At 40.2% G+C, this 72089-nt stretch overlaps 2 protein-coding genes, 2 long non-coding RNA genes and 1 other non-coding gene across 5 annotated transcripts; 1 reads left to right on the forward strand and 4 right to left on the reverse strand.

The window, feature by feature from the left end:
* Window positions 1-14473: 14473 nt before the first annotated feature.
* Window positions 14474-16321, reverse strand: LOC141621538 (uncharacterized). The gene is made up of 2 exons (XR_012532427.1): window positions 16202-16321; window positions 14474-14732 (listed from the first exon to the last, which is right to left on the reverse strand). It is a non-coding gene; the product is annotated as an uncharacterized LOC141621538 (long non-coding RNA).
* Window positions 15584-15966, reverse strand: LOC141621536 (uncharacterized). The gene is made up of 3 exons (XR_012532426.1): window positions 15902-15966; window positions 15736-15811; window positions 15584-15636 (listed from the first exon to the last, which is right to left on the reverse strand). It is a non-coding gene; the product is annotated as an uncharacterized LOC141621536 (long non-coding RNA).
* An 11219-nt stretch (window positions 16322-27540) lies between the features above and the next one.
* Window positions 27541-30282, reverse strand: LOC141618061 (uncharacterized). The gene is made up of 3 exons (XM_074435183.1): window positions 28849-30282; window positions 28093-28677; window positions 27541-27753 (listed from the first exon to the last, which is right to left on the reverse strand). Exons 1-3 carry the CDS (start codon window positions 30280-30282, stop codon window positions 27541-27543), a joined length of 2232 nt encoding a protein of 743 aa, XP_074291284.1.
* Window positions 30283-30288: 6 nt separating this feature from the next.
* On the reverse strand, window positions 30289-31443 carry LOC141618062 (uncharacterized). Its single transcript, XM_074435184.1, has one exon. The coding sequence runs from the start codon at window positions 31441-31443 to the stop codon at window positions 30289-30291; it is 1155 nt and encodes a 384-aa protein (XP_074291285.1).
* A 7185-nt stretch (window positions 31444-38628) lies between these two features.
* Window positions 38629-38735, forward strand: LOC141625028 (small nucleolar RNA R71). Its single transcript, XR_012534827.1, has one exon. It is a non-coding gene; the product is annotated as a small nucleolar RNA R71 (small nucleolar RNA).
* The last annotated feature ends 33354 nt before the right edge of the window (window positions 38736-72089 follow it).

Genomic DNA, 72089 nt, shown 5'->3' on the forward strand with positions numbered 1-72089 from the left:
AAGCGTTCCTAACAGTCTGCCTATGTGATCGACTAGTCATCTCACATGACTCTATGGCACTTGAACTTGCCATCAATCACATCACACTCTAGTCACTTCGAGACGTCACCTCATACAAGTGACTATGGGCGAATACTATGTTAATCCGGGTTCACTTTAACGGGGTTCAATGTTGTCTCTACAACCCATTTGGATGTAACAAAGTATAAAAGGAGTTTTTCAGCTTAAAAACTCGAACGACAAATGTGATTATCACATATGAATAGTCAATACCTGATTACTATTTCATATTCTATAATCTAATTTGATCTTTTATGTAGTTATTAATCTCAATCCAATTGAAATGACATGACTCATCATGTTAAGCCTATGAAAAGGCTTTGATTAGTAGGTTTTATCAACTTCTTGTACCTAACTCAACCTTACTACATACTTGTTTTCCTTTGTAATGTATACATTTGCATTACAAAACTTTTTGAGTACGTGTCGAGATCCAATCAAGACATAGGCCCTCTAGCCTTAGAATAGCTCCCACTGTTTTCACATTGTGTGGGACTCATCCTTCTTGCACATCTCATGATTACATGTGTAATCAATTTCCGTTGTAAATATTTCTCATTGTTCTTTATTGCCTAGAACGATTATAGAAAATCTATTTCTTAAATAACATAGCCACAATGGTTACTTAACCATCTTGATATGTTTTGATTATGGTTTTGTCAGAAACCATGCGCAATCGCAATTGTCAATTGTCATTTGTGTAACACCCTTACACAAAATTGCATCAAAAACACTTTGCATTACATCCTTAACGCTTCTGCAAGCACTTAAGGGTAATCTTTATGGCTCACTTGGTAAATATTACTTAAATTCGATTTGAAACAATTCATCATACTCAAAGTATATGAAGTGTTATACATCATTTCCTATTTAATTGATTCGGCAGCGGAAGCAAATGGAATCAATCAAATATATTCAATTCGATTGAACTGGTCATGAATCTTATCAACATAAGACTTCTTATTTGACATTAATATCACGTAAATTTATCTCCATAAATCCGAATATTAAAGATGTATTATAATACTCCAAAAGTCATAAATCATTCCCAACGATCAATACGTCATCCACATATAAGACTTATTAAAATTACCGTAACTCCCACAAAACTTCATGTATAAACACAACTTCTCAACCTATTGAGAAAAGTTTTATCACATGATCAAAACATTGATTCCAACTCATTGACGTCCTACTTAAGATCCTCTCTTAAGTTTCACATTATCTTAGGATGGCAAGAATCTACAAAACTCAAGACATGTATTGAATACATTCCTTCTAATTGAAGAAGTGGGTTTTAGATTCACTTGCTATATGTATATCATCATAATGGAACACAATCCCTAAGAAGATCCAAATAGACTTAAGCATTTCAACCAGTGCAAAATCCTTTGCAACCAATCAAGCTTTGATATCTAATAATTCACTTGGAATTAATTTCGGATTTTCATGGCTCTTAGCCTTGTATTGAGTTGTGACTTAAACACTCTCATGTAAGTCAAATGTTCATTACTTTCCAGAAGTAATCAACTTGAATCAAACAATTTCTTTGTAAGTTGCAAGCTCTTTACTTTCTAAAAGTAACACTAATTCATCGTCTTCAACAAGTGATGACTTTAACCTCCTAGGTTTTGAAGAAACAACTTCTTACACAAAACGTATCATGTAGCCAAGAAAGACCAGTTTCTTGCGATATAACATTTCTTGTGGCTCTTTGAATAATTTTCCCACTCTGTCTTCTAGAAATAAACTTGTATTCTAGAAAGACAGCTTTACGAGCCACAAACCCGTTGTACTCGTGATTATAGTAAGGAAAGATGAGCATTTGTTTCTTTTGAAGAACTTGCAAATATGGTACCCTACCATTTCATATCTCATATGATTCGTTTTAGATTTAGTGGAAAAATAATTTAGACAAAATGATAAAATCCCCAAAAGGATCAAGTAACTCAAAGTAACTTGATTAAAGTCCAAACCATATCGAATGGAGTTTGAATTCTTTATCCAACCACACATTATCCCATAATGCGTGCTAAGAAAGATTAATTTGTGATACTATATCACTTTTCCTTTGGCTTATATCAAAGTCTACACTTTGATAATCCCATCACGGCTAAAGCGTGATTCCTTTAACTCTTTGAACTTCTTCAAATATTTCTCTATTTACCTTATTAAGTGAACATATTAGCGTCAACTTAAATCGTTGGTAAAAGATAATGATCAACCTATTTTGGATCAATGATTTACAACCTCGATCTCCTTTTCAACCAAAAGGCACGAGACATCTTGCTTTGAATACAAGATACGCGTATACCATAAGATTAACAATGTAATGGTTTTAAGAGTACTCGAAAACTCTTTACGTTCATCATTCCAGAATTTAAGGTTCAATCTTGGGTTACCAATTTGAGTCTTGTATCATCTTCATGATATATCATTCTAGTTTGGTTCAGAATATAATCACCTTTGATAATGGGCTAGCCATACATCAACTCATGGTGTATAGGGTCACAAAAGTGAACCTCTTATGTATCTTAACAAGTTTATATTCTTATTTAGAGTTTATGCACTTAATAGTCACAATTAAGTACAACTCTAAACCCAAAAACTAGATTGAGTCACAATTAGTCACAATTACAATGACTCTATCTCTCAACATCATTGTTGCTAGTCGTCATATTCTAATCATCCTATGTATCAAATACAATGATGAAAACCTCCACTGGTTTCTAATATTGACGAAGTAGTACTAGCAAAACTTATGTTAATCGAATAAACATTTAAAGAAGAAGGTCTCATTAGATGTCCCACAACTAACTTGCTGATCCTTCAATAATTTGGGGTAGTTTCCTTTCTAGTGTCCAACATTTAAGACAATGAAAACTTTATCGGTCGGGATTGATAGGTTTAGTGTCGTTATTCTCAATAACTTTACTTTTAACATTACCTTGCATCAATTCCATTATAATCTTTTCTTCTTGAACCTCGTCCTTTTCTTAACGGTTTAAGAGAATGCTCCCACTCATTTCAAAGAATCTTTACTTAGAGAAGCAAAGTTGAATCTTATGAAGACTACTCTTCAATTCAATCGTTTTAGTCTTAAAACTTTCATTGAAGTGGTTGCGTTATTTTGGTCAATTACGAATTCTGACAAATCTAATTACCAAAATAATTTATCGCTTCAAGGTACTTAATTCAATTAAGTATATGAAAAACAATCCATTGTAAGTAGATGTGTTAGTCAAGAATCAAAAACCTGTTTGATAATGAATAACTTTTATTTATACTCTTCACAAGAGATCTTTCCAATGGATAATTCGAGGTTTTTAGAAGAAAATTCAAATTTTGTCTTTAGTTACGATGTTTTAATGGAGTTTTGAATCGAAATGATATCGTATATGAATTGTGGTAAAGAAATAGAACAATATGATAACGGAATAGTGGAAAACTTAACATTTATCGTTTTATTAATACTTGTAAATAACAAGTAAAACATTTACATAGTGACCTCTACCCAACTATGATAAATGATTCCAAGATCCAAATTCATATTAACTTGGGGCACGGTGTGCCGAAATACCCTTTATTAATATAACTCGGTAGATTAACTCTTTAATCGATTCTACTTTTATAACTCTTGGTCGATAAAATTATATTAATATTTATCTTTAGCCCGAAACACATCCGGAAATCGTCGTGAATACTTTCGTTGAGTTCAACCCAAATTTCGAATAAATGTGTCCATGATCCAAACTCATACCAACTTAGGGCACGGTGTGCCGAAATACCCTTCATTAACATAAATTCGGTGGATAGACATTTATCACCCACTTCCCCTACGTAACAAGGTTTGTACCCCGGTGTGGCCGAGTGCACTCCCTCATGAAATAGGTTTTCATGGTTTCTACTTTTTGGTAAGGCTAAGTCTCAATTGTTTATTTAGCGAGAGGTCATGTCAATTTATTATCTATCACGTTTTAAGTGAACTAAAGCGGTGAACTACGATAATTGTAATTGACACGGTTGATAAACTCGATAAAAATGATAATGCATGTTTTAGTTATGGCGATTTAGCGATGCATGCGACATATAAATAAAATGCAAAGCATTAAATTTAAATCCTAGTATGGCCTTCCTAAAATAGAAAATCTAATTAACTATTACATATTCGGAAACCAAATCCAATGGTCCCTTGAACTTCGGTTTTGTCACGCATCTCGAGGTAACACAGTCTTTATGTATCGCCTTCTTGAGTGACATCGTCTTCAAGGAACTCCGAAATAAATAAATTACATAACAAATTACATAATTTCCTATTATACATTTGTAATTAAAATAAAATAAATCTATTAAATTACAAAACGGTGATACGAGATCACAATAAATTACAACCGAATCGATATTCCCATACATTTCGGGTAATACCAATTAAAAACTAAGGCCATACTAAGTAAAATTACATAATTCGAAAATTACATAAAATAAAATTATGACAATCATAAATAAAATGCAGCATTATAATATGTATGAACATGCCCAATTTTATGCTAAATCGCCTTTAAGGAGCCAATATCGTATATTAAACGGTTTTTACGGATTTGTGTGATTCAACCTTTTAAAATCACAATAAATTACATAAAATCATATTTAGGAACAAGTTAATTACCCTAACCAACTTAGGACTCAAAATTAGTCTTCACTAACATATTGACAATAATTAACTTATATTTCTTAAAGTTGTTCATTAAAGGACTCAAAATTACAATAAAATGCCATAAACTCCAAATAAATCACAAAAATTTCAAATAAATTTGAAATTTGAAATTTAAACTCATGAACATTATGGAAAAATATCATGTCACTCATAATATTCAAAAACTTAGGTTAAAAATTTCGAAATTTATCGGGAAAAACAATGTTGCGGTTTATCGGATTTGTCAATTATAATCATAAAAACATGAGAAAAATTATATTTATCAACTTTTCAATTTTAGATATGAAATATATGATAAAATGCAATATGTGACGCTTTTCCTTAGTCATGAAGTATGTTTTAGCAATTTTTACTAATTAAAGTCACTATTTATGTGATTTTTCATCAAAAATTCATAAATCATGCATAAAGACTTCATTATAGCCAATTATTTTACACACATCTTGTAAAATTGCATGTGACAACATACTAAATTGTTATGACCAGATTCGAAATTTATCTCATATTAACCCATTTTTCATTTAAATTCGATTTTTATCATGAAAAATCCATATTTCGAGCATAAAAACTCCAAAAATTATGAAAATTTACAGGTCATATAAAAATAATATATGTGAAAACATATCCAAAAACCACTGAAAAAATTCGAAGTTTAGCTAATTTTAGTCCGAAAATGACATTTTTATCATAAAATCACATTTTTAATGCCATTATAAAATAAAATGAACAATAAAAATCCATAAATTAACCAAAATATCCTAAATACATTTTAGGATCAGAAACTTTAACATGAAAAATTTATTTCGTGATATATCATAATAAACACAAATTTATAAGTTTTATATGTTAATCGTATAACTCGGAAAAACTATAACTGATTTGCATGCAAACAACCTAAGGCTCTTGATACCGCTTGTTAGAAATCTATATCTCATTATTACAACATATTTATATATGTTTTAATTAATTTAGTCATAAAATTAATTACAAATTTTATGCATGCAAACATAAATTAAAAGAGAAGAAATCATCAACCCTTACTTAGATAATTTCGGTTTTATGGGCACCAACAAGATCTTCTTCTTGTTAGTTCTTGAGCTTTCCAACAATGGATGAATAAGATTCAAGTTTAGAATCTCTCCCAAAAGCACCTCTTTCCCAGGAGTCTTGCCTCTTTCCTTGGCAAGAAAAGCCCTTTCTATCTTATTAAAGGAGTATCTGACGATACCCTGCAATCAAAGTCAAATAGCCAAGGAAAACTCATAATAACCAATATTATTTTGATCTAGTAATAATATTAGTCTTACTTAAAATATGACACAAAAAATAATTTTTGTTCTCTTGAAAAATCGGTTCAAGAGGAAAGATTTGTGAGGTTTATTTCTCTCTAAGATTCTTCACAAGATGGAGAGTTAATTTTCTTACACTAGAAAATTATGTAGTGTTATGAATAATTAATTTTGGAAACCATTTTTGTTTCTCTTAGTTGGAAAACCGGTGGGAGGGGCTATATGGGAGCCAATGCATGGATCCAACTTTCTTCCCAAGAAGTGTAGGCTTGCATGGCTACATATAGGTAGGTCATCATTGTGTTTTCTCTTATTAAAATAATCAACACAATTTTTTCACTAAAACCCTCTAATATTTCGGTACATACAATATAAAATGGAGGGTCCATTTTATTTTGTCATTTGTCAATTGTGACAAATGTGACATGTTACTTGACATGTGAAATTGTAATGTATTTTTAACATATTAAATATCAACATACTCATAAAATATGTCATTTACAAAATTGACTAGTAATTCGTAATTACTTGTACCAAAACGGTTTATCAAATTATAAATTACAACGTCTTGTATTTATAATAAATTATTCATTCAATTTCAATTGTTTCGTAAACAATAATTTAATCTAAGTAACAAGACAATTTGATTACTTAGACCGTATCTAATTTAATCGAATTACAATAAGACACGTTAACTTTACTCACAAAATCATCCGTCAATTTTAAGCAATTTAATTAACTCGTACCGGCATACGATTAATTAAATAATCAATTAAGAGTATTTCCCTATAGGTATGACCTAAGGGGATCAACTGATCACCACCGTCGCACGACAGTAATGTCAAACTCTAGTCAGCCAAGCATTACCGATATGTGTGGACCAGTTGACTGTAAAATATTACATCCCACAAGTATTCTTAAAATAAGATTTAAACATGTGATCATTATGATCAATAGTTGTGATCGCATTATTGTCGTATGACACTTATTCCAACAGATCCCTCCCGTGCTACTCTTCTACTTTCGACAAGTTTACTCTTCTCTCAACCACACATATCAAGACACCTCATCCCTCTCTCCTCAATAAAACATAGAATCCTCTCCCAAATGCTCAAAACACACCAAAAACACCCAATTGCATCTCCAAAATAAAAAGACCCAAAACCTAGGGTTTGAAGGGATCCCAATTGAAAAGATTAATCTTTATCTCATTCAAGCAAAATCTCAAGATCTACTTTCAAGATGAGACCAAGAGGATCCCTACCAAAAGAAAGAAGAAGAATAATATGGGTTATCGGAAGCTCTTCTACCTTTCTACTCAACACATTGAGAAGAGAGAATGAACAAATCATTGATCTTTCAAGACTTAATGAGTTCTCAAACATTGAATTTGTCAATGATGCGCAAAGAATCATCTTTCACCGCCTCCTAGGTAACAATATTCTTCCAACTAAGTTCATTTGCCATGAGACATTGAGGAAACTAGGGATATACCATCAAATCGAGGCACTCTTCGAATTATTTGGTCTTTCGACTTTGTTCAACATGCATGAGCTTACATATCAACCATTAGTCCTCGAATTCTTGAGTTTTCTGAAAATATCAACCCTAAACAAGACGATTTGTGTGGAATTCCGACTCGAGAACACAACAAGAATGATGACCCTTGTGGAATTTGCGGGTGTCTTGGGTCTTGATGTTTCGCCTACCCGTACATCAAAACCTCAGAACTACAGCATAGCACCACTATGGTGAGCCTTGACGGGTCGCGATTTCTCATTAATCAAGGAATGCTCGGCCTCTTATATCCAAAACCCCATTATTCGGCTCACCTACCGGTTTATTGCAAGCACTCTCATAGCTCACCGCGATCCCGCGATTGGAACGAACTTGATCTAGTCTTTATGGAGTCTTATTTGAAGATACAAGGGAGGAGCGGTTATCATTTTAACGACCCCTTAGTACTTCTTGAGAGGTGGGCCAAATTCCGGAATGGAGATGATGATGGTATGATCCACATTGTCAATGGAAGATTAATAACAAGACTTGCTAAATTCTTCAACCCATCTTTCAACAACAACAATGCTTATGTACCTCTTTCGGGTACCACCAAGATTGATGAGATGCTAATCTTCCGACACCACCATTGCATTACCTTTGAAGGCTATGAGCGAAGGATCAAGTGGCTCGCCAAGGAAAGGACCCCCATTTTTCTTCCGATGGAAGGTTTAACAAGAGTATCACCTAGAAGGGCCCCCTTTCACAAGTACCATCCGACCTTGTGCCAACTCATTCAAGCCAAGAAAATCGAACCCCACCTCCTACCCAACCTCAACAAAATGAGCCTCAAGCGAATGATCAAGGAAAAATTGCTATCCCGTCTTACCCCTTTCCATATCAAGCTTACAATCACCCAACTCCCTTCATCCTTCCTAGAGATAACTTTGTAACAGATCTACTCCAAGATTTACACCGCAAGAAATATGAAGCTAGAGTAGACAATTATTATGCTCTTTATCCACAATTTCACCGGTTTGCTCATCAAGGGCACATTAGTGAAGAGGGAATGATTTCCTCTTGGGCTCAAATGTAAATCTTTTTTCTAAACTCGGAGCATGCCAATAGTGGAGCACATGGACATGGAGAAGGAGAAGGAGCGGGGTCAAGTGGCGGTGATACGGTGGAGGTCAATAGCGATGGAGACGAATATATGGATTTCTATGAGAGCGATGAATCACGAGCGCAATGGGATAGTGATCTTGAAGGGGATGATAGTCACTAATGAAGATGTTTATAGGCTTGGTGGAGCGGGCATGAGGCACCCACCTCGGCTTCGGTAAATCTCCTCATTTCCCCCTCATTTTTCTTGTCTAAATTATCATGCTTTTCTAACATGGTTAATGATTAATTGTTTCAAACTCTAGAGGTGTCCTTGTAAAAATTAAGGACTATTTTTCCACCTTAGCAACATCAAGGTGATGATAAATTCATTGTTCCGCTTTGAAAATCCAAAATGACAATTATGATTCATGTATTGCACCCTTTCCTTGTGCATGAACTCCCCCTATTTTTACACTGGAAATAGTGTCTTACTTGGTTTGGGGAAGTTCAAACACAAGAGATGCGAGTTAATGCAAATTAGCTCTCCGAACAATAGAAAGCTTGCATAATATAGAATAGATTAGAATGCATCACTTATGTATATATGTCATATAGTTTGCATATTAGTGTTGAAATCATGCATTTTCATTTAGCTTGCATTGAATAATTTCCTATCGTATTGGCCATTGAGGACAATGCCCATACTAGTGTGGAGACGGGAAATTCTAACTTGACTTTTAAAATCAAAAATGATAAAAATTGAAAAATTACAAAAAACCATATAAATTTAAAAATTTAAAAATCCAAAAACATGTCCTTTCCTTTGTAGTATAGAATTGTATATTGTATATACTTGTGTTTGTTTGTCCTCTTATCACATTGGATCGACTACGCCACATCTGAGGCATGAGGAATATGAAGACCGCATGGTATGATCTTTCCAATTTCCTTTTTCCTCTCTATGTTAATGACTATGTGGCTTTATTTTGATTGATGCGGTACAAACCAATGTGATCTTAGGAGTTTCATGTAGTTTATATGGCATACTAGTTGATAGAAGCATATGCATTAGGTTGTATAAATGTTAGTTGCATCATGGCATGTAATTGCGTTTTAGGAAAATTTTTTTGAAAACATCTATTTGGGAAACTTGACAAGTGTATATAAGGCCCTTGTAGATACTTTTTATTCTTGAGACTTTGCTCATTAGAATACTTCTAAAACACCCAAGGATGTGTTATGCTAGTATCCTTTGACCCATGGACTAAGGCCTAGTCAAGAGTACCTTGTGATGTGATGACTCCTTGGCTACCGTTTATTCTAAGGTGACCCTTAAAACCATGCAACCATCTTCCACTTCTATCATCATTTTTGTCAACAAAAAGGGAATGGGCACAAAAATTATCAACTTTAGTTCAAGTACCAAAATGAAAAACAAGCAGTTTGCACAAATTTGCATCAAACAAAAGAGGAGTACAAAAATAAGAACTCCTATGCTTCAAATAAAAGCACCCTTGTTACAAATTGGGGTGACATTGAAAATGTTCAAAAAAATGCAAAAGTTAAAAATTGTCAAGCATCAAATTGCCAAACATCAAAGAAATGGCAAAGAAAATTATTCTAAAAAATGTCAAATGCCACAAGGATTTGGGGGGAATAACAAAACCAAAAGCAAACTCCCACTATGAAACTCAAAATCTATTGATCCCTTTTTCCATTGAACCCACTTTTGTGCATGGTAGAGAGGGGACGACCCTTTTTCTTGTATAGGCAAGAGGGGGAATTCCGCGATCCTACAGTGTTTCTAACATCATAGGGAGTCTACTCTTAACGAAAGCATTTAGCAATTGAGGACGAAGGTACACAACTTGGAGGTGATTTATTGGTACCCTTCTAGGCTTAGTAACTTGAAGAAACCATATCTATAATGGAGTGTGTACCCTTAGACTGCTTCCCCCTTAAATAATTTCCGCCCCTTTGATGAGGAAAGTGGCTATTCTTTTGTAGATGCATCCATTACCTTCTTTTGTGTGCTTAATACTTGGATGTATCGCCATTTTGGCAAGCCCCACCTTGCCTTGCAAGAAGGCATCTTACGTCATGGATGTATTGTTGTGAGTTGAAGGGGTGGAGTTAGACCCGCTAATTGTCTCATATCGGCTATATTAGTAGGTTAGTTTAAATAAAGGTCATAGTTTTAGTCACCTCTTTACTCGGGACGAGCAAATGTTCGGTTTGGGGATGTTTGATGTGACTCATATTTGAGCACATTTAGTCCCCGAATTAACCTCGTTCCCATGCTTTCTAGCACCTATTTGGGTCATTTCTTATCTTTAGTTTCCCATTTTGCATATTCTTTGAGATTTTGTGTCCTTGGTAGGAGAGGATCGCTAACCTTGCATTTATGGAGCGAAATGGAGCTAAATGGATTGCATCTAATGACCAAGTATCGAAGAGGAGACCGATACTAGAGGCCTAAGCAAATAAATAGCGTGAAATGGGCAATAATGAAAAGATCCTTGCATCCCCAACACAATCCCCGCGGATTGTTAAGGAGCCAACAAGAGAAGAATCTTGTGCCACAATTCGAGCGGCCCGAGCTCAGGACGAGCAGAGCAGAGCAACGATCCGAGCGTCCCTGAGCATGATCCGAGCGTACCAAAGCACAATCCGGGCATCCCGACTGCCAGCCCAAGCGGATCCCCTTACAGGACATCCCATGCTTCAGGTGAGGACGAGCGGATCCTGGTGGGAGTTGCAAGCATGATCCGCGCATGTCCCTCGGGAGTTGCATTTCCTCAAGCTTCTCTTAGGGTCTTAATAGTCATTTAAGCCCTTAGTAACCCTAATCCTTGTACTTAATTCTAGTATAAATACCCCATTGTACGACCTAGATTATCATCCATTCTTAATCAAGTTTTAATGTATTCCTAATCAATTCTTAATATCATCTTAATCCTCTCTTAATTTAGTCTTAATCTAGTTGTAATACACATTTCAATATTAATCATATCTTAATCTTTCCTTAATTCTCTCAATTGTTCTTAGTTTTATTTGGGTAATTAGAAGATTATTTGGTTTTATTTGGAGGATTTACAACCTTCCATCAATCATCAAGTACTTCTATTATTCTTCGCTTTATTATTTGGATCATCTCCATAGGTATAATTCCTTTTTACCCTTGCTGAATTATTGTTAATCACATCATTTATTCATCATGTTTTGCTTTGTTAGTATGATTGACAACCTTATTAGCATGCTAAACTTGATCATGAGTAGGTAGTTATTTAGCTAGGGTTAATGGGGAATTAGTGGAAACAAACATGGGAATTGATCTATGCTTAATCTAATATGTTTTCATAATTAATTTGCTTGCTTGTTGTGATTTCAACCTATGCACATGTTATGTTTGATGAAATGAGAGGCTATGAATCCTTGCATTTTGACAGGGTAGTCGTATACCTATCAAAAATAACCAACTGGCTCTAACTAATATAGCTAGGGAAGTCGGGTCGATCTCCACAGAGAGATGGGCAAATGTCAACTTTGTCTAAGTTCGTCACGGTAACCAAATTGGGGGGTTGTGTTTGTTTGTTTTAAACTAAAAAGCCTAAGAAAGAGAGGAAAAGCAAGAGAATAAAGATTAAGAAAAAATAGAGAAAGCAGCTAAGACAGACGGTTCACCATGATCATTCAGTTAAGTAATCTAAGTCTCAGGTCAGTGCAAGTATGGTCTGAGGAGCAGTGAATATCTCCTTCCGGTCTCAATTCGCCCTAAGGCACAAATAGCTTAACTTCCGCCCTCACCACGGTGTCCTAATGTTCGCTACGAGTCTCGCCCTTTCCAACCTTCTGGTCTAGGTCAGGGTTTACTACGATAAAATGACTAATTGCGTCGACTCAATCAGACAGAAACAATTAACAGCAGCGATTAACAACAGAGACCACACAAGCACAAAACCTAAAATGGCAATTACTATCCCTTCATAATCATGGATCCCCTAGTTTTAGCAAGAGAGAATTAGCTTTGCATCACCATCGAATTAACAACAATAACATATAGACAATAAGAATTAAACATGATAATGATAAAATAAAATGAAAACAATTAGCAATAGCGAAATAAAGGAATAGAGGAAGTCGAAGCCTTGAAATGAATTAAGAATAAGATCAAGAATTAAAAGGGAATAATAATAACGAATACAAATTCCGAATCCGAGTAGGAAGGAGTAGAAAAAGAGTAAAAATGAAGAAACAGTAGAAGTAGATCAAAGTCTAAGTGAATGAAAGATCAATTAAGAGTTACGCAGTCTACTCTCCTTAGTAGCATACGAAAATCTCTCCCTTAAACCTAATCCATAGCTTAATTACAAAAGCCAATACGAAATTAGGCGGAGAAACTCTTATACGGGCCAAACCACTCGATCGAGTGGAAATAAACCACTCGATCGAGTAACTCAGCGACAAACCCTTCGATCGAGTGGAAACACACCACTCGATCGAGTAACGCCTTGTATTGTCTTCTCGATTAGATACTGGAACTGCTCAATTGAGTAACCTTCAGTATATAAAGCATTCGATCGACTAGAAAAGTAGTCGATCGAGCTATTTTGGCATGTTAGACACTATGACACCTTCCGAAACCTGCTCACGCGTCATCAAAGTGATAGATTCCAAGCTCCGGCTCCTTGTTCTCCATAAATGCATGCAAATGGGACGAGTTTAGGCTTGATTTATCTCCTCTTCGGTTTATTCCTGCAATTTACACAAAACGAACCAAAGTAGAACATTCGGGGGTATTTGTAGCTAATTGCCACGTAAATAGTACAGAAATGCGTGTAAGAATGAGGTAAAAAACTTATATAAAATACACGCATCAAATATCCCCAAATCAAACCTTTGCTTGTCCCTAAGCAAACTATGAATGCAACTAAGAATAAACAGTGGAATGGGACCAACGCATCAGCTACAAATCATCCACCAAAACCAGTTTAATGCAACAACTAACAAAATGGCAAATGATAAGTGCAAATGAATTAAATCAATGTTTCAAACTTACTGAACCGTCAACCTTGCGAGACTCAAAAGTATCGGACTCTCGCGGGTCGTTTATCACTCAAATTTGGGCACGAGGTGAGTATATATGTGTGAAAGATAGAAAGAAGTAAAGACACTCACCTAACTCGACCTATAAGAACATGCATGCAGTTAACATGAATAAAGTCTCTACAACCGTACATACGCATTCCAACCATGCTAATGACCAAGACACATGACGAGGACTTACATTTGGGTAAGTGAGGTAATGGTTAAGAAGGGGCTAAGATGAATTTAGATATGTAAAGTTAATAGCCAGGCTAGCAATAACGAATCCAAATATTGAACTGCATCCCAACTTCATACACTAGTAGAAAAATATTTTTTTGCGGCTCCTAAATATGGGCTATTTGCGGCGTTTTTAGCATAGCAGCAAATGGCAGGGCAGCAAATAGAAAATACATTTGCGGCGAAAAAAAACGCCTCAAATAAATGTCTATTTGCGGCGTTTTTCTATAGAAAACGCAGCAAATAAATAAGCTATTTGCGGCGTTTTTTTAAAAAAGGAGCCGCAAATAGCTATTTATTTGAGGCGTTTTTTGTATAAAGGAGCCGCAGATAGACACATGATAATTTAATAAAACGCTTCATACCACCTAGATTTATGGATATTTTTTTATAAAATTGGCAGCGTTTCATTTGTGTTGAGCCTACCAAAAATTAAAACCTACAATAACACAATTTCCAAATCCAACCGCAATACCATTATATATAACCATAACTTTCATCCAACAACTTCATTACAACCCATTAACATCAACAATCTTCACAACTAACGTCAAAAACTATCAAGTAGGACGTGATGTCCACTAATCGTCTAGAAAGCAAAGTCTTACAAGGATTTTTAGTAGATACAACGGTCTAATGGCTAGCTAATTAACACATCGACTAGTGAAGTACGTAGCCCACTTGTCCCGCACTTCATTTATCTCACAATTAGTGTACGACTCTTCTCCTTGCGAGTTGAAAACCTAAATATAACATAACATAGTAAAATCGTTAATGTGATTATAATTTGGAGTCTTGGCCAAAAAAGAGAGGGCATATGTGGAGGGATAACAAGAAGAGAAGAACATGTGGCATCAAGTGAGGAGTAGAGGAAACAACAGGGACCAACAAGTTTTTAGAATACATACTATATTAAGATGGTGAAAGCAAAAAGACACCCATAAAACATAACAGTACAATTATAAAGTACAGTTATAAAACCGTATAAAACAGAACAACGAAAGGAGAAAAAGCTAGTATCGTATTCATATTAGACCACAATGCTCAATTCATACTAGACCATAATATGCTCAATCCACACTAGAGAGGGTCAATTTAAATGTCCCACATCGGCCACATGTGAGTGAAACTATATGATCATCCTGAAAATGGCCGAAAACATACTTTACAGCGATAACATCAGCAAACCTATAAAAGTAGTCATACAATTCCATAATGGATCACTATCTATGATCTCATGGGCGAAGGAGCATAGGGCATGAACATTGTCAACATATAATTTGTAGGTTTCAGTCATACTTAACCATAAGCCAATCTCACTCATTTAACCCAAAAACAAAACATACGAAAATTATTTAAGACATACCACCAACTTTCCCTACTTAATTAAATAGGGTTGAAGGTCTTTCAAATGAGTTAAAATGCATGGGCTCAAAGGAGAAGACATTTTGACCACTCTAACCTAACATTCTAACCTAAGAGATTATGCTCAAACCACCAGAAGACCATTTATACCCTACTACATAAATGGGAGACAATGAGACGTACCTTCTCCAAGTCAGTTATACTTGTGCATCTCTTCACTATGTCATACATGTAACACATCACAAAATAGCCAGACTCGAAGCACCCGTTTCGTTGAGGGCACTAACACATCATATAAAAATTTAGATGAGATAGTTGTAATTGAAATACGAGCTAATAATATAAAATGAGCTTAAAATATTCTGAAAATATATCAATCACCTTAATAGATTTCCACAATGGCTCTTTCCTTTTCACCTTTATTTCACCACCAGACATTTTGTACCTTTTTAGGGAGCTACGTACCATACAAAAATCCATAAAATTAGTTATAAGTAACACTCATGTAGGCTAGATAAATAAGAAAGCTTAAACTACCGTTACTTGCCTAAGAACTACCATCTTCATATACAACTTGCGACCTTCTTTAAGGGCAACCGAGTCGAACTCATATATGGTATAAGTTTGTGGAGAAATAGCGAGTAGAACCCACTGCTTACTGCATTTAAAAGATAGCACCAAATACAGTTTACTAAATACTCATCACGCAACGAAATCAAATGACCGATCTAAAATGGCTGAAAGTATCCCGTCAGCAAATGGTTTAGCCAAAACTCTACTATCTAGTCAGCGGCAAAGTATAAGAATACAGTGAATGATCTAAAATGGCCGAAAGTATCAGTTTTACCTATCAATAATTGGGGCCAAGATGAATTCATGGCCATTTTGAACTGACTTCATAAATGCTCTAGTAATATATGCAATTGCAGTCTCCGCTTTTTTAATCAATTTGGCATCTGAAGTTGCATCGGGGCACAACCATCCTAACCGAGGTTGGGTAATGCCTTTCACTAGATCATCTCGAAAGGCCCTGCATGTACATACTGGTGGATTAGGTGTATGTAAATAAAAACTAATTCAAATAAAAATTCAAATAGATCTAGATAAATTACAAGACCTTATGAAAATTTGAATGATCCGGATATTAAGCTCACACCCCTCGAGAAATTGGCTTAGATCATCTTTGTATACTTCCGTGTTTTCATCAGTGTTGTAATAAAATAAATCGGCGTCAAAGTAAATGTTATAGGTCTCTCCATCAACCATTGTATCAAGAAGTATTTTTCAGCCATTGCAAATCCGGACTTAAAGACTCCACCATGGGTTCCTCGGTTGGTACTTTTGTTGGCGTGGTCGACAATTTCGAATGGTGTGAGTTGCTACCCATTACTTCAAGTTGTGGAGGTAGCGTGTCCTTCTGCTCACCCAATTAATGAAACATTATTAAATTTAGGACATTTTATACTCACCTTTGCTCATACCAGAACATTGACATATGATAAGACCAGAACCGATCTACCAGTCTACCATTTTGCATTTTGACCCGACACTTGACAGATTATGCTAAAATTAAAGGTATGAAGAACAACTAAATAATCATTAATACCTCTGATGGGGCATATTCTGCACCGCTGACCAAGTCAACATATTGAGCAAGGTCAAAGATATCCACAGCAAGTCAACGGTTAGGGCGACCTAGCCGATCGCCCATCGGCTGTCGGCTGGGTCTCGGCATGGCAACTTGCCGGTGGGCACATACCCGCGTACTCACATCCAAGACCCCTCGGCGGTGAGTCAGCAGGGCCCGCCGGCCTACCATAGGTCCCTCGGCCGAGGGGTAGATCAGTCTTTCCACCTGCTAGCCACTTGGCCACTTGGCCACTACGTGACAAAAGGTGAAAGTCTATAAATACTCCTCAACCTTCATTGAGGAAAGGATACACAACTTAACCTAAGAAACACTATTCATCTGGTATAATCTTCCCTCTCTCTCTACAATATACATTTAGCCAAGGAACAACTTATCCCCTAAGTTACTGACTTGAGCGTCGGAGTGAGTACGCTTGGCACAAAGCCAAGCCCTCAGTTCGTTCATTGTTGCAGGAGAGGCCGAGAGGAACGAAAAAGACAAGAAGGATTCAACCAAGGACATCATTCTACAAGCAACGGGTGGTAACGAATATCTGCTCTGGAATTACACCCGGAACAATTGGCGCCGTCTGTGGGGAACGCTACTAGAAGCTAGTCACATTCATTCCCAAACAAAAAAAAAAACAACAAAAACCCACCCAAAAAGCTAAGAAGATGTCGAAACAACAAGACGCAGTCGTGACCGACGAAACCGCATTCTACCAAGATGATACCTTCAACAATTCTGGAGTCGTGCGGCCCCTCCACCGGCGGAGTAATCCAACCGGAGTTCGGATGCCAATAATACCGGACACGCCGCCGCTGCCAGCCAACCAGGTCACCATCATGGGACATGTGGTTGACATAGCAAAACTGAAAATGGTCCTGGACCTAATTAGTAATACGCCTGCTCACACTGTCACGCCGACAAGAGCGGCGGAAACCGTCCAGGAGACCAGGGCCCAAAATGTGACTCCGAGAAATTTGAACGGAGCACTAGGAGAAGCTGACCCAGTCAAGTCGCCGGGGGAGCCCAAAGTGGGCGTGGTAGACCTAAGTCCTTCCCGCGCTCATGGGAGGACAGCGTCCCCGCAAAGACGAACGAGGCTTACCCCAAAGGAGCGGAGGAGTCCGACTCGGCAGAGTTGGAGAAGAAGTCCGAGTCGAATAAGGAGTCCTTCCCGCTACGAGGAGAGGAGCCGGATTAGGAATGCGAGGAGCCGATCGCCGCGTGTCGTTCGACACGTGGTCGACGACCCCTCAACGCCTACGTCCTATAAGTCCAGTGCCAACTAAGCTCAAGTTGCCACCCCTATCATACAAAGGAGATAGTGATCCAGCCGACCACGCTGAGGCTTTCGAGTCTTACATGTCGGTATGGGAGCAGCCCGATGAGGTCTGGTGCCGAGTTTTCCCAACAACTTTGCATGGGATGGCTCAAAGTTGGTACAAAGGGCTTCCCGACGGCTCGGTATACTATTACGCCGACCTAAGAGACGCCTTTCTAGCCCAGTACTCTTGCAACAAGAGAAGGGCCATGGAGACATCGGACCTCCTAACTATCAAACAGGAGGGGGGCGAGTCTCTACGAAGCTATGTGAAGAGGTTCGATGGAAAGGTCCAGCAGATTCGAGAAATTAATCCCGAATCGCGGCCTTGCGATGATGAAGGGCCTCCCAAGGGGAGACTTAAAAATGAGCTCATCAAGTGCGGAGGCCCGAGCTTGGATCTTGCCGGGAGGATGGCCGACCAGGCCATCAAGGTAGAAGACTATCACAAGACCTGGGTAGGCCCCAGCGAGGCCGAGCACTCAGAGAAGAAGAGCCGCCGGGAGGACAACCCGGATGAAAGACGCCGTGACGGCAACGGGTCACGGTCCGATGATAGACGCCGTGAGAATAATAGGTCACGGTCTGACAAACCTGCCAGGAGACAGGACTCGACAGGCGCCGGGTGGAGTTCGGGAACGTACCACCAGAGGCGGTATAGTGATAAAACCCCTCTCGTCGTATCAGCCGCCGAGGTCTTCGCCCTGAGCAAAAACGAGGGCCAGAAGTGGGAGAGACCCCCAAAGCCAAAAAGTGACGGTGACACGAGCCGATCTTTGAGTACCACGGCCACACCGGCCATTTGACCAACGACCGCGCATCCGAAGAATGCCATTGAAGAGCCGATCCGGAAGGGGAGCCTCAGCAAGTACGTTGCCAAAGGCCAAAAGACCGACGCCCGACGTTCGGGTAAGAAATCCGTCTTGAACGGATAGGAGTGATCCATGTTGTCATCGGGGGCAACGAGAACGGAGGGTCCGCTCATGGGCACAAACGGCACCTGAACGAGCTATATCAGGCCATCAACTTTGTGCCCAACACAGCGATCCCTGCTTCCAATATCCCCGATATAACCATTGGAAGGAAGGACTACGAAGGAGTCATCGCTCCTCACAGCGACCCACTTGTAGTCAATTTGGACATATCCAACCACCTGGTCAAGAGGTGCCTGGTTGACACAGGCGCGTACACGAACATCATGTTCAGGGAGTGCTTCCTCAGCCTCGGCCTGAAAGCCAAGGACTTAAGCCCCTTCACCAACCCACTATACAGCTTCTCTGGGGCCGGCCTGGTACCATTGGGATCAATCAGACTCCCGGTGACGTTCGGCGAAAAGAATGCGGCTAAGAATGTCCTAGCTGAGTTCGTGGTCATCGACGGCTCGTCCGCCTACAACGTTCTCATAGGGCGAGTCACCCGAGCGAGACCGACGAGTGATGTCCATCCGAGCCCTAACACCGATGTATGTCTCGGACCGGGGGAAGCGCATAAGCTCGTCTCCAAAGACGAGAATGACGAGGTGGTCAACGTCCGGATAGCCGGAGAGGATGCAACATGCAATCCCTCAAAGTAGCAAAGAAATCAGAGAAAGGGAAAAGTCTATCCTTACAACAGGAGGGCGATCTCATGGATGTAACTAGCGGCTGACTAGGACGGTGTGCCTTTGATAGGCCATTAGGACGCTGGTAATCTCGGGAATACTCTATGTAGCGGCGGAGGTGTCCAAAACAGCTGTGGGCACCCCGACGCATGTTTTTACCTAATGAAAAATCGTCCAAGTCTTCCATCAAAATGTTCATTTTCCCCTAGTCACTAGGAAGAAAGCAGACGCCACTCACACCGTCATACCGACAAGAGCGGTAGTCTTTATCGATAGCAGATGTCGGCTCACACTGTCATACCGACAAGAGCGGCAGTCTCCATCAAGAAGTGGGCGCCGTCGCAGTCACCCCAAGTAGTAGACGCCACGGCAGTCACCCCAAGAGGTTTGACGCCGTCGCAGTCACTCCAAGTGGTAGACGCCACGGCGATCTCCATGAAGAAATAGGCGCCGTCGCAGTCACCCCAAGTAGTAGACGCCACGACAATCACCCCAAGAGGTTTGACGCCGTCGCAGTCACTCCAAGTGGTAGACGCCACGGCGATCTCCATGAAGAAATAGGCGCCATCGCAGTCACCCCAAGTAGTAGACGCCACGACAGTCACCCCAAGAGGTTTGACGCCGTCGCAGTCACTCCAAGTGGTAGACGCCACGGCAGATCTCCATCAAGAAGTGGGCGCGTCGCAGTCACCCCAGTAGTAGACGCCACGGCGATCACCCCAAGAGGTTTGACGCCGTCGCAGTCACTCCAAGTGGTAGACGCCACGGCAGTCTCCATGAAGAAATAGGCGCCGTCGCAGTCACCCCAAGTAGTAGACGCCACGGCAGTCACCCCAAGAGGTTTGACGCCGTCGCAGTCACTCCAAGTGGTAGACGCCACGACAGTCTCCATGAAGAAATAGGCGCCGTCGCAGTCACCCCAAGTAGTAGACGCCACGGCAGATCACCCCAAGAGGTTTGACGCCGTCATCAGCTCCAAGTGGTAGACGCCACGGCGATCTCCATGAAGAAGTAGGCGCGTCGTCGCAGTCACCCCAAGTAGTAGACGCCACAGCGATCACCCCAAGAGGTTTGACGCCGTCGCAGTCACTCCAAGTGGTAGACGCCGCGGCGATCAATAACAAGAAGCGATCTTTGGCTCACACGGTCACACACCGACAAGAGCGGCAATCACCGCCAGGAAGCAGACACCTCGATGGCAACGACCAGCGCAGGTGATACTCGCAAAGCGTTCAAAATGCCTCAGAAGCGTTAACACAATTGAGATACGCACTCTAGACCGCCTCGGCCAAGCCGAGGCGGAAACAAAAGAGACACTCAGTTAATAACGCAAGGAGACAACCCAGACGAAGACATAGACGCTCAAATACTAGCGCAAGAAAAAGAAGTGAGGTGAAAACCTCGGCCAGGCCGGAGGCAGAAGAAACGAACTCTTATTAAAAATGTTCAACGAATTACAAGAAATTACAAGGATAAGCCAAAAGACAAAAGGTTACAGATATCATCTCCCTATGTCTGTTGTTGCTCGCCATCAGCAGCGGTAGCGACACCTTCTTCGATGAGTAACCAAATAGCGGTTCCTTAGCGGCCTCGGCTTCAAAGCCCCGGACCTTAGCCTCGGCAGCCTCAACTGCCCTTGCCCAATCGGCTTCCTCCTTGGCCGCTTTAGCCTTCTCAGCGAGAGCTGCTGCCTCCTCGGCCGCCTCTTGCTCTATCTTCACCCTCACCGCCTCCTTGACCCTCTCCTCCACAGCCTTCTCCTTAGCTTCGAGCTTGTCGTCAAACAGCTCGTCGAATTTGCTCCACGGAAAGGAACCTTCAAGAGGGAAAAGCTCCTCAATTGTTTCCCTGGCAGCTGCTTCGGTCAGATCCCGGAATTCGGAGCACATGTCAGGGAGCATTTTGGTTTGGAGCATCTCAATGTCGTCCTCCTTTTGCCTGATGATGGCCTCCTTGCTCCGAATCACCTTCCCCTGGATCTGAAACCGTCCCCTGAATTCATTCCTCTGCTGGAAATAGAGGTCGGCGTGCCTGCGAACGAGGTCACACTTCGCCGTGACTTTTCAACTTCGGCCGCAGCGGTCTCGGCCTTGGCTCTCTCAAGCAAGGACCTCCTTTTCGGCGTCCTCCCGAGTTTTCTCTCGCCCATGAGCGCCTCCTCGGCCTCCCCCTAAGCCTCTCGCTCATTGAGAAGATCCGGCTTCGCCTTCGCGGCCACCTTCTTAGTGGCATTAAGCTCAAAAGCGGACCGAGCCACGGCCTTCTCCTGCTCCATGATACGAGCACGGTCGGCCTCGTTCCACCTCGCCGATCTCTTGATCAACCTCGCGCTTTCCGCTACAAGCCGTGAGGGGGAAACCTTCGGGATGAAGAGTCACTTTGGCGACGTTATGATCACCACTGCGGTCGGGAAAGGGAAACCTTCTGGGATGAAGAGTCGATGGCGACGTTATGATCACCAGCCTGCGCGGGTTTCTCCTCCACTTGCTGCTCGACAAGAGCGGCGGCCGACAGCGGCTGATCTACAAAATTTAAAGTAAGCATCAGTATCAACATACATAGACATGCCGGAAAGCCTGCCACCGGCAGCGCCTAATGAACCGGCTAAGTCTGAGCCACAGGATAGATCAATACCGTGCTTGGCCTTCTTGGCCGAAGGGCGCATTTCCTCGTCGAGGCAACGGCGCGGTAAAGGCTGTCATCGCTTTCTTTTTACGGACAAGGGGAGACCCCTCCTCCTCATCGGAGTCATCCCCATTGGAGATGTAAACGATCTCCACCGTCTCCTTCTGAACAGGGGGGATGGAAGGCGGAGCCGATGTCGATGCTATCACCGCCGAAGGTTTTGTTTTTCGCGTATGGCGCGGCATGTTACTAACAACCTTCGCCCCGGGCCTCCACCGCATTCAAGCTTTTCACCATTACTGGTCCATAAGATCATTCGGCGACGTCCTACGGTCATGGGTCAGAGCCTTGGGATGCAAGTTAGCAACGGTTTTGTCTTTGTGCAGCCCCATTCTCCGGAGGATATCCTCAGACAAATCCCGTCCAAAGTGGTCTGCGAAAGAAATAAAAGCAAGAATTAAGTAGAAGAAATAAATCGAAGTTCGAAAAACAGGAACATTAAGAGCGGTGATGGGCCTCATACCGACCCCACTCACCCTGTGCTAGGGCCGGTATGAGGCCGACATGGCAGAGCGGCTCATCCTGAAGAATGATCTGCGTTGGGGGAATCCATTTTTTCGGCACCCCACCCTTGTCCGCCTCAAAAAGCCTCATCGTGACTTCTCATCCTCTTTAAGAAGGACCTTGCTGGCATCCATCTTGAGCTTCTTCCGCCGACCCATCTGTCATGCTCCGCCTTAGTCTCACACCGCAAATTCACTTGGTGCTGAAAGGAGAGGGGCGGCGGATGGAGTCATCCCGGCACCTTAACATACACCCACCGATCTCTCCAGTCTTTGCAAGAAGTAAGTTTGTCAACAGAGACATAACCTTTCTCCGTGTGCACACTGTACCAACCGACGCGGCCAGAGATTGACGACTGGAGATAATGAAGCCGGCGGAATAAATTCACCGTCGGGGCCTCCCCCTTGAAGAGACAAAGCCACACAAAGCCGACTATCGTCCTCATGGCCAACGGATGCAGTTGGGCCACAGCGACGTTCATAGCTTTAATGATGGCCATGACGTACTCATTCAGCGGAAACCGGAGCCCGTACTCCAAGTGTCGCATGTATACGCCGGTATGGCCCGGCGGAGGGCAACAGACGGCCTGGCCCTCCTCAGGGATAACAATCTTGTATCCCCTGCCAAAGAAGAAATGGCCCTCGAAAAATTTCTCACCAGAACAACTGGCCAACTTATGGGTCCAAGCTCGGTCAACGCGTACCTTGCAGACGTCACCGTGATCCATAACGTCATCGCCTCACCTCTTTGGGACGAGCCTCTTCAAAGACATCATCACCAAAATCGTCTCGCGTCATCATCAACATCGAGTCATCCTCCCATTCCTCCAAAATTCGAGGATCGACTTCAGGAGAAGGAGACCTAGGGCCCCAGTGCCTTATCGGAGGGCGTTCAATTCCTCCTCCTCATCAAGACGCGACGGGGACCCCCCCCCCCCCGCGTCGGTTTGCTAGGCCCGGCATCGCCAGAAGACATGTTTACAATAATAACTTACAGAGTTAAGAAATTGGAAAGTTTGTTTGTTTACCTTGAAGAAAAACACTCGCCGGAGTAACAACTCTGAGAAATAGAAGACAAAGAAGCCTTTGAAAGTTTAGAGAGCAGAAAATTTTGGAGAATGAAATTGGTGACCAATTTCACGGGATAACTGCCCTATTTATAGGGAAAAGCCCATGAAGAAAGACCAATCAGAGAACAGCCCATGAAGTGTCAAAAATCAGCGTGCAGACACGTGTCAGACATGCAACCACGGGATGTCAATCGTTGCAACAGTCGAACGTCAATCAATGCAACAGTGACCAAGCGTCTTCAACACGCCCATTCGTATCTCTCCGCCTATTCACCTTCCTCAACAAATTCCCAAGCATCTGTTCTCCGCCGGCCACATGATCAACCAAGCTAAGTAGCGCCGGCGGGGGGCAATCAAAAACAACCGGCACTCTCAACCCTGGTCTCGGCCAGCGTCACTTTCTTTTCCACATCGGATGCCCTTTACGCATCCATGTGGAGGGGGGATATGGTACGGCCTAAGAAAAGACCAGGCCGAGGTAAAAGAAGCCGCCGCAGAAGAAGCCGATGCAGAAAATTTTTCACAAAATTACTTGCGCGAGAATATACGCTCAAACGTACATCGGAGCCCATACCACGGCATAGACTACGCTGGGGGCAAATTGATGGGGCATATTCTCGCACCGCCGACCAAGTCAACATATTGAGCAAGGTCAAAGATATCCACAAAGAAGTCAACGGTTTAGGCGACCTAGCCGATGCAGCCCATCTACTGTCGGCACTGGTCTCGGCATGGCAACTTGCCGGCCGGGGCACATACCCGCGTACTCACATCCAAGACCCCTCGGCGGTGAGTCAGCAGGGCCCGCCGGCCTGCCATAGGTCCCTCGGCCGAGGGGTAGATCAGTCTTTCCACCTGCTAGCCACTTGGCCACTTGGCCACTACGTGACAAAAGGTGAAAGTCTATAAATACTCCTCAACCTTCATTGAGGAAAGGATACACAACTTAACCTAAGAAACACTATTCATCTGGTATAATCTTCCCTCTCTCTCTACAATATACATTTAGCCAAGGAACAACTTATCCCCTAAGTTACTGACTTGAGCGTCGGAGTGAGTACGCTTGGCACAAAGCCAAGCCCTCGATTGTTCATTGTTGCAGGAGAGGCCGAGAGGAACGAAAAAGACAAGAAGGATTCAACCAAGGACATCATTCTACAAGCAACGGGTGGTAACGAATATCTGCTCTGGAATTACACCCGGAACAACCTCATTTTCAACTCTCACTAATGCAAGTGGCCACAATACAATACTTCCAATTGCATCCTTCAATGTATTTAGATCATATGCTGACACCGGAATAGGAAGTGGAAGAGTCTCGAACTCTTGAGGAACAATCGAAATTTTCACCCTTACTTGATCGGATCCAACAGAACCATGATGACATAATTCTCCTGGAAATGCCTTGCCATGAGCAACCTTATACGTTACTCCGTTGTGAGGGTCTTTTAGAAGAAGATGCAGTGGCGTGTCATTCTACATGTATATTTAATAATTTGTAGCTAAATATGTTAGTTGCAGCCTACAAGCAACGACGACGACCATTCACAGCTTAAAATAATGTGGTTACCTTAATTTATGGTGTTAACGACGGTTGAAAGTTGTTTACTTTAGCATGGTCAAGGCATACTTGATTACCACCATTATTATCAGTTACATCATCAGGTTGCTTCAAGGTGGACAAGCCCATTTCTTCCAAAACCAATGACACACTATTCTTAATCGCCAATTTAAAGTCAACTTGTTTGCTCTCTTAGTTCATTTTTCAAGGCCTCTCGGTCCTCTAACGATGTTTCACTTTTTCTTGAACGACTACCTTTTTGGGCTGCAACCCCAAATGCACGTTTCACGCTCACATTAACTCCACCAAAACTACTAGCACGACTTGGATGATCAGCCTTTTCACCAAGAGCAAAATATAAAGCATCCTTGTTGCCAACTGGAACAAATTCTCCTTTGATCTCCTTTATTCTTCGCTCACGCTAACATGAATTTCACACATAAACATCAATTAGGACAATTTTATAATGAATCTATCAACATACAAAGCTAGCACAGGAAAACAAATAAGTGCCTGCATGACACACTCGTAGGCATAGAGGTTTGATATTCCTTGTCTACATGATTAGTCCAGAATGAGCAGTTATAGCATAAACCATAACACTTATACTGTACAACTTATACGAATGCTTAAGCAAAAGACAACTCCTCACCTCGACCTCCCTAGGTGAATTCTTTTAGACAGTTTGGAAGAACTACCTATTTCTATTTTACTAAGCACATCTTGGTAACTAAAATAACTAACAGTTTCAGTATACAAAACTAGTATTTGAGGTTAGAACTTACGCATTTTTCAGCTACTTCCTTGGTTTTAGTCTCCATTACAACATATTTGCCAGTGTCTTTATCTTTAATATGCATTGAACAAAACCAATCATCAGCTCGATTCGGTTCTACCGTCACAATAGAGGTCGTCTCTGTTGATACGGGAGTGATCACCGGATATAAGCCATCTTCAATCCAAGTTGATCGAGCATTGTTATAGCTTTTCTGACCCATGTGATGATGATGTACATTCTTCCTTGCACACTCAATAGCCCTTTTACGCTTTCTCTGTAACAGTGGGACATAAGAAAAAAAATCTAAATTAAAAGTATTGCATCAAGTAACATTTGCAAAAAAAAAATGAGCAGTTATTTAGGCTTGTTTATTACCTTGGCTGGACTAGAGGTTTTAATTTGAACAAAAAGTTTCCAATCTTCTACCCTTATCTGATTCCAAATCTCATGAGGCTCCCATCCATCCTCTTCTATGGTTCTCACTCTCGTTTTAGTAATCCATCCACTTACCAATTTACCTTTGAAATCCCTAAACCTTTTAGCAACTGCAGACAAGAAGTTCTTCTTCAATGTCTCGTCATTAGGGATTTGGAATAAATTCTGAGGGAAAAAAATAGACAGATCACCATACGATTGGTACACTGTATTAAAAAAAATAGAAAACAGAAGCCAAACTACACTAGAAAGCTAGCACCAAAACTACATAAAATCCAGGAAAAAAAATACGAAACAATACTAGAAAATTTACCATTGTATCTTCCCATAACATTTTCCTCTTCCCTTCACACACATCTTTCCAATTCCAATTAATATTCAATTTTCGCATGCAAAACCCAATTTGTTTGCCATAATTTTCCTGCCATATGCCAATGGGACGATCATACCCATCAAACTTGAGAAACATGGGTTCATCAGCCTTCTTGAACCTCTTTGTGGCTGTCCTTCCTTTGCCTGAACCTTTGCCTTTTTTGGAGACTTTAGTTGTTGTAACTAAGGTCGATGGATTCATAGGCTCCACTACATCTACCCCTTTCAAAGAGCTACATCAGCCATGATCTCATACTCATCAAATCTACGGTCTTCCTCCAACGCAGCGGTATCTTCCATCTCATCAATGTCATCCTCAAGGTCATCATCATAAGAGGCATCATCACTTATATCCTTATCTTCCATATCATCGTAATCGTCATCAGCAATGTCCACAGGATCATCCATATCAGTCATGATTGGCAGATGGGCAGCAGCCTGATAAATTCAAAAATCAGAAAACTAGTGTTAGTAATTCAACTTCTATAGTAATATACATTGTACTCTATGATTTAGATAGAAGATTGGTCAATTATTATACCATTCATGCAAAAAAAAAAAAAGGTTAAAAAGAGTTATATGAGATGACTCAGACTCCATATGTACTTGGGAGTAATTCTTTCCTAAATAAGCTAGAAAACCTCATGTCATCTTAGTTTACCTAACGAGTAATGCCTATTTGTTTACTGCACTGGAAGGACTACCCAAACGAAAAGATAGATGATGATGCTGAAATCATAGCATTATACCTAAGCCCCATAATTAAGGGTCATCCACGCTAATTCCTTCTTTATGATCAGAACGCATATAGATTGTGCCAAGATCTCCAATATCATTCACATTGTTTATAGGATTTGAGAAAGGTGGAATATCCTCAAAATCATCATTTTCATCTTCATCAAGAACATCCCAAACGCCAAGAGTTCGTCTTTTTCCATGAATCACAAGAGACCAACGGTGGTCAGAAGGATCAAGAATGTAAAAGACTTGTTTAGCTTGTGATGCAAATATGAATGGTTCATTAGTATCCCGCAAACGATTCATATCTACTTGAGTAAATCCAAATTCATCTATATGAACACCAAGTCGATTGTTGTCAATCCACTTGCACCTATAAAGGGGAACCTTAAAATCACAATAGTCTAGTTCCCATATATCTTGAATGACGCCATAGTATGATTGTGTTGCATCGATAGGACATTTGTCTTTTGAACTAGAAAATTCCCTTGATGATGCAACAATGGTTATGCCACTATTTTGCACTGATAATGACTTTCTATCTTGCCGCTCAGTATAGAAAGTGTATCCATTTATAGTAAACCCTTCGTAAGTGGTAACACCCTCTCTAGGACCATATGCAAGCTATTTGATCGTGTTAGATACATCAATACCATTATTCGGCAATTCTTGCATCACTTCATCGTGAAACCAATTAATAAATGTGCGATTATGCTCTTGCATCAACCACCTTTCACCTCTTAAAGGCTGCCCAGAAGCTAATATTTGTTTATGTCTTGTCAAATATGGTTGCACCTCATCACTGTGCTGCAATATGTACAGGTGTGCCTTATTTATTAGATCTGATGGAGGTGAGATCACTTTGGCGCCAACAAGACCTTTACCTTCAAATCTTCCATCATCTTTACATCTCGGAAGACCAATAGGATGAAGTTTGCTCACAAACTCACTACAAAACTCAATTACCTCCTCACTGACAGTGCCTTGAATGATGCTAGCTTCTGGTCGAGCAAGATTTCTAACCTTATCTTGCAAAGTAGCCATGTGTCTTTCAAAAGGATATGCCCATCTCAAGAATACTGGACCACACAACTTGATGTCATGGACAAGATGTAAAATTAAATGGATCATAATGTCAAAAAAAGATGGTGGAAAATACATCTCAAATTGGCAAAGTGTTTCAGTAACATCAACTTGTAGTGCATCTAGCATCTCCGGGTCAACCACCTTACTACATATTATATTAAAAAATGAACAAAGTTTAGTAATGGCCTTCCTCACATGTTTCGGCAATATTCCACGAGTTGCGATGGGTAAAAACAATTGCATCATGACATGAGAATCATGGGATTTCATGGCCCCTAACTTAAAATCAGTCTTGGATGCAAGCCTTTTTATATTATACGAGTACCCTGTAGGAACCTTTATCCCATATAAGCACTCACAAAATAATCGCTTTTCTACTTTAGATAGGGTATAACAAGCTGGTGGAAGATAAAAGGATGGACTTTTTCCCTTTGTTTGAATATTCTTCTCAACTGGCCATAAATTTGTTCGAATCTTCATTTCCATCAAGTCCTTGCGCACCTTCAAGCCATCTTTTGACTTCCCAGTAAAGTTGAGTAATGTCCCCAAAAGCGCATCACACACATTCTTCTCAATGTGCATCATATCAAGACAATGTCGTACCGGTAAGTCTTGCCAATATGGAAGTTTCCAAAATATAGACTTCTTCTTCCAAAGACTTTCAGACTCTTTTGGCTTCACGAACTTACCATAAACCGTTTGAACATCTTTGACCCGCTCATAAACCTCTTTTTCACTTAAAGGTTTGCGAGTTACTTCTTCCTCAACTTTTCCATTGAATGGTAATTTCTTCTTAAGATAAGGGTGAAAACGTTTCAGGAACCTCCGATAATCCAAGTAGACATATTTTCTAGAATGTGTCAAATATGTTGACTTCATGTAATCCTCACATATAGGGCAGGGCTTTTTTCCGTTAACTTTATAACCCGACAAATTACCATAAGCCGGAAAGTCATTGATGGTACAAAAGAGCATTGCACGCAACGTGAAGTTCTCATAAGCATGCGCATCGAACGCTGTTACACCTTCATCCCACAACTTCTTAAGATCATCAATGAGTGGCGCAAGGTACACATCTATGTCGTTTCCCGGCTGTTTAGGCCCTGATATTAGAAGTGACAACATCATGTACTTGCGCTTCATGCATAACTATGGGGGTCGATTATAAATCACTAAAAAAACTGGCCATGTGCTGTGTAAACTACTCAAACTGCCATATGGATTCATTCCATCCGTGCTAAGTCCCAATTTTAAATTTCTAACTTCATTTTTGAATTCAGGATACTTGTCATCAATAATCTCCCACTGAGGAGAATCAGCGGGATGTCTTAGCTTTCCATCTTTCTTCCTTCGATCCATGTACCATCTTAAAAGTTTTGCATGTTTCTTGATTGAAAACAAGCGTATCAAACGTGGTATTATTGAAAGATACCATAGAATCTTTGCCGAAGGATACTTCCTACTTGTATCAAACAAAATCCTATCTCCCAACTTGTAGCGTGATTTACCACAACGAGGACATTTATGTAAATCAACATACTCATTTCGATATAGTATGCAATCATTTGGACATGCGTCTATCTTTATGTACCCTAAATCTAAGGGACACAACAACTTCTTAGCATAATAATTGGACTTAGGAAGTTGGTTTCCTTCGGGAAACATGTATTGCAAAGCTTCTAACAATTCCGTGAAACTTGTGTCGCTCCAGCCATGTTTAGCTTTGATGTTAAATAATGTTAACACTGCGGACAATTTAGTGTGATTATTACATCCAGGATACAATGGAAGTTCACATGCTTCGGTCAAACTATCGAACACAGAACGGGTACGAAACTGATCTTCAACTCCATTTAACATCTCATTTAATTGGTCTTCATCCTCATCACTATCATCATCAATATTTTCCTCGCCACTATCAGCCCCGTTACCTTCACCAATCTCAAGATTCGGCTCCTCCTGATTTGGTTCCTCCTGGATATGGATATCAGTTTGTACAGTGTTCTCATTTTCTACAAGTTGCTCAGATAAATGATAATTGACGTTGGAATTTCCCGTATACACTCCTTCTTCACCATGCCATATCCAAACATAGTAATCTTGCCTAAATCCACGACATATAATATGTTCTCTTAACAACTTTATACTATCAACCTTCATCACATTGGAGCAATCCACACAAGGGCAATAAAACCCTTCATCATTTGTAGTAGTGGAATATTCTAAAGCAGTTCTACAAAATTCTTCAACACCTTTTTGAAATTCTGTCAAATTACGTTTTTCATACATCCAACTTCGATCCATCTCATGCAAAATCCACTAAAGACAAGGAAAACTAAATAAATGACTATGAACCCCCTTCAGATTGCAGTTGGAGTTGGAGAAGTATATGGAAAGCTAAGAATAGTATGAAGTCAAGGAAAAGCTAAATATATTTGGATGTTGTCAGGAACTTTGATTTGCATGTAGTCAGGAGGTAAAAAGCCAAGATAACTTGTTTTTCTCATGCCAGGTACAGTAGAAGGCTACCAGTCTTTTTGAAGAGTGGTGTGGCCAAAGGAACTGCTTTGTAGAGAGGAAAGAGAAGAAAGTATCAGGTGTGAACTCAAAGAAACAATGCTCGAATTAATAATACTCTGATGAGAACTGAATGTGTACTGAATAAGCTGATTAGTTTAGACCGTGGTAGCCTACTGCCACTTAAGCAGTCCTAAGGTAATAAATAAACTAATTCTACACACTAAGCATCACTAAAACATGTCACATAAAAAATATATTAATGGGAAGAAAAAGAAGAAAAGAAGCAGCTTTGTAACAAAAAAAGTTGAAAAATAGCAGCTTTGTAACAAAAAACTTGAAATACAACAGCTTTGGAAATTTGAGGTCAGTTTTCTTTTTTCGAAAAAATAAAAACAATGGATTTCTTATGATATACCCTTATGTTTTTTATTTTTCTACCATATACCCCTATTGTTTCTAACTTTCTACATTATACCCCTTAACCTTCCAAATTTCTCTCATTTGCCATTAACCAACATTCACCCTCCATCACCCACATTAACCACCATTCCCCTAACCACTCGAAAAATCAGCACTACTCCTTAGTCCTCACCCACACCGCTTCCACGACACAACCACCCACAACCACGACAAAGCCAGACTACAACCTTGTCACAACCCAACCATTGTGTCCAGATTGTATCATTGACGCTGAAATAGTGCCAAAACTCCGTACCCTATCTTAAAATCCGGGTTGGGAGAGGGAGTTACGATAGCTGCTGGTGTTTTGGGCGGAGGTTTTCATTTTTACTATTATTGATGTTAGCCTCACGATTAGGAAGTTTTTGGTGTGTTGAATGTGAGGTGGTGGTGACTGGTGAGGAGATGCATTAGGTGTGATGGTATGGTGATAGCGGGCTGTCCAATGAGAAAAACCAGGGAATTAATCAATGTCAAATAAGATAGTAACAATAAAGTTAAGTTAATGGCCATATGGTAGAAACTTGCAAGATAGGAGGGTATAATATAGAAAGCTAGAAAGAGTAAGGGTATATGGTAGAAACTTAAAAAAGAGAAAGGGTATATGGTAGAAAATCCCTAAAAACAACTATAAAAATGAGAGATTTTCTGTCTCGATTTCGATATACTGTAAAAATAATTATACATATTGGCCATCCCACATAGTCACATTAACTTATTGAATAACCCAATAGGCACCTAAACCCAGAAAACAGCAACATGACCATTGAAATTTTAGAAAACAACAAAAAGAATAAACAATTAGCACCCAAAATACGGCATTAAAAACCCGAAATAGCAGGAAAAATGCACTTAAAATCCATAAAACAGCAGCATAAGGATTTTAAAACCAGAAAACAACAGGAAAAACACAAAAACAACAACACAAACGCTTATAAAAATCATAAACCAGCAATAAAAGAAACCAGTGAAAACACAATTAAAAACCACTAGTCCCTCCCCATTTTGGCTCCTACTACAACTGCTACTATTGATATTCTTGTTGTTGTAATTATTATTCCCATTAACAACAAAAAAAAGCACCAACTCAGGAAGTGTAGCTTTTAAGCAACTAAGAAATTGTAACTATTCTAGATCGACACAACTATTTTCGCCATAATCTACTGTCAAATCTCAATTAACACAGTAAAATTGGCAGCATAAAATGGACAAATATTTATTAGTTAATGGGTAATTCACAAAATTGAGCCAAAAAAATGATAGCACAAGTAAACGGGAAAGAGGGCTTACTGTTTATGATACTTAATGTTGAGAACGACGAGTAAATGAGAAATTCTGGCGTGGATTGGTGATATCCGATGAGACCTTGGACGAAAACGTAAACCCCCTTTCGTAAGTCACATAAACCCTAAAAGAGATAATTAACACTGAATCAACACTCCAATTAACAAAAAGATAAACATAAACCCTAACAAAAGATAATTAATCAAAAAAAAAAAAACATAAACCCTAACAATAACACAGAATTTAATCGAAAACATAAACAATTAACAATGAATTTACATACCTAATATCCAAATAATAGAAGGCAGGTTAAATTCCGGCGAGGTGGCGCGGTGGTGGTGAGGCACGCGGTGGTGGTGAGGGACGAGTGGTGAGCTGGTGACAATGTTCGCGCATGCTGCTTCAATCAATATAAGACAACAAACAATACAACCAGCTGATCATCGATTTCACACACAATAACCGACTACACACCGAAGTGTGTAGCCCTGCCAGATTACCCATCGCAACAGGTAATCCTCACCGTTGTGGGTGACCATGACCCATCCCCACCTAGTCCAGCTCATCAACGAGCGACTAACAATCCATGTCCCTTAATGTGCACATCCCCTCCCGTGACGGGTTCCACGGAGGGCGAACTAGGGTGTGAAGCCACTCCCACAAGTGACTCCACCACAATCACACAACACCACAACATCTCAGCTGTCACAACACCACTACCGTCACAACACAACCACATCACCACCGTCATCACATCACCCATACTCCGATGATCAGCAGATAATAACAATTACAACACAAGCACAGTCTTAAATCAATTAACAGTAACTGAGTAGGGAAACCCTACCTTTTCGCAATCCGATATGCTCTAATCAATCATACAATATGCATAGCAATTACCACATCGTCACCTACAACAATTATAATCAACAATCAACACACATATAATGACCAAACCCTAAACCCCCAAATTAACCCAAAACAATAATTAGAGCAAAACCCTAAAAGACAACTTAATGAGACTCATGAAATCAGAGACTTACCGACATAATCGACGCAAGGCAAGATTCGTTAGACTCACGAACAATCCACGCAAATGAGAGGGAGATTTGGAGAGGATTAGAGTTACGTTGTGTAGTTTAGGTTTTGTAAATTGTTTTAGAAACTGTAAAATGCGTCTCAATATAACTCTAATCCTTTCTAAATCAACCGCGGAAAATATTACCCGTCAGACCGGATACTCGGTCGAGTATAGAGTACACTCGGCCGAGTATCATCGACTCGGTCGAGTATTACCCATACTCGGTCGAGTATTCCTGGGCAGTAGCCAAACAGAATACCCAACACACTTTACTCGACCGAGTAGGCCATACTCGGTCGAGTACCAGCCTATAAAATCCGTAGTGTTACACTCCCGGTAATAGCATTCCATAAGGGAGCGAGATCATACTTGGTAGGTTTCTTCGTGTAAGTTGGGTCATTGCTAAGGCCAAAAATTTCACCAAACTCGCGAAGAATCAATTTTCTAATAATATTCTCGAGACGGAATTCAATGTTTGTTCGGGTCTCCACCTTGGTAACTTTCAAAGAGCTTAAGAATTCTAAGGTGAGGGATGAGTAAGTCAACTCTTGCATATCAAACAAAGTACTCAATCCCATGGACTCGAAAAAGGTCTTGGTTTTTTCTAAGACACCCAATTTTGACAAGGTCTCTTGGCATATGAATTTGGTGGGTAAAATGGTTTTCTTAGTAAGGGAAACAAATTTCTCCCTATGAGAGTCGGAAGTGAAAATTACCTCCGGATAATCATTTAGTTGTTCAACAACCGGAGTAGAAGTAGTAGCTTCCATAGGAGGAATAGACTCTTGAATTTCCATCCTTGCATTTTGAACCACCAATGCCTTAGATGCTTGAAGAGCTTGTAGAGCTTGTTGTCTTTTGGAAAGGTTCTTCTTTGGGGGTGCCTTGCTTCCGCCTTTTGTTCTTGCCATGTTCTCCTTTATGTAGTAACACCAAAGATAAGCTTGATTTCTTCAAATTCCAATAAGACCCAAATCAATTTAGGATAGTTGAATTTTGCCTTGAATCCTAAAAATTGATTCAAACTTTGAAGATGTTGGTGTTTTAATTGCTTGTTGTTGGTAAAGGAGTGATTTGTTTGAGTTTTGAGGAAGTTTGGAATTAATTTGGGTGATTTTGGTTGAGACATTTAATGTTGGTGGATGAAGGGATTGAGGGTTTTGAGGGTTTTGGAGATGTGTTTGTGTTATGAATGAGTAAAATGAATTGGGAAAGGTGGGGTTTTAATCCCGTTGGTTTTTAATTTCAGAGGGGAGACGAGTGGATTCTCCACGGGATGCTCGGATTCTGCTCCAGTTTGCTTCAGAAATGAGAATGTGCTGGGACGAGCGTCTTTGGAGGAAGACGAGCGTCTTTTTGAAGGAGGACGAGTGGATTCTGTGAAGACGCTCGGATTCCTTGTCAGGGAGAAATCCCAAATTTTACCAGCAGTAGGACGAGAGGATTCTTTCTGGGACGAGCGTCCTGACTGAGACGAGCGGATTCTCTATGGGACGCTCGGATTCTCAGTCAGACCAAAAATTTCTTTTTCCAGCTCTCTCAGGACGAGCGTCTTCTCAACAGGATGCTCGGATTGTCTTCAGGACGAGCGGATTCTTGTCGGGCCGCTCGAATTTTTCCTCTACCACACGAATTTAGTTCCATCCGTCGGTACTTCATAACCCATGTCATTTACTCTTCATTCCTTTGGTCTTCATTGTGGGGGCACTACGAAGGCTTGGATGGCCTAGGCAATTGCTATCCCCACACTATGTCAAAACACTACACATTAATAATCACATAAGTCCCTCCCTCACTTTCTCTCGAAATGATGAAAATCTTGATCAAGGCATAAAAATATAAATCCAAAATTGACAAAAATGCAATACAATAAGTAAAATGCAAGTTAAGGGGTTAGAATATTTACAAATGGTGGTTTAGGGAGGACTCCACCAAACACTCATCCATAAGTGAGATGTCAAGGGGGCATAGCCAAGGTGTTGTTGATGTTGCTCAACACCTTGAAGAAGTAGTCGAAAGGTTATTCATTGTCATGATAAAGATCTTCAATATACCTTTGCACTTGTCGTTTTTCATTGTGGTCTTGGGTCATATCATTACCAATATAAGGATTGAATAACCCTTCAAACTCATCATCCCAAAGACCGCATACTTCATCTACTTCTTCCCCAATAATATCACGAGTTGACAAGAAGAACTCCTCTTTCTTCTTGTCATTATGGCCAATGAGGCCTTCCTCTTCCCTTGTCATGAGTGGTGGTGAGCTACTCAAGCTCTCATTCTTGTTGAAATATTCTTGCTCTTTGGATGGAGCATCTTGGAGATTATCCATTTTCTTCTCCCATATGGGTGGTGATTCTTTACCCATAGCTTGTTCTTTGCATTGAGATGCCAACATCTTCCTATCACTTTCTCCGCTATAATGATCAACCATGAAACATGGCTCATGTAGTAGGGGAGCTCTCATTGTCTTGTCAAGATTAAAAGTGATCGTTTCATCTCCCACTTCGAGTGTGAGCTCTCCATGTTTCACGTCAATCACCGCTCCCGCGGTGTGTAGGAAAGGTCTTCCTAGAATGATAGGAATGTTGGAGTCTTATTCCATATCAACAATAACAAAGTCCACCGGGATGAATAACTTGCCAATTCTTACCGGCACATCTTCCCATACCCCTAGAGGTGTCTTCGTTGATCGATCTGCCATTTGAAGCATGATATTAGTGCACTTAAGCTCTCCCATTCCCAGCCTCTTGCACACCGAATATGGCATGACACTCACACTTGCCCCAAGGTCACATAGAGCTTTGTTGATTGTGGTGTCGCCAATGGCGCATGGAATAGAGAAGCTTCCCGGATCCTTTAGTTTTGGAGGTGAACTTCCTTGTAGGATGGCACTACTCACCTTAGTGAAAGCAATAGTCTCAAGTTTCCGGATGGATTTATTCTTTGTAAGAATATCTTTAATGTATTTTGCATAGGCCGGAACATGATTGATTAATTCCGTAAATGGAATTGAGACTTCCAAGTTTTTCACAATCTCCATAAAATTCCCAAGTTGTTCATCAAACTTAGGCTTAGATTGACGACTTGGAAATGGAATTCGAATCACAATAGGCTCCTTCTCTTTAGCCTTCTCTTCATTCTCCTTTGAAACTTCTTGAATGGTGATGGGTTCTTCTTCTTTCTTATAGTCTTCAATAACTCTTTCCTTGTCACTAGCATTCACAATATCTTCATCAATGGGCCTCTTCGACCCTTCATACCTTGTACCACTCCTGAAATGGATGGCACTCACCGACTCTTGTCTTGGGGGATTACCTTGAGGTGGTAATTGCCCCTTTTGTCTTTGTGAGCTAGAAGATGCTAATTGAGACATTTGGGTTTCCAACATTTTGGTGTGGGCTAGGATGTTGTTGATGGTGATGTCTTTTTCTTGACTATCCTTTTGCATTTGAGTGAAAAATTCTTGTTGGTTCTTTTGCATTTGGAGGACCGCTTTTTGAACATCAAAACCTTGGTCATTGGACTGGTGGTATGGAGTTTGGTTTTGATAACCTTGGTTTTGGTTGTAAAAGGGTCTTTGAGCTTGGTTTCTCATTGGAGGAAGGGTGTATGTTGTTTGAAGGTTTTGAACATTTTGCCTTTTGTATGAGAGGTTTGGATGAAATTTGGTGTTTTCATTGTAATAGTTGGAATAAGGGGTACCACTCTTGTATGCTTGGAAAGCATTCACTTGTTGAATTGTTCCCCTACATTCACTTTGGTCATGTCCCAAAGTTCCACAACTCTCACATACTCCACTTGGAATTGATGAAGATGCCACCATGGCATTAACATGTTGTTTAGGTGATTTGGAGGCTTCTTCAAGCTTAGCCATAGCCTTCTCAAACTTCAAATTAATGGTATCAATATGAGCACTAAGTTGAGCACCCAATTGAGTAATAGAGTCCACTTCATGCTTTCCTCCTCTAGTAGCCTTCCGAGGTCTACTATATTGTGAGTTATGGACCGTCATTTCCTCAATCTTGTTCCATGTTTGATTATCATCAACTTCGGTAAACATACCATTTTATCCCATATTGAGAATATTTCGGGAGTCTTCATATACATCGTTCCAAAATTGTTGTACAAGGAACCACTCGCTAAGTCCATGATGTGGACAAGATCGGCAAGTATCCTTGAATCTCTCCCAAGCTTCACACAAAGATTCTTCGTCCCTTTGTTTGAACCCGGTGATTTGGGCTCTCAACATGTTAGTCTTTTCCGGAGGATAGAACTTTTTGTAGAAAGCAAGTGCCAATTTCTTCCAAGAGTCAATACCAAAAGTAGCCTTATCTAGGCTCTTCAACCGGTTTGAGAAATCGCATCACAATAGTCACAAAAAGTCTCCATTTGAGAATGAGGGTCTTCACTAGGCATCCCCCAAAATTGACTTCTCTCAACCAATTGTATAAATGCGGATTTTGCAATGGAATTACCGGTTAAGTGTTGCGGTGTAGGAGTACCATTTGGTAGGTTCTCCTCGGTTGGTACGGAATGTGATGAAAATTTAGGCATTGTGGGTTGATTTTGTGGTTGGTTCTCCTTCTCTTGCAAAAGGGTTGATGTACTCAATGTTATTTGGTTGAATGTCCACAATCTCACCAATACCTCTCAAAGTATTCCTAGCAAGTCTTCTATTGTTGGTCAAAGTTCTTTCAGTTTCAAGATCAATGGGTAACAAGTTACCTTGTGATCTCCTAGACATGCAAAATATCAAACAACTCGAAAAAAATTAGAACGAACCTTGAGGAGTTTTACTTCCCACTAAAAACAATCAAATAAAATCAAATCAAGTTAACACCGTCCCCGGCAACAACGCCATTTTTGGTCGGTGTATGGATTTAGGTTACTTGTCGTTAAGAGTTACCTAGACCAAAACAATATATATAACTTCACAAACTACTCTACTTTTAGTAAAGAGGTAAGTAAGGGTCGGATCCCAAGGGACGAGTATTGATGTAGGATTTTCGATTGCAAATGGTTGTGTCTAAGGGTGTCACAATTTGGGTTGAGGTAGGAGATCAACTAAACTAATCAACAATGTAAATAAAGTAATGAAAATAAGCAAGATGATTAAAATGAGTTGTAAACAATTGACTAAAAGCACTAGGGTGTCATGGGTTCATAGGGGATTCATGGGATTTGATCACACAAACATGTTCTCTACTAGATGCAAGCACTTATTGTTGTGATGGGATCGAGTTGGTTTATGTCTTACAATCCCTAAGAAGGTTTGGGTCCCGCAGCCGAATCGATTAGATTGTACAACACCTACAAGTCGACTTAATCCTCCCTATCCAACTATATGCATGGTCTAATGAGACTCGAGTTGGTTTATGTCTTACAAGTCTCGTTGAAAAGGTAAGTGACGGGTAAAAAATGCAAGGATTCATAGGCTCGCATTTCATCAAACATAACATGTGCATAAGTTGAAATCACAACAAGCAAGCAAATTAATTATGAAAACATATTAGATTAAGCATGAATCAATCCCCATGTCCATTAACCCTAGTTAAGGAAACTACTCACTCATTATCAAGTTTAACATGCTAACAAGGTTGTCAATCTTACTAGCAAGGCAAAACATGATGAACAAATGAAGATGATTAACAATAATTAAAAAGGGATTAAGAGAGAATTATACCTATAAATATGATTCCAAATAATAAAGCAAAGAATAATAGAAGTACTTGATGATTGATAGAAGGTTGTCAATCCTCCAAATAAACCCAAATAATCTTCTAATTACCCAAAATAATTGATGAACAATAGAGAAATTAAGGAAAGATTAAGAAATGAGATTTGTATTAATGCTAAATTAAGAGTTGATTACAAGATTAAGAGATTATTAAGACTTGATTAAGATAAGATTAAGATTAAGATGGCATGCTAATCTAGGTAGTACAATGGGGTATTTATAATAGAGATTAGGTACAAGAATTAGGGTTACCAAGGGCTTAAATGACTATTAAGACCCTTAAGTAAAGTTGAGGAAGTGCTCCTCTCCAAGGAGATGCTCGTCCCGAGCGTCTAGGCAGCAAGGACGGTTGGTTCTGTATGGGAATCCGAGCGGATTGTGGGAGGGACGCTCGGATCATTTGGCCTCAAGACGAGCGTCTTGGCATCGGGACGCTCGGATTGTAGCAGGGAGACGCTCGTCCTAGGCATCGGGACGCTCGGATCACAGGTCAGTCACTTCTCTTCTTTTCTTTCCTCAACAATCCTCGGGGATCTTGTTGGAGATGCAAGGATCGTTTCATCATTGCCCAATCTACTTTATTATCTACATAGGTCTTCTAGTATCGTCTTTCCTTTGATGCTTGGTCATTGAATTTGATCAATTTAGCTCCATTTTGCCATGAAAATGCAAGGTTTGCACTCCTTTCCTACCAAGGGAACAAAACCTCAAAGAATATGCAAAACGGGAAACCAAAGATAGTAAATGACCAAATTATGCACTAAAAAGCATAAGAACGAGGCTAATTCGGGGACTAAATATGCTTAAATATGAGTCACATCAATATTCTGTTAGGTTCATATACCTATTATTAGACTCCTCTAATAGTGAATTAATTAACTTGTTAATTATATGTTCTTTAGATCTAGTGCATGCATAACAAAATAATATATTTATAAGAAAACAATGTCCCTTACATTGTTAATTTCGGTTTTATGGGCACAAGTAAGGTCTCCTACCTTCACTTGTTCTTGAGCTATAATGAGTATTAGGATGATCCTCCAAAGACCTCAAGTATAGAAGCCACTCCTCTTGATTGCACCCAAGATTATCCCTTATCCCCACTAAATAATATTTGCTAGATATTTGTTTAGTAGTTTACCTTAAAATTGATTACTAATACTCATATATTACACTAATAATATTAGTAATCTTTTATGAACAATTTGAATCAAAAATCTCATGTTTTGATGAAGAAGAAGATGAATGTGAGAGAGGTTTTTGCATGTTGCATATTTTGAGAATATGTTAGAGAAAAATAAGAACAACAAAAGCGCTTGCACCCACTAAGTGGTCCGGCCCTATGCTCTTTTTAAGAGAATATTTCACTTCTCAAAAACCTCATGCAAATGCTTTATTGATAGTGTCTTATAAGGTAGAGACAACATGCCAAGTATTGTTGTTGTCATAAGCTTTTTAGACAAAATAGAAGACTTAGGACAAGTGTCCTATAACCTCCCAAAAATCGGTGCCTATGCTCTTATTATGGTTCATTTTTGTCTTATAATATTTGTCCCACAAATGCTTATAAGTCTTATATTTAATTATCTCACATAATTAAATATTAATTTGATCATACAACAATTATGTGTCAGATTAATAAACATATATTCACTCAACTTATTGAGTAATATTTTATCATTATATCAACATATAATGGGTCCCATAATAGCTAGTTAGTTAAATTTACAACCTCTTATAAATGTAAATAACTAATTACCTCTACCTCGAAACATTTATAAAACCTCAACATAATTTAGTGAACTAACATATTAATCCACTAAATATGATCTTATTTAATCACATTATAATAAGATACATATATTCTCTCTCACAAATGAATTGTTCAATTTTAAGGAATTGATTAACTCGTATCGTCATACAATGAATCAACTTTATAGATAAGGGCATCATCCTTTAGGTGTGACCTTAAGGGATCAACTGACCACCACCGTCCCACGACAGTAACGTCAAACTCTAGCAAGCCAATCGTTACCGATTAATGTTGATCAGTTGACTATATAATTGAATCATCCCTTACGTATTCTTTATATGAGATTTAATTATGATATTAAATTATGTGATCGCACTATTGTTGAGGACACATTTCCCAATAATCTCCCACTTGTCCTCGACAAGTGTGCGTCACCAATTCACTTGTCCTATTACAATCTCCCACTCAATGCAAGGTGTCTTGCAGGTCGTACTTACATTTGATAATATCTTGAGTGGTTTTCTCGATCTGGAGATTAAGCGTCGACCGGAATTATCTATCGAGATACCTTCCGAGCGTGGCCACGCATTTCCAGTTAACTACTCCTCGAGTGGCCTTGAGATTTGAAACAACCCTGACAAGGGGTGGAAAATTCCTATCGCCCTATTCCCTTCGTTCAGCCACAGTCCATCATAACCCAAAATATACCCAGTTTGACCTCATTTACGAAATCGTAGAGTATAAATCAAAGCTAATCAGAAGTTGTGCCAACTTGGGCGAATATTCTCTAGTTAAAAGAATTGACTCATAAGAATACTATAGTAGCTCTTGCCACGACCAGGCTTTATGAATTACCAGAACTCTATAAGCGGTCACTGCCCGACAGATTGTCCTATACAGTCTGCCTATGTGATTGACTAGTCATCCCATATGACTCTATGGCACTTGAACTTGCCATCAATCGCATCACACTCTAGTCACTTCGAGACGTCACCTCATATAAGTAACTAGGGGCGAATACCTTGTCAATCCAGTTCACTGTAATGGGGTTCAATTTGTCTCTACAACCCATTCGGATACGACATGGTAACAGGCGAGTTTAATAAAACCCAAACGATAAATGTGATTATCACATATGAATAGTCAATACACTATTACTACTTCATATTCTATAATCTTTAGTGTATTATTAACACTAGTTAAAATGCAATACAAGCTTGGTAAGTGGATATACCCGATATCCATATATACAAACTTTATTAATTGTTATTTCCTTCCATTCAATGTCATCTCTAATGACATGAATTTTATCCAAGTAAATGTCTAGACATCTTACTAGACTTGGGCTCTTTAACTTGAAAGACGCTCCCACTGTTATGGCATAACTTGTGATAAAGTCATTTGTAGAGGGATTCACCCTTAATCCCTACGTTGACCATTTTATCGCAACTTAGTTAGAATCCTTTTGTAGAATTTCCAATGCGTGAAACTAAAACACCTTTCTTAATCTCTTACTCCTTTGTCAATAAGACATCCTAGGATTATAACAAATCCCTATAAGTTTGGAAACTAAAGTTTGTGCAACCCTTCAACACGTAACTTAGTTTGTCATCCAAACATGTGAACAAATCCTTAATTCTTCTCAAGAATCTCAAGGATGTTCTTTAAGGCTTTCACAAGCCATAACGTGGGAATTATCCCTTTTATTGACTTGTTATGCTCTCAGCATATATCACCCCATGGCATGTGCGTCTGTTGGCATACATGATCATTCTAATGGCGGAAACATTAGCAATCGATTTCATGCGATCAACAACTTAATAGGTTCAGTGAACGACTATGATTCCATCATAGTAATTCCACTTTCATCATCATGAATAAGCCATTCAACCTTATTGATGTTACAACAGATACGAAAGATCTTATCCTCATAAGACTCTCAACACTATGCCAATATACTCTCACATAGATTCGGTAAGCTAAAGTATATTGCACCTTTTCCTAGTCTTCCAATCACTGTTGCCAGAAGAGAGCATTGGTATATTATTCTCAATAAGTAATATATTTTCAATATATAAGACATGGAAAAAATGATTCTGGCTCCCACTTAACTTCATGTATAATCATCATACTTCAATCATGTGAATGAAACCATTCACTATTATCACATGAACGAAAAGTATAATCCTTTAATGCTAGCTTAAGACCATCTTATGATCACTTAAGATAGCTATGTACGCATAATATGTTAGGATTCTTAGATCTTCATCTAAGGTTTTGTGTTTCAAACATATCCTTCTCTAAATTCCCATTTTAGAAAAGCGAATTTTTTTAATTTTATTTGCCATTCTTCATTAAAATGATATGCGGCAATTCCTAACATAATTAATCTTGATCAACATCTTCATGTAAATCTTTATGCATTTGAGTACTCTGAAGCTCTATTTACCTTTAAAGAGACCCTCGCTTTTAAAGTAAATATACTTTTGAGTAACAATTTTTGGATTGTAATGCAATGACTCGTATGTAACAAGGTCGATTTGGAATAAGGTCATAATACCATTAATTTCACAAAAGCAATATTTTAACAAATAAGACATGTGCGCTAAACTCCCACTGAACTATACTCCCATTCTATCTTTATAGATTATAGTTTTATTACTTTCACAAAGTAACACTTTAACTCTAAGTCATGTTTGTTACGATTTACTCCCACTCTATCTCTTAGAAATACTTCTATCTTCTTAAGAGATAGCTTTGTGAGTTACAAACATATACTAGAGTATTAGGAGTTTATTTTGACTGTGAATTAGCTTTCAAAAGGCCATCCTAACATGGCAGCTTGATAATATACAAGTCTTATCCATGTCATCTGTTTAACAGATTCTCTATTCTAGGTATCTCATGGTTGACCATCCGTTTGGAATTACTTGTCCGTATTAGATTGCAAATTCCCAAAATTGAGTTCTCAAACCGACTCATATTAGTTTGATCTTATGGGTAGTGACACTAGGTCATAATCCATCTTTAATAAATCAAATTTATTACTTAGATCTTTGCCACTACGGTTGGATCGTAATGCTTAGAACTTTATTCAATTGGTTCTCTACGTCATTTAGAAATTTCTCAAATATTTCAAATGCTTCACTTTATATTTGATTAAGTAAATATACCTATATCTACTTGAATCATTGTAAAAAGTGACGAAGTAGTCATATATCCCCTTGCGGTGATGCATATTTAGAACACATACATCGGCATGTTATAGTCCCAACAAATCACTTGCTCGTGTTCCTTTACCACTAAAGGAAGTGCAAATCCTTTTGCGAAGGGGACAAGATTCGCTATTCCGTATGATTGAAAATCAAATGGCTCAATAAACCTAGTCGGCACTAGCCTTTAATGCGTTTCTCTTTTACGTAACCAAATTGAAAAATCAAATGTACAAATCATTTGGATTACTAGTTATGAGTCTTTTGGATCGTATTATGTAGATATCATTGCTTGAGTTGGAAGTGTCTAAAACATGAATATCATTAAGATAAGTGACATGGCTCACATCCATGTCTATTTTCAACAAAATACAACAATTGTCTTTGATGGCAAAATATATATCCTTTCATGTCTCACATAGAAATGGAAATAATGACTTAGACTAAGTGGATACATAATAATAATTATGTAAATTATAACTCAAAGCTATTAGAAAAAACAAGTACATAAATTTCCCTTGAAGTGGCGGCTATCCGAGCTCCATTTCATTGTCGGCGATCCACATCACCCTTGTTTAGCTTTTCCGCATTTCCAAGTCCCACTTGGAGTAATAAGTCCAACTTTAATATCTTCCAAATACTTAGGGCAATTTCGCTTCCAATGGCCCATGACATTACAATAATGACATTCCTCATAGGATTTGGCACCCTTCTTGGTCTTGGTCTTGGTAGTCCCACTATCCACTTCCAATTTATAATCAGGTTTGGGTTTCTCGCCCATTTTTGCCTTCCCTTTATTAATACCAACACTCCTTTCATTTGCAAGGACACTCTTGCTAGAACTCCCACTGAATTTAACATTTTTCATTGTTTCTTCAAACAAGGATGCCTTGGGTTTTGTAAGTTTTTCTTCACAAGATTTTCTTTCCAAGGTGGTGGGCAATAATATTGGAGTGGGTGGGGTGGAGGTGGTAAAGAAGCAAAAATTTCCATCCTGGCCAATGCCAATGCGTAATTCTCTAATCGTATCATTGTCATACTCGGAACATTTTTCATCAAATGATTGGAGCCATGTATCAACGGTGATTGGTGTAGGAGTATTAGATGAATTCATTGCATATTATTTAACTACAAAAACGGAAATGAAGGAAATAATTAACATCTATCGTTTTAATAACACTCGTAAATTTAACTACAAGTATTGCATTTATATAGTGACCTCCACCCAACTACATAAATGATTCCGAGATCCAAATTCATATCAACTCGGGCACGGTGAGCCGATTCATCCCTTATTAATATAACTCGGTGGATTAACTCTTTAATCGATTCTACTTTTAGAACTCTCGGTCGATAAAAATTACTCTAATTTTCATCTTTAGCCCGGAACACATGCGACTACGGTCAACAATACTTCCGTTGAGCTCAATCCAAATTTCGATGTAATAACTTTTTACTACCCCACTTCGCCAACTTAACAAGCTTTGTAGTACGGTGAAGCCGGATTAACTCCCTTATGAAATTGGTACTTCATGGGTTTCTACTATTTGGTAAGGCTATATCTCAATTATTATATGTGAGAGGTCTTGTCAATTTATTCTCTATCACGTTTTAAGTGAACTAAAGCAGTGAACTTCGATAATTATAATTGACACGGTCGATGACTCGATATGATATGCATGTGTTGTTATGGCGATTTGGCAATGCATGCAACATATTAAAAGAAATGCAAAGCAATAAATAAAATTCCTAGTATGGCCTTCCTAAAATAGAAAATCAAATAATCTATTACATATTCGGAAACCAACTCCTTTGGTCCCTTGAATCTTCAAGTGGCACGCCTCCCAAGACACCGTCTTCGTCGGATCACCTTTCCGAATGGCACCGTCTTTGAAGATGCTCTATAATTACAAATAATAATAAAAATACAAAACTATTCCTATTATACATTTGTAAAATGGAAAAACTAATAAAAATAAAAGTGATACGAGATCACATTAAATTACAACCGAATCAATATTCCCTTTCATTACGGGTAATATTGATTAAACTAAGGCCATACTAAGATAAAATTACATAATTCAAAATTATATAAATAAAAGACATTCAACAATTGAAATATGCAGTATTATAATATGTATCTATCATGCCAAATGATGTGCCAAATCGCCCTATTTAACTTATGTCGTACATATAACCCGGTTTTATGGAAATGCGTGATAATAACCTTTTAAAATCACTAATTAACACTTAAATCACATCTAAGCTCAAGTTAATTATCCTAACACTTTTTAGGGCTCAAAAATTAGTCATCACTCAATTTTTGACAATAATTCAACTTGATTTAATTTTATGCTCATTTTTTACCTTAAAATCATTATTTATATGAAATAACTCCAAATTAAATTATAAAAATTTCAAAATTTGAATTTTAAATTTTTGAACATTCTGGAATAATTCCATGACACTCATAATGTCAAAAATCATGGTTAAAATTTTCGAATTAATTTTGAGAAAATATAGTTGCATTTTATCGGTTTTAACTCATAAAATACTTAAAGTATCCGAAAATTAATCCAATAATTTTTACAACCTTAAATCTGATTATTGGGATATTAATTCAACTTAAAATAATTTTCTCAAGCCATGCAATACGTTTTAGCTAATTTTGCTAAAATAGTCACTATTTATGCCATATTTACTCTAAAAATCCATAAATCATGCTAAAAGATATATTTTAATCTCGAAATTTACATACTCTCTGTAAAGTATGCATGTGATATCATATTAAAAAAAACATGGCTTAATTCGAAATTTAACTATTTTTAACCATTTTACCTCTTTTAATCCATTTTTATCTCATAAAAATCATACATCATGCAATATTAATCAAATTAACTCGACCTTTTACACACAACCTTTACAATATGCATGTGAGGTTATATAAAATTTTCAAGGTCAGAAACTTAGTTTAACTATTTTTAGCATTTTAATTCCCATTTTAATCATAAAAATGTAATAAAATGACCAAAAATCATTAAAATGAGCAATAAATTTCCATAAATTATAAAAATGACCTAAAAACATTTTAGGACCAGAATATATAACATGCATGGTGATTTCGTGGCTTATACTTATAAATCACAAATTTTTAGTTTTATATGTTAACCTTTTAACTCGGAAAAACAATAACCGATTATGCAGGCAACATCCTTATGCTCTGATACCACTTATTAGGTTCATATACCTATTATTAGACTCCTCTAATAGTGAATTAATTAACTTGTTAATTATATGTTCTTTAGATCTAGTGCATGCATAACAAAATAATAGATTTATAAGAAAACAATGTCCCTTACATTGTTAATTTCGGTTTTATGGGCACAAGTAAGGTCTCCTACCTTCACTTGTTCTTGAGCTATAATGAGTATTAGGATGATCCTCCAAAGACCTCAAGTATAGAAGCCACTCCTCTTGATTGTACCCAAGATTATCCCTTATCCCCACTAAATAATATTTGCTAGGATATTTGTTTAGTAGTTTACCTTAAAATTGATTACTAATACTCATATATTACACTAATAATATTAGTAATATTTTATGAACAATTTGAATCAAAAATCTCATGTTTAGATGAAGAAGAAGAAGATGAATGTGAGAGAGGTTTTTGCATGTTGCATATTTTGAGAATATGTTAGAGAAAAATAAGAACAACAAAAGCTCTTGCACCCCACTAAGTGGTCCGGCCATATGCTCTTTTTAAGAGCATATTCCACTTCTCAAAAACCTCATGCAAATGCTTTATTGATAGTGTCTTATAAGGTAGAGACAACATGCCAAGTGTTGTTGTTGTCATAAGCGTTTTAGACAAAATAGAAGACTTAGGACAAGTGTCCTATAACCTCCCAAAAATCGGTGCCTATGCTCTTATTATGGTCCATTTTTGTCTTATAATATTTGTCCCACAAATGCTTATAAGTCTTATATTTAATTATCTCACATAATTAAATATTTATTTGATCATACAACAATTATGTGTCAAATTAATAAACATATATTCACTCAACTTATTGAGTAATATTTTATCATTATATCAATATATAATGGGTCCCATAATAGCTAGTTAGTTAAATTTACAACCTCTTGTAAATGTAAATAACTAATTACCTTTACCTCGAAACATTTATAAAACCTCAACATAATTTAGTGAACTAACATATTAATCCACTAAATATGATCTTATTTAATCACATTATAATAAGATACATATATTCTCTCTCACAAATGAATTGTTCAATTTTAAGGAATTGATTAGCTCGTATCGTCATACAATTAATCAACTTTATAGATAAGGGCATCATCCTTTAGGTGTGACCTTAAGGGATCAACTAACCACCACCGTCCCACGACAGTAACGTCAAACTCTAGCAAGCCAATCGTTACCGATTAATGTTGATCTGTTGACTATATAATTGAATCATCCCTTACGTATTCTTTATATGAGATTTAATTATGATATTAAATCATGTGATCGCACTATTGTTGAGGACACATTTCCCAACATATTCTTGACGTAAAACTTACATTAGTTGATGCAATAATAAAGTAAAAAAATAAAAGATGGGATTTACACCCTCAGACTTACATGTTTGACGAAACGAGATTAACTAAGTTTACGATTAGTGATTGCTCGACTCGAATATATGATGAAAGTGCCCTCATTAGAGGATTTAGATTAAATTGATTGATTAATTGAGGTGGAGTTGGTCAAACTGGTCGGTCTTGCAAAGTGACTGGTACTCCAAAGGATCGGAGCTTACGTGGTCGATTGATCAAGCACGTAGACGTCAATTAGCTTAGAGTACGGTCTTAGAATGCAAAGGGAGAAGAGAAGGGCGGACACTCGCGTGAGAAATATGAGGAACGAAGGTCCCTATTTATACTAATCACACGGAGGAATTAGGTTAAGGTAAAACTTTGGAAACAAATCTCGAAAAGATTTGAAAATACGCAGAAAAGAGCTGGGGAAGAGGCGCAGCAGGTGCTGCGTCCTTTCCCCGGAGGTTTCCTCCTGCGGAAGAAAGACTTTCCGCGTTTCTTTTAGGGAATTGCGGTAGATCTCGACTTCCTTATTCTTTAAAATATGATTTTCGGGAAATATTATACCAAAAGATTAAAAAGATTAAAATCATGGAATATAAATATCCGGAATGAACCAGAACATTCTAACTCGACATTTTAAAACAGTTTATTAGAAAACAAAGCGGTTTTTGACCCAGACTCCAAATGTACTCTAATTACTGTCAAAACGACCGTAATGGCGTGTAGATGACAACCAAGGGGTAGACACAAGTATTTGAGCTATCACTTGACGATAAACTTACAAACTGCCATAAATCGTTCCATATACCAAACATGCAACCCAATCATCACCGGGTGGTTTGCGGGAGGTGCAGAAATGAGGTATCTACAGAGCCCCCACTTTGACCGAGGCTTGGACAAGGCGAAAGTCAAAGTATAGCCACCAGGTCAATCGAAGATTACAAACTGATGACTATGGCGACGCGAGGCGGCTCAAGAGGTCTGAGCCAAGGACCTGTCGTCGGGCACATTTTAGAGTCTGTTGACTGTCGGGGAGGGTCGTTTAAAGTCCATTAGACTACGTAAGGAAGCTCGCCAGCCATAAGAAGAAACCATACCTGAGACTTCTTTCTCGAGATGAATAATATTGAGGACAGCAGGACGTCGGTAGAAACTGCTGGGGGGAATCTGCTCGCGTCGGTCTTAAGCGAACTCCATCTATCGAGAAATATAATTGGCTGTCATGAACTCTCGCTGGGAAAAACAGGGTATCGATAAAGGCATGTCGAAACACCGTTGAAAATCCGCTCGTTGCTGCAAGTGAAGTCCTGATGAAATATCCTTGCTGGGCTTGATGAAGTACTGCGACGATTCACAGTCTGCTCGAAGATAAAGTACTGCGACAATTCACAGTCTACTCCAAATATGGGTCCGGACAAAGAATAAATATCAAATGGACCAAATGTATGATATATGGTGTTGAAGAAGAGGCGCACCAAAGACGGGCCCACAAATAACGAATTTATAACAAACTTTTGAAAATTGAGCTGGAGGGAAGCTGGGGAAGTGGCGCAGCAAGAGCTGCGACTCTTGGAAGAGGTGCAGCACCTGCTACGTCCTTTCCTGGGTTCGTCCCTGTCTGAGTAAAAGCTCGACAGAACCCGTGTTTTATTCATTATAACAAAACACAAATTCTCTCTAAACTCTCTCAAATTCCAACGATATTCCGCCAAAATTTGATCAAAACCTCCCATTAATCATGACTAATAGAGGTATGTGTCTCATTCTTGCTTTAATATCCGTATTTTGCTCGAATTGAATCGAAACAATTAGGGTTTTCAACCCAATTATTTCGAAAATTTGGGGCTTTTCCTCCAAATGGACTTGCCTTGTGAAATTGATATTAGAAATGGATAATTGGTAATATTTGGAACATAACCATAATAACCATATCTTCTTTTTGAATTTTGTTGAATATTGAGCATTTGAGTGAAATTGAGACGGTTTCTCAGCTGTTTCGAAAATCGCTTCAAAAATGGCCTTAGGATTGCCCATTTTTGATGAAATTTGGTCTTTGGAATCCTTGTGTGATGGGTAAACTTCCTACCATTCGGATTTTTGATTTGTGACGACTTTTTCGGGACACTTTCTAGGGCATAATCGTTGTTATAGCGAAATGCTGCCAAAATTTCGACTCAAACCCATAACTAGGCTCGAGTTTAGACTTGTCTTCACCCAATTTACCACATGAGCGGCCGGGTTTTGAAAGAAACGGCCAAAGATAGCGAGAAAAGGCCATTTTCGAGGCTTGAAAGGGCTTGAAATCACCCTTACTGAGGCTCGTCGTCATTTGACGCGGCCTAATCTACTCCAATTTTGCAGGTGACATGGCTTCTACGTCGGAGAAGGCTCCCATGGACGTGGACACCGACTTCGACCCTTCTCTTACTCTTGAGGAGGTGTTCGAGGAGCTTTTCGAGGAGGAGGTCGTCGAGGAGGTCCCGAGGCGGGCCAACGTAGGACGAGGTGGTCGCCAGCTAGCGGGAGCACTAGAGTGGGCTGAGAAATGGGATGGTCGACACCTCATTTGGGCAGCGGAGAGCCACCTGTCTTACAGGAGGGCGAGGATCTTGGTAGACAAGACTTACTATTTCTTTACTAATTTCCTTCTTTATTCCACTTCTCATTTGCTTTGTGCTAAAGATAGCATTTTCTTGAATCGATACAGGAGGCCGGGAACTTGAGGTCCTTCTCTGGTTACACGACGATGATGGAGACCTACGGTCTTTGACGAAGGAGGAGAGGGCCATCATCGAGCTTGGAGCCTTTGGAGCCTTGGTGGGAGCGTGAAGGGTGATCAAGGAAAAGAAGCTTCGGGCTAACCTTTGCCTGATTCGAGCCTTCCTTGACTGGTACTGGGATACGACCTCGACCTTTCACATGCCTTTTGGGAAGTTCGGGGTCACGTTGGAGGACTACGGCATGATCTCTGGTCTGCCGTGTGGAGAGGAGGCTGTGGTGTGGCTGTTGACGGCCATGAGGGTGGACTCGGCTGAGGCCAGGAGGCTGATCGGCTGGAATCTGGCAAAGGGTGCTGCCGCGGTTCCCGGGTTAGTGCCGAGTACCTACGTCAGGGAATACTTTGTGGGTAGGACCCTGGCGTTGGTGACGATCGATGGGAGGAAGGTGGGTCCTCCTGCTTGTACTGCGGAGGAGAGGGCTCGTCTGTGGCTATGGTGGTTCTTGTCTTTGCTCTACCTCGAAGACAAGGGGGAGAGGTTGTCGACGAAACTTCTCCCGTTCCTTTCTGACGTGAGTGACCTAGGCCATTGGGACTGGGTTACACCTGCCTTTGCGGTCCTCACTCGCTACATGAGGGCTATGGTCCATCCTGAGCTTCTAGAGAAGGGGACTTCTCCTGCTACTGTCGGTCCGGGGCTGCTGTTGGAAGTATGAACCTTCATTTCGTATCATGAAAGATCATCACTTCTTCTTTGCTATTGAATTATGAAAGATCATTATCGATTGTCTTGTTTTGCAGGCTTGGGAGTACTCCTACTTTCCGGTATTCGCGCGCAAGAGGACGGAGCCTGAGCCAAGGGCCCACCCAGTTGTGAGGGACTGGGTGGTGTGTCGTAGGAAGAGCCAGCGCTCTTCTTACGATGTTTGTCAACGGGGCGTGAACGCCCTGAAGCTGAGTGACGTAAGTATTCTCTAATCACTTTCCTCCTTATTTACTTTATTGATTTCAGAAATGATCATAAGAATAACCTCTTCATTTATTTGTCTTTATTGGGTGCCTAGGCCTCGGGTGGACTACTCTGGCGCTCCGACCTTCGTGGCCGAAGTCCTTCGTCCTAAGAGTTCTGGTCGGTTGATGTTGAGGACGTCCATGGGACCAGTGTGGTACCTGGGCGAGCGTTTGACTCGTCATTGCTCTCGGGACACCTTCACGGTTCCCATCGACCCTCCTCGGATGACGTTTAGGGAGCCTTCTGATGCTGAGAGTGAGGCTGACTTGGCGGGTGTTGGTGGTGACGCTCTTCTCCTTCCTGGCGAGGAGTACTCCTTGTTTGTTCACCAGAGGCTGGCGTACTGGCCGATCGTGGTAAGTATTCCACTTCCCCTCTTTCGAATTATCTTGATAAACTGACGAATGATCATCAAATAAAGAATTCATTTGAATTCTGCAGGAGATCGAGTTCACGGGCGTCGAGCCCCCAGCGTACCCCAAGACCCTTGAGTACACTGACGCGATGGGGATGACGACGATCTCCGAGCTCCGCGACTTCGGCGAGGAGGTGACCGATGTTGGACTAGAGGAGTGGCAGCACTTGGTTAGGAGGGTAAGCCCCTAACTTTAGTTGTCTTTTGCTGTTTTTGTTGCATAAGAATGCATTTGTTCATTTCACTGAAAATCTTTTGTTTACAAGTGGTGCCGTCTCGGCATGTGGTGCTGTGGAGGGTGGCCAACCGGCTGCGGGCTACAGACATCGAGGCACTCGCAGGTGGCCGAGGACGACAGGTGTGAACCTCTCATTTTCTTTAATTTGAATTTTGTTGTAATTTCTCGCGTTTCGTTTGAAATGATTGAAATGAGGCATTTCTTTATCATTTGCCGAGGGAGCGCGACCTGGAGCGTGAGTTGGCGCAGTCCCAGGAGGAGACAGCTCGCCTGTTGAAAGAGTTGGAGGTCAGCGATGCCGAGATTGCTGCTCTCGAGGCGAGGTGGCGAGCAGGAGTAGCTGTCTTTGCTTATGTCTATTTTGTTGTTGAGTGTATTGTATATACTTGTATATTTGGACCTCATTTTTGGATTTTTCGGACATGTTTTGAGCGGCCCCCCAGTTTGATGTACATATAGCATTTTGGTTGTATATATGATGGCCTGAGTGCCTTTGCTGCTGGGTTGTCTGTTTGTTCCTGCAGGTTAGCTTAGAACAGGTTTGGTAGATGACGGTTTACGCCGTCATGCTTCCGAAAATTACATAGAATTGCACGTAAAACATATATTATACATAGCTTAAATTAGCGCGAAAAGAGAAATAGACCTAAAAAAAGCGAAAATAAATTGCCCAGAAATGAGCGAGTGCGAAAAAATTGCCCAAAAAATGGCCGGACGGTAGGGAGGGCTACCCCCTAAAAAAAACTTAAAAAGAAATTTGTAAGTTTGAAATGTAATGTGAAACGGGGAGTGAAATGATTCCCCCAAAAAAACAAAATAAAATAAAATGGGTAAGTGTGCTTGTGTGGCGAAAAATGTCGATCTCGTCTCGAGAAGCGAACCCGACAAGGATTTGGAAACATAAAAGTTGGTAATTTAACGGAATTACCAAAATAATAACCTATAGGAATAGGAAATTATAGCCAAAATAAATTATGAAAGATCCAAAGCGGAAAATCACAGAAATACCTCTAGGGATGAGGCGCAGCAAGAGCTGCGACCCTTCAAAGAGGCGCAGCAGGTGCTGCTCCATTTCCCCAGTTGATCAGTTCTGACGGAAATTAGGAAATAGCTTTTAGTATAAATAGAGAAGTCGGGGAAGCTTTTATTCACATAATTCCTCCATCTCTCTTTCGTCTATTTCACAAAAGCTCTCCTATCTTCATAGAAAAATTCAAAAATTATGGATGCCTTGGAAAACCGTCTCAAATAGTGGACAAATGAGTTTACGAACGTTGAGAAGCATGCCATGGGTGCTTTTAATTTGGGATCAATCTTGAGTCTCAAATTGGTGAAGGTTGTGAAACCTTTCTTGGATGCTTGTCTTGAATTTTGGGACCTTAATTTCCATGTTTTTTCCTTTCCTAGAGGCGATATTTGTCTTTTCCATGAGGAAATTGCTGCAATTGGAGGATCAGATCCAGAAAATGCGCCTGCCATACCCTCTAGCTCTCAAGGGTACAAAAGTAGGTTTAGAGATTTGCTTGGACTAACTAAAGCTGAGGTTGATTGCCTTGTGACCTCAAAAGGAGTCCGTATGCTTGACTTCATTAACAGATTCATAAACAAGGAAGACCCTTCTATCTCTTATATGGCGAGGCGTAGGGCGTTCGGGTTCTGTCTATTGCATGGTTATGTCCTCCAAGGGCATGTTGATAAGGAAATGAGAGGGGATCCTCGTTACTTGAGCTTGGTTGAAAAGATGGAGCTGCGCAAGAGCCCAGCGTGTCTGTGCTTAGGAGAGATCATTTTGGGGCTGGATAATAGAAAAGCCAATCGCGAGCTTCCTTATTTGGGAAGTCCTATCATTTTGCAGATAAGAACCTATTTTCTCTCTTTTTGTACAATGCCATCCGTTTTCTTTATATATTTTTTTCTCTTTTATTTTATTTTATTTTATTTTTCGGTTTTTGGCATTAATCCCGTATTCCCTGTAGGTTTGGCTCATGGAGCGTCTGCGGTTGATCGAGTCCCCAGTTAATATGCCAGGATATCATGCTCGGTCAATTGCGATGACAACCAGGCTTTATATGGTGGACTTCACTCGAGTTTGCAACTATTGGGAGAACAAGTTGAAGAATGAAGGTGGTCCCTTGATCCGATGGATTGTGCCATGGTGGCATCTCAGATCAGTCACTGGAGTTTCATCTTTAGATCCTACTCGGTCAGTTCGCATTCCTGGCTTGGAATTCATGATATGCATCTTCCCGGAGAGATTGATGAGGCAAGTGGGCCTTAAGCAGAAGATTCCTAACCTTGACACCATTCCTCAGACTGCATTGGCACACACTACCGAGGGTCGTCGGGAGTGGGCCCTTAAGTGGGCTCAGAGGAACATGTGGTTCATACTGTCTCCTATTGGTTCCTTATGGGTATCAGATTCATACTTGCAATGGAGGAAGGCTACTACTCCCGAGGAGCGCGAGAAATTAAGGAAGCGCGAGCCTGTTGACTACAAGATTCGTGAGGTAGTAAAGGAGAACCAGAAGTACTTGACTGAGGGGGAGGAAGAGGCCGGTTTCCGAGTCACTCATCCATCGAAGAAACCGAAGACCGCTCCTGCGGTAGAGATGGTGGTGGATCGAAATGGTAAGGCTAGACCGCGAGAGAGACCTTTGGTGATTAGGTCAGAGATAGCGCAGGAGCGCCCGACTCGTGGTCGAGACAAGAAGTATGATAAAAATGACAAAGGCAAAGGGAAAATGGAAGAGTAGCCTAAGTCGTAGTATTATTTATTATTATTATTATTATTTTGTAATAAATGGCGGGGTTTTTAGAATCCTAGCCTAGCATTTATTTTTAGTATTTTATATTATGTGGCGTATTATTATTACTTATGAGGCAAATGAATAAAATATTAATTAGTTATGAAACTATTGTATTTTATTTTCATTATTCTTGTCGAATTTTAAATGCAAATGCAAGTGTCCTTCTATTTACATTTTAAAATAATGTGTTGTATCTTGTGAAGGATTGCCGACGTATTCACTAAAAAAATGAAATCAAACCCTTGTGCGTAGTTCGAGTAAATGTAAAAGAATAAATGTTCTAAGAAAGAGCTTGTAAGGAACTAGAAAATAAGCATGAGCTTTACTTACTCCTAAAATACAACTCAATTTATTTGATGATATGAAGATGACGAATTGTCAAAATGCAAGAGCAAGGTGACACAAGCTTTATTTCAGCGGGCCAAGGGCCGTTTTTATTTCGTGTCGCATCAGCAACACGTGGGTGTTACGCGAGGCGCGTGTGTTGTCCTACCCTAAGCATAATATCATTTCCGTTGGTCGAGGTTAGTTGGATTAGCAAATTCATTCCCATCTAGGTCTGTGATCCTAACCGCACCCCCCGAGAGTATGGATTTGACAAAGAATGGTCCAGCCCAGTTGGGTTTGAACTTTCCTCGTGGATCGACAGGTAGAAGAGCTCTAACTGATTTGAGGACTAAGTCTCCTTCTTTGATGTTTCAGGGCTTAACCCTTTTGTTGAAGGCTCGTTTGATACGTGCCTGATATGTTTGCACATTATGCAATGCGCGCAATCTTCGTTCATCCAAGAGGATGAGTTCTTCATATCTATCTCTCTTCCAATCAGCTTCTGGAATTTTGCCTTCGAGCAGAATGCGTAAGGACGGGATTTCTAGCACAATTGGTTGTACAACTTCCATGCCGTAAGTTAAATAGAAAGGAGTAGCCCTGGTGGGCGTCCTAACTGATGTGTGATAACCCCATAATGCGAACGGTATCTTACTGGGCCAATCGCGATAATTGTTGATCATTTTCTTGAGGATTGTGACGACATTCTTGTTAGCTGCCTCTACCGCGCCATTAGATTGTGGTTTGTATGGCGAGGAATGGTGGTGTTTGATTTTGTACTTGGCTAGCAATGTTCAGTCTCAGCCTGGAAATGTGATCCATTGTCACCGATGATCTCGTACGGGCAACCATATCGACAGATGATATTGGTTTGTATGAACTTTGCGATGTTTTTGGTTGTGAGACTAGTGTAGGATGCCGCTTCGACCCATTTAGTAAAATAGTCGATGGCTACCAAGATGAAACAATGATGTCGATTCCCCAAGCAGAAAATGCCCAAGGAGATGTCATGGTGTAGAGTAGTGAAGGAGGGACATGTTGCACATTCCTAAAGACATGGCAGTTATGGCAATGTCTGACATACTTGATGCAATCGGATTCCATCGTGGTCCATTAATATCCCAGACGCGTGATTTTCTTTGCCATCATTGGTCCACTCATGTGAGGGCCACATTCTCCATCATGAACTTCTTCCATCACTTTTCGTGCCTGTGAATGATCAAGGCAACGTAAGACTACACCCATAGGTGTTCTTTTGTATAACTCTCCTTGCATTAGGAGGTATTGAGAGGCTAGTAGGCATATGGCACATTTTCCCCTCTTGTCCATATCTGGTGGATATGTACCATTGAGCTTGAAGTTTAGAATGGCTTGGAACCAAGGTTCCCCTGGATTTTCTTCCTCATCTGTAATCTGGTACACATAGACTGGTTCTGACCGTCGTTCAATGCATAAAGGCATTTTTACCATGTCGTCTGGCATATTAATCAAGGATGCAAGTTTTGCAAGAGCGTCTGCAAACTGATTCTCTTCACGAGGTAAGTGTAAATAAGTGACTTGGTCGAAGAATTGGGCAACTTGATCTATCCTAGCCTGATAGGGTGTTAGACTTTCACTTCGAATCTTCCAAGATGCAGTAATTTGGTTGATGATCAAGGATGAGTCTCCATGATCTTGAAGATTTTTGATGTCTAAACTTACTGCCGCTTGTAGCCCGATGAGGCAAGGTTCATATTCTGCTGCGTTATTTGTCACCTCGAAGTTGAGTTTGACAGAGAATGGTGTATGCTCACCTTCAGGAGAAATGAGCAACACTCCTATTCCAAATCCTCTTAAATTCGATGCTCCATCAAAACAAAGGTCCCAAGAGTCCACGTTAGTTTATAGTATGTCCTCATCTGGGAATGACCATGTGTATACCACTTGGGTGTCGTTGATGGGATTATCGGCGAAGAACTCGGCAACGGCTCGCCCCTTTATAACCTTCAGAGGTACATATTTGAGATTGAACTCTGAGAGCATTAGGGTCCACCTTGCCAATCGACCATTGAGAACGGGTTTCTCGAAGAGGTATTTGACAGGATCCATTTTGGAGTACACCTTGACAGAGTAGCTAAGCATGTAATGGCGTAGCTTCTTTGTTGCCCACACAAGAGCGAGGCATGTCTTTTCGAGAGGTGTGTACTTGCATTCATACTCCCAAGAACTTCTTACTAAGGTAGTAGACAACTCTTTCTTCTTTTCCTATCGTTTGTGCGAGCATAGCCCCCATGGCTGTCTCGGTCACTGTGAGATATAAACCAAGAGGTTAATCTCGTTGAGGAGGCATGAGCACTGGTGGTGTTAGGCCCAGTTTAACCTGGTCTGACCATAACCTGGCCTGATCCAACTAGGCTGACTAAGACAACTAGAGACCGGACAATTCAAACTACTATTAGTAGATGAAGAGCATTACAGGATAAGTAGGCTACTAGATCCTGGAAGAAGAGCCTGATAGTAAATAAAAAAAAGCTTGGCAGAGTATTCAAACAAGCTGGATAAAGAAGATAAACAAGAAATGCCGTTGTATGAGCTAACAATCGTGTCCTATTCTCAAGGAAGACCAAGTCCAACTATAAGACTATATCATCCATGAATCAAGACGGAAAAAAGAGGAAAAGCTGAAGATTGGTTGAGAGTGGAACGGGTCAAGCGAATTAATAGGGAGCGTGCCATATTAATCCGGCAACAGCTCCTACAATTGGGAAAGAGGTTGAGATCAATGTAACGTTAATATTTAGAGAACTATAAATAGCATTTGTAAAGGGATGATTATGGATCAATTATTACTTAGTTATTCTCACAATTTACCTCTCATAATTTCCTGAATATTTAACCATATACACAAATTTGTACTCGGCTAATCCAAATAATACCAGTGATATTCCTGATACTTAGTCTTTTCTTATTATTAATTCATTATTCGTTTCCAAGCTTATAGAACTAGATACCTAAATTACTCTTTTATCAATCCGGATACGTTCAGGGAAATTCCTGACAAAACAATTGGCGCCCACCGTGGGGCATCTAGTTCTTTAATCAAAAAATTCCTTTTGCCATTCTTCATTTAATATTCACATACAAAAATGGTGGAACTCACCTCAGAACAACAATTAGCGGCTGCCCTAGCTAAGATCAAAGAATTGGAGTCAATTCAAGAAAAGGCAGCCCAGGCAGAAGCTGAAGTCAGTAGGCTTAAGGAATCTGAGTCCAATCTGAAAAAGAAATTGGAAAATCAGGCTTCAGGCTCCAAGACCAGATTCGAGCCAGGAACCCCATTCTCATCCATTATCAAAAACATTGACTTTTCCAATTTTGGAACTCCCGAGAAGGATACCTTATCCGACACCCGGACCATCCCCAATGATGAAACAAACAAAACTGAAGCATCAATAATGATGGCTATGCTTCAGGAAATTCAAAAACTTCACAACAAAATAGAGAACATACCTGGAGTGCCAGACCCCGTGGCTGAAGTAGAAATTGACAGCTTTGCTGATTCACCCTTTGCAGATGAAATTGCAAAGATTGATCTCCCCAAGAAATTTACCGTCCCATCCATGAGAACTTATGATGGGACCTCTGATTCACAAAATCACGTTGCCATATTCAAACGAAGATGTTGGTCGCCTCAATACCCAGTGAACTCAGGCAGGTCTGCATGTGTAAAGGCTTTGGTACAACCCTGACCGGAGCAGCATTACAATGGTTCATTAATCTCCCAAATGAAGGTATCAAGAATTTTGTAGAACTGATTAATGCCTTCAATCAACAATTCGCAAGCAATAGAGACATGGCCAAGAGACCCAGTAACCTGTTCATGGTCAAGCAGCTTCCTGAAGAATCTCTCAAAGAATTCTGGCAAGATTTGTCAAAGAGAAGGTAGCCATTCCCGTGTGTGACGAAGAAAACGGTAGAAGCCTTGTGCAAGGAGTCTGCTTGATAGTGACATCTATGCGGACTTGACCAAGAAAGCATGCCCGACCTTTGCCACTGCTGTTCAATCCATCGCCTTAGAACATGTCGATTGGAGGAAGATCTCAACTTCGAGAACAAACTCATCCGGAGGAAAGCAAGGTTATGGACACACGAACAGGAAAAGCTCCTACCGTAAAGGAGGCAACACCGGATCGGCCCCTTATTCCAGGCCGAACGATCGAAGTCAATATGGCACAAGAACACAAAGGTAACCTTTCTAGCCTACCAACTATTCCTGAATATAACTTCTCTATAAATACCGCAGGATTAATCAAACGCCCGGAAAGCTTGGGAGATACGGTCGGATGGCCCAAAAAAATCCGACAACCCCGGAAAGATCCAACAAGATGGTGTGACTTCCATCAGGACATTGGGCACACCACAGAAGAATGCATTCAACTCAGGAAATAAGTGGCATATCTCCTAAAGAAAGGCTATCTAAAGGACTTAATCCAGCAGCCAAAGAACAAAGATGAAGGACAAAACAAGAGAGATTCAGGGAACGGCAGAGATCCTCCTCCTCCTCCCTCCATCTATGAAGTCAAGTTCATAAATGGAGGATCAGAAATCTGTGGTCTGACTAGCTCGGCTACCAAAAGAATATCCAGGGAGTCCGGACTTCACCCCCTTCCAGGTCCAAGTCATTGCCCGCTATTACTTTTGATGACTCGGACTCGCAAGGAATATCGGATCTACACCATGACGACTTGGTAATCACCATGCAAATTGGCACGACTAACGTATCAAGAATCCCGATAGACGGGGCGATTCAATCAATTTGGTGATGCTTGACGTCCTCAAAGCTATGAAGATAGATGAAGGAAAAATCATCAAGAAATCCAGCGTCCTGGTTGGATTCAGCGGAGAAACAAAGAACACCCTGGGAGAAATTAACCTGCCAACCTATGTGGAAGGCGTGGCTTCGTATGAAAGATTCGGGGTAATGGATTGCCTATCCTCATATAATGTAATCTTGGGCAGACCATGGATCCACAACGTCAAAGCAATCCCATCAACATACCATCAATGTGTGAAAATACCAACCGAATGGGGGATAACCACCATCAGGGGAGAACAAAGGACGGCACAGGAATGCTACACCCAGGCTTTGAAACCCTCAAAGTCAGGCAAGTCCCTTGCATAGCAATTAAAGTCACCTGTCAGGGAAGAATATATTGCACAAACACGGATGGAAATAGGAGAGGTCATTTTGGACCCGAACTCGACAGGAAGGTACTTGTAGGGTCGATGCACGGACTCGGTCGGACCTAATGCCGTCGACTTTCTCAAAACTAAAATGTCCTGTTTTGCTTGGTCACATTTTGATATGACTGGTATAGATGCTGATATTATAACTCATAAGTTGAATATTGACAAATCATTTAAGCCTGTACAGCAAAAGAGAAGAAAATTTTTCGAGAGAGGCACGAAATCATCAACCAAGAAGTTGACAAGCTCTTTGGACATGGGAATGATCAGGGAAGTAATGTACCCTGACTGGCTTGCAAATGTAGTAGTCGTCCAAAAGAAAAAGGGCAAATGGAGAGTCTGTGTAGCCTACACCGACCTAAACAAAGCCTGCCCAAAAGATCCATTTCCCCTGCCACACATCGATGCAATTGTGGATGCCACTGCAGGCCACGAGATGTTAACATTCATGGATGCCTCCGGCTGGATTCAATCAAATAAAGATGCACCCTGCAGATCGGAAAGCACGACTTTCATCATCCGAAAGAGGTATATCTTGTTATCTTTGCTATGCCCTTTGGATTAAAGAATGCAGGTGCAACCTATCAAAGGCTAGTCAACATGATGTTCAAATACCAAATAGGAGATACCATGGAAGTCTACATAGATGACATGGTAGTCAAGTCAAAAAAGGCAGAAGATCACGTCAAAGACCTGGAAGTAGCCTTCCAAATACTGGAGAAATTCAATATGAAGCTCAATCCACAAAAATGCCATTTTGGAGTCTCAGCAGGCAAATTCTTGGGCTATATGGTGACAAAAAGAGGAATAGAAGCCAACCCTGAACAGATCAAAGCTATCCTGGAGCTAGAACCACCAAAGACTTTCAATGGACCCCTGATCATCAGGCTGCCTTTGAGGACCTGAAAATATATCTATCCTCTCCTCCCTTGCTGGCAAAACCAGTCAAAGATGAACCCCTGACAGTATACACCTGTCGTCACGTAAACCGCTTCTTTGTCGGTGCAGTCTTGGTCAAAGAAGCAGACGGACAACAACACCCTGTCTATTATGTAAGTAAAAGTCTACTGGATGCAGAAATCAGATATGGTCTGCTTGAAAAATATGTTCTAGCTTTAATTATGAGTTTCACAAAATTAAGACCATATTTTGAAAGCCACCCTATAATAGTCAGAACCAATCTTCCTATCAAGTCTGTACTTAGGAAGCCAGAACTGTCCGGACGAATGTGCTAATGGTCAGTCCAGCTAAGCACATACAACATAACATTTGAACCAAGGACAACAATTAAGTCACAAGCACTAGCAGACTTTGTGGCTGATTTTAGTCCAACCCTAGAACCCGACCTAATAAAAGTTGTAAATAAACTGACCAGCGATCAAAAAGACCTAGAATGGACCCTATTTGTCGATGGTGCAGCCAATATGAGAGGCACAGGCCTGGGGGTAGTACTAAAATCGCCGCAGGGGGATAAGATAGTACAAGCTATAAGCTGTGCATTTGAGGCTACTAACAATGAGGCAGAATATGAAGCCCTAATAGCTGGATTAAAGGTATGTATTGACCTTGGTGTGCAAAACCTAAAGGTACGTACTGATTCCCTTCTTATTTCCAACCAAGTAAACGGAATATATACTGCAAAAGACTAAAAAATGATGCTCTATTTGGAAGTTGTTCAGATTTTAAAAGAGAAATTCCGCAATTTAATATTGACCAAATTCCCAGGGACTTGAATACCCAGGCCGATGCCTTAGCCGGCCTAGGATCCAACTTCAGTCCCCTTGACTTCGACAAAATACCCATCGTACATTTACTAGAACCTGCAATAAATAAACAAGACGAAAGTTTTCCAATTTATGTTGCCAATTCTTGGACAAAACCCTACTACGACTGGCTACAACAGGGAATCCTTCCCCTAAATAAGCAAGATGCCAGAGCACTAAAAATAAAAGCTGCTTCATATACTATTATTAACAACGTGCTTTTTAAGAAATCGCAGGCTGGGCCGTACCTCAGATGCCTGGAACCACAAGAAGCTGGACAGATATTATCATAAATCCATGAACGATACTGTGGAAATCATAAAGGCGGAAGAAGCCTGGCAAGCAAGGTATTCAGAACAGGTTATTATTGGCCCACCTTGAGGGCCGATTGCCTGGAATTTAGCTCTAAATGCAAAGCTTGCCAGATTCATGGACCATATATCCATCAGCCATCTGAGGAACTACATTCCATATCCGCACCCTGGCCATTTATGAAGTGGGGCATGGATATAGTAGGGAAAGTACCTCAAGCACCCGGACAAAAAGTTTTCATGCTAGCAATGACTGATTACTTCTCCAAGTGGATAGAAGCTGATTCATACAGGGAAGTCAAGGAAAAGGATGTCATAGCATTCATCAAACACAACATCATATGTAGATATGGCATCCCCTCTGAAATAGTATGCGACAATGGCACGAAATTCGTGGGAAAAAGAACATGACCTTACGTGCTCAATGGAACATCAACCTGGTAACCTCCACACCAGGATATCCAAAAGGTAACGGTCGGCGAGTGTAATCCAAAGAATAAAGTAGTAATCAGCTGCATAAAGAAGAAGCTAGAAAGAAGGAAAGGCAGATGGGTGAAGAGCTCCCTCGGTCCCTGGGTGATAGAACCACGCCTAAAACATCCACGAGGCCAAACCCCTACTCCTTGGTCTATGGATGTGAAGCGATGATCTGGCCGAGGTCAACATTCCATCAGCCAGATGCAGTCTGAACACAATAACAAGCAATATACCTCTAATGGAGGACAACCTGGATTTAACGGAAGAGCTAAGAGATGCAGGCAACATTAGATTGGCAGCATATCAGCAAAGAGTTGCAAAAAGCTACAACAAGACTGTCAAAGCCAGGGTATTCAGGGTAGGAGACCTTGTCCTCAGGAAAGTCTTCCAAAACACAAAAGAAAAGAATGTTGGCAAATTGGCCCCAACTCGGGAAGGTCCCTACCGATTGACTCAATAGTCGGTCGGGGAGCTTATAGATTACAAACCCTCGGACGGCGAAATGATCCCAAGAGCTTGGAATATTGCACACTTAAAACTATTTCACATATAAAATATATCTTCGATTCGGGTATAATTTTCACCTTAACATTTCTTGCCTGGCCGATATGAAACTAAATGTATGATACTTGCCATTATATGAATAAATGCCGTATATGATTTCTTCAATTATGTGCCAAAATACTTGTCAATATTCTCATATTTACTTTTACCAAGTAGAATCATCAATACTTGTTTTACATCTTCGCATTTTATTTAAAACAAATCTTAAAGATTGGGGCCACCCCACCAATATCCGGTGATACCCAATTTTCGATTTGCAAAATAGGCCTTAAAATATTGAGCTCCATTTAATATACAAATCTGGAAAACCTCTTCCGGACTTGTATAACATAGATGGGTTATAAGCCCTCCAGGCAGGCGGGGGCGTAAGCCCTCCAGGCATGGCAATAACCCCACCCATAACACGATGAATGGCGAGATCCGGCCAAGAAAAAATCGCCCGATCGTCATATAATCGGCGAGATCGGTAAAACATCCAATACTACAAAAGTACCTTATCAAAACACAAAAAGGAACCAACAAAGACCAAATATTTATTCATCCAAAATAGCTGGCCTTGCCTCATACTTAATAATTATCCATTCCAGGGACATTCCCCCTGGATGGGCCAAAAAATACCTAAATATCCATTCCAGGAACATCCCCCCTGGATGGGCCAAAACAAAGAGGAAAAACATAAATCTAAGTAGGTTTTGAGCCAAAGAATCGACTCACAACCATCCACCATTTCCGATCACGGACTTTTCCTTGGAAGGAGGAGAATCCACTTCTTCTTCTTGACCCATGTGTGCCAAATCGGATACCGAGCGTCGATCTTTGTCTCATCCCGGTCAGGATCCCAGTAGCCTTGGTCGATTCCGGATCCCTCATAGCATCAACCCGGCCTTTCCCAAAGAAGTGCGAGCGGCATCGGCAAGCCGCGCCTCCACTAATTCCTTTTCAAGACCAAGCTCTTCATTCTTCCTCGGTGATCTGCATTGCTCGCTTCTCGGCAGCCGCTCTCCCTCGATGACCTCCGGCTCTTGCCGACAACCTTCTCAAAGCATTTTTGCGGCCACCTCACGACTATAGCAGACCCTGGATGCCTCACTAGTCGCCGCCACCGAGATTGAAGGACTACTTCATTACCCCTGGATGTGCAGCTCACGGTTAACCTTATCCAGTTTTTCTTCCAGGCTAGAAACCCTGGCCGGGCATCCCGAGTGACAAGCAAAGAGCCAACCCGACATCCAATCCCTACAAGAAACAAAATTAATCAGCCCAATATAAAGCAACACAAAGAGCACATGAACAATTAAAACATCCCTTTACAACTAACCTCCTTAGCCCGAGAAGCAAGTTCAGTGACCTTTGTCACAAGATAAGTCGAATAGAAACCACTTTAGTAGACGACTCAAGGGTATTAGCAGACAAAAGCTGGCCGCCCATTTTTGCAGAAAATTCATCTATCCGTCCCCGGGCAGCATCCATATCGTCAATCCTAGCAGACACTTGCCTGATACTCCTGATTGGTTGAGCCTGAATAGGCTCTTTCTCTCCCTCTTCCTCTTCAGTAATAACATCTTCCCTTCTCCTTTTAGAAGCCTGAACAACCTCCGGTGATACTAGTCTGGGCGGTTCTTGGGGAGGCTGGACATCAGAAAACAAAATATCAAGCGTCTTGTCACTCCCACTAGCCTCCTGGCTCTTGGACTGTTCAAAGCAATTCTAGCTAGCCCTTGACCTTTAAGTCTTTTGCGTAAAAGTGGCCAACCTAGCGAAGACCGAATCATCGAATATACAAAGAATATACATAAATATCAGATGAGAAATAACAACACTGACAACAATTGACATAAAGACATATAGAAGACGTACAGGAAAGAGCAGTGGAGCTAGCCTTGCCTTTGGGTACTTTGACCACACTCAGCTTGGTCTTCATATACCGGGGCAATAAATCCCTGCCCAAACTAGCAGGCCAGGCCCTCTCTTCCTCAGGAATAGCAAGGAAAGCCTCTATCTTGGAAATAGCTTCCTCGTCAAGAGGATCAGAGTTCCAATCAGGAGCTGCAAAAATCACCAAAAATACACAGGTAAAACTCAAAACATCCTAATTTTGTATAATATATATTACAAACTAAGAGTACAGGAAACCTACCACTCTCCAAGGGAGTATATCTCAGATAATCAAAGCCTGATCCTAGACTCTCAGTCCAGATGAACAGGAAAGTCTTTGCCCAACTTTTATCATCTCCAGAGTCCAGGTTAGTAATTAATGGAGATATTTTCGACTTGATTCTCAAACTAAAACGACCATTAACAGGATTCTTCATATGATATATTGCCTTGATATCATTAATAGTAATTACAAGATTGTGTTTAGCACATAAATTTTCAATAGAATGAATGAGTTTCCAAACCATTGGCATAATCTGAAAAGGTGATACTTTTATAGCACGAATGGTATCAATCATTAAAGGAGTAAAAGGTAACTTACAACCTGCTTTGAACGCCCATTCGAAAAAACAAAACCAACCAGGTGACAACCAGTTAGCTCTGACTGGACAAGATTCAGGAATCCATACCTCAGTTGAATCAGGAATTAATTTCTTCTCCCTTAAAACCCTATCATAATTTGTCTTCAATAAGTTCTCTTCAGGAAAGTAAGGATCCAGAGATTGAAGAGCAGAAAAAATAGAATCCTGATATTTAAAAGCTATAGCACGGGCAGGAGGATCAACTTCAAGCACCTCCTCCTCCTGGACGTCTTTAGGTTCAGGATCAGCAGCAGCTTTCTGGGATGCAGGACGCGTTTTGGCTCCCATATCCTTTATTATTTAGTTTACTGTGATGAATTTTATTTTATAAAGTTAGCAGAATGGAGCTCCTGAGAAATATGGGAGAATTTTAGAGAGAATTTAGCAAAGAAAGTGGAATAAAATTGGTGAAGAACAAACTCGTCACAATTACCATATTTATAGAAGGGGTTTAACGGTGCAAAAACCCTAGAAATTGCAAAACTGTCATCATGACATCACACAAATTAGCCGTTGAAGTGTTTAACGGTAACTAGGAGTCTAAGAGTCATAAACTAAGTGTAATTCTTTTTATTATTCAACCCGGTAAAATTGACATCTCACCCCTGGCTTGATCCAGCACGGGTAAAATGTCAAGGGGCAATTGTTAGGCCTAGTTTAACCTGGTCTGACCATAACCTGGCCTGATCCAACTAGGCTGACTAAGGCAACTAGAGACCGGACAAATCAAACTAGTATTTGGCAGATGAAGAGCATTACAGGATAAGTAGGCTACTAGCTCCTGGAAGAAGAGCCTGATAGTAAATACAGAATAGCCTGGCAGAGTATTCAAACAAGCTGGATAAAGAAGATAAACAAGAAATGCAGTTGTATGAGCTAACAATCGTGTCCTATTCTCAAGGAAGACCAAGTCCAACTATAAGACTATATCATCCATGAATCAAGACGGAAAAAAGAGGAAAAGCTGAAGATTGGTTGAGAGTGGAACGAGTCAAGCGAATTAATAGGGAGCGTGCCTTATTAATCCGGCAACAGCTCCTACAATTGGGAAAGAGGTTGAGATCAATGTAACGTTAATATTTAGAGAACTATAAATAGCATTTGTAAAGGGATGATTATGGATCAATTATTACTTAGTTATTCTCACAATTTACCTCTCATAATTTCCTGAATATTTAACCATATACACAAATTTGTACTCGGCTAATCCAAATAATACCAGTGATATTCCTGATACTTAGTCTTTTCTTATTATTAATTCATTATTCGTTTCCAAGCTTATAGAACTAGATACCCAAATTACTCTTTTATCAATCCGGATACGTTCAGGGAAATTCCTGACAAAACAGGTGGCTTGGCTAGTATCTCCTTAATTCTGTCAAACGCTTTTTGGCAATCGTCGTCCCATATGGTGTGTTCTGATTTCTTGAGCTTTTTGAAAATGGGCTCGCAGATCATAGTAAGTTTCGATATGAATCGACTTATAAATTGTACCTTGCCCCGAAATCCTCTAACCTCGTTCTCTGTTTGAGGTTGTGGCATTTCAACCAGGCCCTTGATTTTGGATGGATCAATTTCTATTCCTCTTTGACTAACGACATATCCTAGGAGTTTGCCTGATGTTACCCCGAATGCACACTTCTGGGGATTGAGCTTTATGTTATATTTTCGCAATCTCAGGAAGAACTTACGAAGGTTGTCAATGTGCCCCTTCATATCCTTGCACTTAACAATCATATCGTCGACGTACACTTCTACCTCTTTGTGCATCATGTCATGCAGCAATGTAGTCGCAGTTCGTTGATAGGTAGCTCCAGCATTGATTAGCCCGAATGGCATAACAGTATAGCAATAGGTGCTCCCACTGAGTGACAAAGGCAATCTTATGCATTTCTTCTATGGCCATATTGATCTGATTATATCCTGCATATCCGTCCATGAAGGACAACAACGCGTGGTCTGCTGTATTGTCTACCAATATGTCGATGTGTGGTAGAGGGAAATCGTCTTTGGGACTTGCTTTGTTTAAGTCTCGGAAATCAACACAAACTCGGATTCGCCCATCCTTTTTGGGCACGGGTACTATGTTAGCCACCTAGTCTGAATACTCGGAAACTTTGATGAACCCGGCTTTGAATTGTTTATCGACTTCTTCTTTGATTTTGAGAGCCCATTCTGTCCTCATTCGATGGAGTTTCTGCTTTATAGGTTTGAAACCTGGTTTTATTGGAATTCTGTGTTCTACAATATCCCTGTCGATCCATGGCATGTCTTTATATGACTAACCAAAAACGTTTTTGAACTCATGTAGGAGGTCTATGAAACTGGTTCTTTCGGTTGGGCTTAAGGTCGTCCCTATCCTAAGTTCTTGAGGTTCTAGTTCGGTTCCTACGTTAATGGGTTCAGTGTTCTCTATACCTGGTGCCCCTTCCTCCTCTTGTATTATTTCTTTAGCTATGTAGGGAGGTAATTCAATTGAGTCTGAGTCAGGGTCATCCTCATTATCATCGTAAATAGAATTGCATTCAGAATAACACAAAGAGTAAGCAGAATCTGATTTATTCATATTAAATTTTTAAAAGAGTTGAAACAAAGAAGCCATCTGCTCTGTAGTCAGAGGCGGTAAAGGGTCAGCTGCTGGGACATTTCCCAAGCTATTGTTACTACTCGATGTTATGCTAGGAGAAACAAGGGGATTGGGAATGGCGACAGGAAGAGACTCTCTAGGGACTTCTCTAGACTCAGACTCTGATTCCGACTCCGACTCGCATTCGTTGTCTTCTGGTTCTCCTTTGAATATCTCTCCTTCTCTAGTGGTGACCTTGAAGAGCTTTCCTTGGTTGTTTGTCCACTTGATCGACTTTCTTCATCCTTTTTGATGATTTGAACTAGTTTCGGTGATTAACGTTGTAGGATTGAAGTGGTCATCCTGAAGTATCATGGTAATGATCTCGCCTTGCGCAGCTCTAACAAATCGGTCCTCTCCAAACATAAGACTGACAGCTTGTTCGTCTAAGCAAGGTGCTTGACGAGTCTTGACGGTAGGAACCGTTTCTGAAGGAATGAAGTAGCAATCGTGAAAGATCTCGATTCCAGCTAGTTGCATTCCTTTATAGTGCCAAGGTTCGGGAAACCCATGAAAGTATTCTTGACTCCTTTCTCTGACGAAGTATCCGTTTAGGGTGGGGAGATACGGTCGCATTTGGATTCCCACGTTCTTACGGTTTTGAAACTGAGTGAGCATTTCTATAGCTTCTTCTTTCGTGGGTTTGTATCCCAACCCTAACGGTATCCTTTAAGAGTTTCCTTCTTTGTAAGGTGCAAAGGTATTCTTCTGGGCAGGATTCAGTGGTTGACCACTAAATTGGAGTATGGATCGAAGTATAGAGCTGCCAGTTCACTTTCTATAAGGTGTATGCTATGGAAGCCCCAAAGTTCATATACTGGATCTATGACTACTTGGTTGCTTGACATTTTCTCTATCACTGCCTTGATAGGTGACGAAGTGATCGTCACTACTTTTTCATCTAGTGGGATCTTGATTTTCTGGTGCCAGGTGGATGCTACTGCTTTAGAAGCGTGAATCCAAGGCCTTCCCAGAAGTATGTTGAATGATGCTTCGATATCCACTATTTGAAAGTTAACATTTCGCTCAATTGGTCTTGTAGCTATGGTGAGATTGACTTATCCTACCACTTTACGTTGTGTTCCATCATATGCTCGAACACCTTGGTTAGTAGGAGTCCAACCTGATTCTTTCATGCCCAATTTATAGGCTGTTTTCAATGGTATGACATTGACTGCAGAGCCATCATCTACCAAAGTCATTGGCACATTTTTCTTTAAGCATATGACGGTGATGTATAGAGCTAGGTTGTGACTGGCGCCGAAGGGAGGCAAATCCTCATCTGAGAAACTGACTGG

Source organism: Silene latifolia, chromosome X, assembly GCF_048544455.1.
Source record: "Silene latifolia isolate original U9 population chromosome X, ASM4854445v1, whole genome shotgun sequence".
Lineage (NCBI taxonomy): Eukaryota > Viridiplantae > Streptophyta > Magnoliopsida > Caryophyllales > Caryophyllaceae > Silene > Silene latifolia.

Excerpts from the sequence above, each read along its gene's own strand:
- LOC141618061 (XM_074435183.1), bottom strand. The coding sequence starts at position 30,282 with ATGAAGCGCAAGTACATGATGTTGTCACTTCTAATATCAGGGCCTAAA. Across the intron at positions 28,678-28,848 it reads TATTGCAGCACAGTGATGAG|CTTGCATATGGTCCTAGAGA; the intron begins GTGCAACCATAT and ends ACGATCAAATAG. Across the intron at positions 27,754-28,092 it reads ATCATAAAGAAGGAATTAGC|GCTGCTGCCCATCTGCCAAT; the intron begins GTGGATGACCCT and ends TGAATTTATCAG.
- LOC141618062 (XM_074435184.1), bottom strand. The coding sequence starts at position 31,443 with ATGGATCGAAGTTGGATGTATGAAAAACGTAATTTGACAGAATTTCAA.